Genomic DNA, 65,287 nt, shown 5'->3' with positions numbered 1-65,287 from the left:
TTTACAAGGTATTTAATACGAAAAGTGGTGTGAAGATGATGCTGGAATGAAGTAATGTCAGATTTTGAATTTCCAAATAAATATTGCATCATCAACATAAATAAGAATAATTGTGAAGGAATTAGTAGTTTTCTTTATGAATAAAAAATATCATATTGTGAATGAATAAAACCTATGGATTGTAAAGAGAAAGATAACTAGGTAAACCACTTACAACTAACTTGTTTTAAGCCATACAAGTATTTGGTGAGACAAAAAAAAAATTCAATTAGGTTAAGTATAAATAACACTAGAAAGTAGCTTTATAAAACACTAGTCATTATGAAGAAAGACATAATATATATCAGTTCTAAATGGAAAAAAAAAAAGCAAGAAGAAGACACACAATTGTAAATTTAATGCAGAGAGAAATGGTAAATAAGAAATCAACTCCCTCTTCGAGTGTATCCTTTAGACACGAACCGAAAATCTCAATAATGCTATTATGTGACGCTTGATACAATAAATCTAATTATATTGAATAAGAACTTTACTTGTTGGCATATCAATTAGATACCAAGTATCAAGTATGATTCACTTTAAAAATACTTCTTCTATTGTTATTTTTTTAGAAATCTCACATTAACTAGATATTAGAGTATTTCATATCATCTAATAAGTTGGTTTTATAGGTTGAGTTAGGATTAAAATTCATTTTTTAATATTTTTTTTAATTACTTTGAGATTTTTATTCTTATTTTTTCATTTTAAGTTGTTGACCTATTCTTAATTATTGCTTCTTACTCTTAAGCGGAATTGAAATTTTTTAACTTTTTAGTTACTTCTTGATACTCACCTCTTCTAAGGTAGCATTTTAGGTGTTAGAAGATAATAGTTGAAGCTACTAAGAAAGGACACAATTAAGAGTGTAAACACTTGAGAGAAAGACACAATTGAAAGCATAAGAATAAGTTTGTTTAGGCATAAGAATATATTTGTAAACTTATGTATGAAAACGCTCAGAATTAATGATTATCAAAAAAATTGAATACATTGTGTATTTCTTCGTCAACATTTTATCTCTCTTTTACTCTTATTTAAGGTTTTCGTATTCTTTTTAAGTTTTTGCATTTTTATTTTTTCATACTTCTATCTTTAAATTTTTTAAATTCTTATCTTAAAAACACAAATTATCAAATGTTTGTTTTATACAATAATTTATGCAATAAAATGTATTTATTAATTATATTATTAAATAATGATTAAATTGTTTATATAAACGTGAGTATAGAGATAATTTGTTTAAAATCGAAAATTTATCCTATTTCTAAAATATTTTTTTAATTGGTTTTTAGAATATAAATCATAAATTAAAAAGAAAAAATTACTAACCATTTTTTAAGAATCCATAATAGTACACTACAAGAAAATCATGAAATAGAAACTAATTTTAGAAACAAAAAATAATTAGTTGTTATAATGACTAAATTAGAAACTATTTTAAAAACTAAAAAAAATTGGTTTCTAAATTAGTTTATATTATTGTTAAATAGTTTCTAAATTGGTATCTAATTAGCAACCAAAGTTTTAACTACCAATTATTTAGATTCTAAATTTGGTAGCAAAAACCTTGGTTGCTAATTAGATACCAATTTAGAAACCATTTAACAATAATAAAGACTAATTTAGAAAAAAAAAGTAGTCTCTAAAATGGTTTCTAATTTAGTCACTATAACAACTAATTATTTTTTGTTTCTAAAATTGGTTTCTATTTTATGATTTTCTTATAGTGGTATATTTATGAGAAAAAGGTAATTTTATTAAAGAAATTATAACATTTATTTTTCACTTAAAACACTAATCATAAAGGTTTTATACATTACATTTTTTTTTTCTTTCCTTATGTATGTGGAGGGTTTCATCCTTAATGTGTTTCATATATGATTCTTGTTACAACTCATGAAAACTACTTTCATTTACTCATTATCATATTTGTACAACAATTTTTCAATTCATCTAATTTGACCTTTTGTTTCGTCCTTTCCTTTTTTTTTAAAGGCTTCTACAAATCGTTGTAGAGGACGATGTCTTCCATTTTAGAAGAGTTTGGAGAGATGAACTTGTCCATATGTTGACTATTCCATGCAAATTAGATATAAATTAAGACTCTAAAACTAATTGAAAAAAATATACCGAATAAAATTGTCTAATTTATGGTTAATGGATAATTCATTATCTTGATATTGGACTTGTGTAGGAACCTATACTTATAACATTTGAGGGAGCACAACAAGGAAACTTTCTACACGTGACGTTCTCACATTTTTTTGAAAAAAAAACCAAAATTTATATTTACTGAAAGAAGAAAGTTTGACACGTGTCGCAATGTGACATTTTTTTATTTTTTTTGTGTGAACAAAACGGGCCCTTGCTTCAGCTGGTGCAAAATCGGCCCAATGTTTTAAAACTCACTTTTTTCCCATTCTCTCTCTTACCCCAATCTCTTTCATTTTGTTTCTGCAGTCCTCTCTCTCTGAAGCAACTAAGTTAGGGTTTTTGAACATGGCTTTTCCTTTTTCGTGAATGGTTGTGCAATGTCGATTCCAACAAATGTTGTAGAACAATGTCACAACACCCTTCAGGTAATGGTTTTTGAATTTGAATTTGAATTTCCGATTTCTAGCATTTTTTTCCGCTTTTCCCATTCTATCTGTCTCTAAAACCTGATTACTCTCCTTTACTCCATTTCACCATTTCGGCAACCTCAGAGATGTCGTATTTGAAAGCATTTTTGTCCAAAAACACCATTATACATTTAGAAATGGCGCGTGCTTTTGAAATTTGAAATGACAATGATGATTGTTTTTCACTATATATATAGTGTTGTATAGAGCCATTATTTCATATCTGTTCGGTTTTGTTTTTTTCATTTGACATTGAACGAGGTAATCTTTTATATCGTTTCTAGGATTGAGTTTGTGTTCAAGGGTTGTAAGCATGTGTTCATTTCATTTCTCTTTATTTTTGCCTTTCTGATATTTTGTTCTTTTGATTTGTTCATCTGATTCAACTTTTTCAATGTATTTTACCTCATTTTTGTTGAGTTCGTGTTCGAGGTTTGTAAGCATGTGTTCATCTTATTTCTCATTTTTGGCTTTTTGATATTTTTATTTATTCATCTAATTTTTTCTTCTGATTTGTTCATCTCATCTAACTTATCCAGTGTGTTTGTTTTTCGTCATTACTGTTGAGTTTAATTTTTTTCATGGTTTGTTGCGGTGCATTTCATATTTATTTTCAATTTGTTTTGGGATTCTTCTCATTGGATTCATCGATTCAATTCATATGATGTTTAGTTTTTTTCTTCCTCCTTGTTTTGCTGCAAGTTGGATGATTTTCATATTGATAATGGTTTTGTCACATGTTTTCTTCTGCACTGAATTTAATAGGGTTTTCTTTGGGTGTATTTGGGGGCCATTGTTTTTCCAGAACGTGGTGTAAAGAATCATAAAGCACCTAAAAGGTAATTTCTTTTTGAATTTGAATTGTCCATTGTTATTGGTTTTGACATTTGTCATATTGGTTACTGCTAAAATTTAGACTTTATTGTGTAAGTTGCATTTGAAAAAGAACAATCTGTAGGATCAAAGAACTTTCATTTGTAGGATTGATACAAGGATCAAAGAATTCTTTGACTGTTTAAAGACATATTTTTGATACTCTGATGAAAGAAGTCTATATCAATGTAAAATCAATTTTTTTATGTAAAATGTTTAGATTATGTTCAAGGTAATTTGATTTATATGATTGATACCAAGATAAAAGATTTCTTTGATTGTGTAAAGAGACATTTTGTATACTTTGATGAAAGAAATCTATATTAATGTAAAATCAAATTTTGATGTAAAGGTCAATTCCTTTGTTTTGTGTAAAGATATGAATATTTTGTCATTGTTTGGAAACTATTTTCTATTGCATTGTGTTTTAGAAACCACATGTTAATAATATAACATTACATTTAGATGATATAAGAAAATAAAAAAATATAATGACATTGATTTCCATTCAATATTATTTTAATCATTTTATGAACATTGAATAAATTAGAAGGCCTAAGAATTAATGAATAAAATGGAATAATATGAAAATATTTCTAAGTATAGATTCATAATTGAACATAAGATGAGTTATACCAAATAGTAGTATTGTAGTCAATCATTATCTCTTTTAAAGGTTAATAAACTTCATCAAAAAATTTATTATATTAATATTATGATTATTATTATATTAAGATTATGATTATTATTATTATATTAAGATTATGGTTATTATTATTATATTAAAATTATGATTATTATTATTATTATTAAATTAAGATTATGATGATTATTATTATATTATAATTTTAATATTAATAATAATATTTGATTATTAAAATTAAAATCTATACTTATAAGCAGTAGTCTGGGATATCATCTAAAACACCTTTTTCAGTTTCCCACTTTTGCATTGTTATTTTTATCTACTGTCTTCTTTTGCTTATTTCTTTCAAATATGGCAAACAGATCCTCCATGCGTTCAAAAACAAGGCCCTGCAACTGTTCAGGTTCTATTTGTTAGAATATATGACCTTAAACAAGAGGGGGGGATCAATTGTTTATGTAAGATTTTTGCAAACTTTGAAGGTATAATGAAGGGCAATGAAGAATCACAGACAATGAAACTATGGAAAACAATGCAGAAAGCTGTTTTAGTTGATTTTCAGAAAATCAACCGGTTGTTTTTATCAGCCGTTAATAAAAACAACTTAAAACAGATATATGTGAGATCAAGGAAAGAGAGAATCACACAAACAGATTTATACTGGTTCACTCTTACACCAAGAGCTACATCTAGTCCCCAAAAACTACTGGGTATCTACTATGCAATCAAAATCCATATTACAAACACACCACCAAAGAAGTGACCTTGAACAACTCAAGACACACACTTCTTTTGGCACACCAACACCACAGAAATTAGAACACCCTTTGATTATGCACCTAGACACCAATATTCAAAAATACAAGAGATACAAAAAGGATTGCACCTGATGAAGATCAAATCAAAAGATTATAGCAATCCTATTCCACTTCTTTGAGAAAATCCAAAAGCTTGAATGCAAATCTTTAAAACTCAAATCTATTTTCACACTTTCACAAATGTCTCAAAATTGTTATCTCACTTTAAAAGAGTATAACAACCTCTTTTAAATACTCCAAAAGTAGTTAAAAACATTTAAAGCAAGAGCCTATTCAGTTAGAAAACATTTAAAGCTGATTTGCAAACATAACAGAAATTTTGTTATGGATTTTCAACAAACAATCGGTTGAATTCTCGAAACAACCGATTGAATTGGCTTGACAACAAAGTCAACCAAGTCAAACAGTTTCAAACCCTTTTCAAAAACATCTAAGTGATAAACAACCGATTGAAACGACAAAACAACAGGTTGTTTTTCCACTTCTTTATAGAACAATAATTTTCAAAAAAGTTTTGATTCCAAACTGTTTTAGATTCAAACAAAGAGTGGATTACACAATATTCTACCCAAAACCCATCCACACACACAACAACTCCAGCCATCCATCAAACACCATGGATTTAGAGACATCAAAGCTTCAAGATCATCCTTGATCAACACTATTTTATTCCCTTTTTTCTATTCTATTAGTTTTCTTTCTGACATGCAAAAGCTTTCTTCAATTTTTTGTTTTGATTTTGTTCTCTATTTTTTTTATCAAAGTTGCAAACTTTGATCTTCTCTGCCATCCTTTCATTTTTTGTTTGTCAATATGTTTTCTCATGCTTTTTCTAAAAAAAAATTGGTTTTTTGGTTCTCTATTTCTAATCAAAGTTGCAACCTTTGACATGTTTATGAATATGTTTTCACCATTTTTGGTTGCTTATGGTTCTCTGTTTTTTACTTTTTTCACCATTACTATTTTTGACATTTGTGATTTATTGTCATTTATAATGTGTTCATTTGTTAATTTTATTGTTTCTGATGAATATTTAAATCCATTGCCAATTCCCTATGTTACTGCTAATATGTAGATATTTGTTTACTATCTGTTATAGCACCACTTATACCAAATTTTCCAAATTTGGATGACATTGACAATGGAAAGGAAAGGAAAATTCCAAACGATGAACCTGTTAGACGAGGTGTGTTGTCTTATATTTTTTTTGGATTTCATATTACCATTACTAAATCATGGTTTAGTTGATCGTGCTTTTGCAATCGAGTTCGGGTCTGAACTGGTCCAACTTGGTTTTTTGTGGATAACGAAGGGCATAAACATATTGTTAAGTATAATATGGACTTGTGTGTTCCTGAGATCATTGGAGGATGGTCTCAATTTCACAAATTTTATGGCCTTCGTGGCAATTATTTTGTATATTTTGATTATGTAGGAAATAACAGTTTTAAGATTACTTTGTTTAAGGGAAGATCGTCTTCTTCAATCGTGAATAAATTTTATGATCATATCGAGAGTTGTTGCCCTCTCATTGACGGTCTGTATCTTTATTTTGTTAGAAAAGATGACTTTAAACTAGAGGGGGAGGGGGTGAATTATTTAAAGAGGGTTTTCACAAACTTTTCAAAACTAGAATGAATTTATCTCAGGAAACAATTGATTCAGAAATTCAGTTCGCCAAAACAGTAAGCAAAAGTTGTAGTACCAGAAAAACAATCGGTTGTTTTGTAGAAACAATCAGTTGTTTATACCAGCAAACAACAAATAAACTGAAATTAAAGAGTTAGAGATAGAGAGATTGTACACAGTTGTTTATACTGGTTCACTCCAAACCCAGAGCTACATTCAGTCTTCTCAGAAACCCTGAGGAAATCCACTAAGCAATCACACCTTGATCACTTACACAACAACCAAGAGAATGACCTTGAACACCTCAAGAAACACACTCTCCTTGGTCAACACACCAACACTAAGATTGCTGATCTTGATCCCCTTAAGAACACACAGCCAATGTCAGCAAAACACAGAAACGAATACTTGTTCAACATAGTACAAGGATTACACTTGTTACAGAAGATAATCTGAAATCAATACAAGCAGAATCCTATTCCATACACTTTGATCAATCACAAACTCTTAGCAATCTCAGCTCTTTGAAAAACTCAAACTCTTAGTAAAAACTTTGTCAAAGATTCTTAAATCTCAAATATGTTTTTCTGAATATATTCAAAGATGTAGTTTGTTATCAAATCTTAACAAACTCTTAAATTGCATTAAAAGATTGGTCAAAACATTTAATGACTGGAGCGTAAGCAGTTAAATCATTTAAAGCTTCGTCAAACATAAAACAGTTTTTCTGTTATGGTCCTAAAACAAACAATCGGTTGTTTCCTCGAATCAATCGGTTGTTTTGGTACTTAACAGTTCAACCATTTTAAAAACAGTTTTCAATCTTTTCCTCAAAACACCTAAGTATAAACAATCGGTTGTTTCGACAAAACAATTAGTTGTTTTAACTTAGTTTGAAAACATTTTACTTTCACAAAGATTGAGAATGCTAATGCTTTAGATTTAATCAAAGGGTGGATTACAACATATAAACTACCCCAGAACTAAGCTAAACCAGCACAACAACATCAAGCACAACCAAGGCTTCAACATCCTTAAAAGGATTTCGATTCTTCAAAACTTGAACACCACTTGGTTCAACACATTTCACTATCACACTATCTGTGTCAATGAAGCCATCTGGTAATTTTTTATTGCATCATTTCTTAAGTTTTATTTTACTTTATATTACTTGATAACTGTATTTATACATATGTTACTTGGCTTTTATGATCTTCCTGTTTCTTTTGCCAATTTCATTCGGAAACCCAGGCTACGGTTACCTCCAAAAGCTTCTGTTAAATTTGGTGCTGGATGGAGAGAATTTTGTAAGATGCATGCATTTCGTGAAAGGTGAAAAATTGATTTTTGAGGCTAATATTGAGGTACAACCCACAGATCTGTGATTAATGAACAAGTTAATTTCGCAAATATATTTCAGCGAATGACAATGTTACTTTTATTTCATTACAAGTTATGTTTTGTTTCATTATTACATGTTATGTGTTTGATTTTATTTTATTTTATTTTTCAATTTTATTTAATTTAACCATATTAGCAATATTTTAATCGAATAATGTTCTAATTTGTCTCAGAATTGGAAAATCGAATTTGAATATTTTATAATGTAGTATTGTATAAAGCCCAATTTGAATATATTGCATGTCAAAATTGGAAAGACCACTTTGAATATTGCACCTCAAACCAATAACTAGCTTCAAATAACAAAGACACAAAAGAGTATTTTCATGCAAAAATGTTAAGGACAAACCAAATATACAAATCGAGAATACTGAGCAAACAAGATCGACAATGTTTGTGAATATTCTTTTCCTTTCTCAATAGCAATAGCCAGTTCATACAAGGAGAACACATCCTCCATCTTTCCCTGTAATATTAATATCAATGAATGGAAAAGTTGTAAACAAATCAACCTAAAATTAAGTCAAATGTAAAAATACTTATACAAGCCAGCATACCAATCTGTGTTCCATATTTGCATGCATGATTATTGCTTCAAGAATAAAATTTCACCATCTATCACCATCTATATCTTCAAATAAGTGAGTAAAAATTGTAATTTTTAAAATTTAATAAAAAAAATAGAAAGTGGATTTTGGGAAATCATGTGGCGCCAATTTGACTGCACTAAATTTGACTAGATTTATGGCATTGCTTCAATGAGGTTTGTTTGTATTATGAGACACATTCATCAATGTTTTCTCCAATAGTGTATAAAGTTAAATAAGCCTTCTCGAAAAACACTTACACAAGCCAGCATACCAATTTGTGTTCTATATTTGCATGCTTGATTATTGCTTCAAGAATAAAGTTTCACCATCTATATCTTCAAATAAGTGAGTAAAAACTGTAATTTGTAAAATTTAATAAAAAAATAGAAAGTGGATTGTGAGAATTCACTTGGCGCCAATTTTGAGAAAATTTATGACATTGTTTCAATGAGGTTTGTTTGTATTACGAGACACATTCATCAATGTTTTCTCCAATAGTGTATAAACTTGAATAAGCTTTCTCAAAACTGTAAAAAGTATGTGCAAAATTACTTTTTGTGAGAGCAGTTCAGATTGATCAATGTTTGCACATCTGTATAATTCAACCTGGTATGTTTCATGAAGTGAACCAATTGCCAAAGTTGTCAATCCTACAAAGTTCTAGGTGGTAGAGCAAAAGGTCTGCCATGGCCTTTCCCAAACGTTGTTCAAATTGGGTTGCCAAATAGAAAGTGGATTCTGGAAAGTATCACCAAAACAGTACTAATTTTGTCTGGATTCATAACATTGTTTGAATGAGGTTTATGAGAGCAGTGTACAATGATCAATTTTTTCTTCAATAGTGTATAAAGTAGAAGAAGCCATCCTAAAACTACAAAAAGTATGTGCATAATTGCTTTTGTATATAGGTAACGTGATGTACCTTTCATTGTCGAAAGACGAGAATTCTGGCAAGACAATTAATTTATGTGTGCTTTAAAAAAAGTCGTGCCTTGGGTTAACCTTAACAGTGTTAAAATTTAGTTGACACATGGAAAGTTGAATGTGGAAAGCATATACATTTATTATGAAGGTGTGTTATAAAGTTAGGTAATGGTGACTCTATTTAAATGAACTTCAGCATTATGAATACATTCATATTGAAATTTTATTCTGACATTGTGTTTCTCTCACTAAAACTGTTTTTCCTATTTCGTGGAATACACTATGTCTATATTGAAATTAGATCAAACAATCAATGTATTAAATGACATGAATTCAACAAAGGAGTCATGGAATGTGGTTGTTAGAGTCTTACGACTATGGTTTGTGCAAGATTTCATGAAACAAAAAATCCCTTTTTCACTAGAGATGGTGCTACAGGATGAACAAGTAAGTTTTTCATAAAACTCAGAGTTGTGACATACATATATTTTATATGTGTTTCTTTTCAACATGATTTCCTTATGTATTTTTTTAGGGAGTACGAATCCATGCATCTGTGAGGAGGACACTAATATATAAATTCCAGAGTCAGATATATGAAGGTCATGTGTATTCCATCCAATCGTTTAGTGTGACATCCAATTTAGGATCTTACAGAACAACTAAACATGCTTATAAGATTAACTTCCAGTATGGAACAAAGGTATATTTAATGGCTAATGAAGTGGTACCACAAACTAAACCACATTACACACCTCTTTCACTACTTTTTGTTGCTGGCTTTGACACCGACTTTTTAGTGGGTTAGTTAAATTAACTTTTATGTTGGTGTTTAGTATCTTTTCAATACAAGTTTACTGTTATTAACTTCAGTAATGTTTTACAAAGATATAATTGGAATTCTGACTGGAGTTGGCACAAAGCGGGAGTTGACAAAGGAAGGAAAAGTTACCAAAATAAATGTCATCTCCATAGATTGTGATGGGTAATGTTCTAAATTCTATCCACCATTGTTTATTTTTTAACTGATTCTGTAACAGAGTTGTTTTATGAGAGTAGTTTTAGGATTCAATGTACCTTTTTTGGGAATTATGTAGATTAGTTAAATGCATTCCTCTCAGCTGGGGAAGTAGACAATGCAGTCATATCTATAGAATTTGCCAAAGTCAAGTTCTTCAGAGGTATCATTTTGGATGAATCAAAGTATCTTATCTTTATTATTTTTTATTAGTCTAGATTTTTTAATTTACATGTTAATTTTTTATTATATAGACAACATTTATGTTCAAAACTGTATTGATTGCACAAGAGTGGAATATAATGTACTGACTGAAGAAGCATTACTGTTGAAAAAGAGGTACTTTAGAAATATCATTATTTGATATTGGTGAAAAGATTTTTTGAATGAATTCTAATTTTGTTTTAATGGTAAAGAATGTTAGAAACAATGGACTCTCCATCCCAAAGGCTTAGCCAACTATGTGAATCTTCAAAACAAACTCATGAAGATGAGTTTCTTCATTCCACCGCCAGGAACACCATAGCAGGGTTGAAGGATTGTAGAGAAGTAAACGTCATTATATATTTTAATCTCTTATTTGTCTTTTGTTTCCACTTATTATTACATTTATTGAAACAGGTCAACACATTCATAGTTCTTGTAACTATAAAACATGTTGTGGACGACAATGATTTGTGGTATACTGCCTGCATCTGTAACAAGGCAGTTTACCCCGACTCCAAAATGTTTTTTTGTTAAAAATGCAATAAGCACGTAATGAAGGTCACCCTTAGGTACACGTTTTGAAGTATGTGTTATTGATTTATTCTCGGATATTGATTATAGTACAATACTAATGTGTTACTTTGAATATATTGTATTTGTATGGTAGGTATAAAGTGCAACTTCGTGTGATCAATGACATTGATTCTACAACCTTCATGCTTTTTGACAGAGAAGCAAGTTCACTCTTGAGTAAATCATGTGCTGAAATGTTTGAAAGCCATGATAAGGTTATTGTTGCACACCTTTAGATGTGAATTATATATATATATATATAGCATTGATTAATTTGAATTTCATTTTATTTTAGAATGAAAATCTTCTAAATGAATTTGCAGAAATATTGGAGAAAAATGTTTTGTTTAAGGTTGACTCAAAAATGGATAAAGGCTTCAGAGCAAACCTTTAGAGTTAAAAAAATTTGTGTGGATGAAGACATGGTTCATCAGTGACAATAATAGTTCATTGGTAAGTTATGTTTTACTGATGTCTGTAATATAAAATGTTTGTTAAGTACTGATTTGTTTAAATCCTCATTTGTTTGATAAGGAGATATATGATCAAGATGGAAAAAAAAGGAAAAGGAAAGCTAGCACTAACTGATGCTTCTTGTGAGAATCATAGAGGTATAAATAGATTCTAATATACGGGATATGTGTGAATGTGTATTTAATCACAAAAATATTTTTTATTCATGAGGGTGCATTTTTTAGGCATGCACTTTGCTCTGCTGGATTGGATTGATGTGTTGCCTCATAAAAGTTTCTCATTTCACATTAAAACGTATACCTAACTCCTGAAGTCCTTTTCAAACTCTTGCATTTTAAATCCATTGTTTACCCATCTTCTTTTCTATGGTTGTCTGTACTTCTCATTCATAATGAAAAATACCAATTTATTTAGTATGACTGTTATTTTAAAAAATTACCATTCATCATTTCAATACCTAGAAATGTAACATTTTTTTCCTTTTTTTATTGCCATAAAAACTATTAATTATTACTTATTAGTTATTATTTATAAATTATATACCTTTCCACAATCACACCATTAGTTTGCATTTCTGAAAAGTTTTTGAACTCTAATCTACCTCTACTCTCTATATACTTTCCTCTGGTAAACCATTTAGTCCTTCATTAACTTTTAAACAAACAAAATGAACAACGCAGACTCAACAAAAATCATAAGCAGGGAAACAATAGGTACATTCAAGAGCATTATACAACCTTCAGAGGTATGTTATCATATTTATTCTCCATATGTTTTTTTTCTTTCCGTTTTAGGGTTAACTATTCTTTGTCTGCATTATCATATTATGCTTATATTATCATAGTATGATTTTTTTGTGGATTGGGTCTTTGCAATAATATTTGGTACGAAACTGGATTTTATATGGACCCTTGCGGATCAAAGAAGAAATATATTCAATGTACGTTATAATATGGACCTGCACAATCCCTTGATTGTTCAAGGTTGCGATGAAATGTGTAAGTTGTACGTGTTAAAAGAAGGATCTTATCAAATTTTGTTCTGTTACGTGGGGGATAACTATTTTGATGTAACGATATTTGAGGATACGTTGGCCGAAAATATTGTCGTAGATTTTTTTCTAGAGATTGAAAGTTGAAGCTCATTAACGTATCATGCAATTGTGCATTTTACACTAACTTTGACTGCTTCCTAGTGCACAGCAAGTCATGTGGTATTTTTTTTTATAATTGACTTTTGTTTTACATATATTAAATGAAAATGTATTTTTTTTTCACAATTTCAAATATTTAACTTTTTATTATTGTGTAGTATTTGCCTGTGACTTTCGCAGTTTACATGTGAAGAGGTAGATTCCAAAATGTCACTTTGCACGGTCCAAACGAGTAGGTGCAATGCAAAGTTCTAATCCGAAATGTTCCCAGAAGACTGTCAAATTGGGAAGTAGATGGAAAGAATCCTGCAGGGAACACTCACTTCAGAATAATGTTAAAATTATTTTTGAAGCAGATGATGAACATACATGGCAACACTTTCGAGTTATCATTATGAAAATAATTTGATTGAAAGTTTATTGTAATATATTTTTAGAAGTCATAACTGTTTTTAAAGTCTGATAAAAAAAAAGATATTTTTTTTAATTTTAGTTGGACTTAATGTGGGCAACCATATAGGTTGTTCAAACCTTATTAATATTTATAACTATTATATTTCTGTTTTCTAACTTATGTTTTTTTTTTGTGATTTGGTATTTTGTTATTTTGTATAAATTTGGTATCTTTGTTATATTGTATAAATTTAGAGATGATTGTATTAGGTGAAAGTATATATGTTGTAAAATTTATTATTATTAAAATATTTCAATTTAAGGTTGTATAAAATTATTTATATAAAACATCTCTATACATCATTATTGCAATAAAAAAATTAAAATATATACCTACATAAATTAAAATTATTTAATTATTTATTAATATATTAATAATATTTCATAAATACAATCTTTCTCATTGCAATGATAGCATTGTATATATACAACAAAGTGGAAATACAATGATAAGTTAAAAAAAACTTTTATGTTTATTCAATGTTTTTCATCACTTGTGGTTCTTCAAGCTAAGCCGAAACATTGAAGAAATTTGCCATTAATAAATTAAAAACAAATTTATATTTAATACAAGATATTAGATTTTTTTTATCTGTATGCTTATATATATTGTGTATCTAATAGATTTATATTTAATGTAAGACTTCCAACTCAAGTCATCTTGAATTTTTAACTATCTAATATATAAACATCATGTTACCGTTGTATGTATACATGTACATATGTTTATATTTTTTTTTTAAAAAAAAAACTTTAATTAGCCTTGTATATATGAATAAACCTTGTATATACACGTTTATAATGATGTTTATGGCATATAATAAGTATTAGTTAGCATGAGATATTATATATATATAAGATGTGTATATATAATATGTATTTTTGCTTAATTATTTTTTCTGTAAAATGAACGAGTTTTATTTTTTTTTTCTTATAAAATTTGTAATTGTAATTTTTTAATTTTTAAATAATTAAAGAGTTTTGATTTTAAACCCGTTATTTTTTTATATCTTAAAAAATGGAAATTATTATTCTTAATCTCTAATCTTCATTTTAAGTTTTAAATAATAAACACTAGTGAAAACCATGACCTTCGTATCATATAATATTAGGAAATATTAGTTATTCTTAATATTAGAGAAACAAACAAATTTATAAGAACCAAAATTAAAGTTGACTTATAACAAGAAAGAAAGAACACTATGTTTATGCTGTGTTACTTTATTGGCAAAACATGTTATTGATTAGTATGAAACTAAACTCGAACCTTTCAAATAAAATGTTGCGTTGGAGAATTTAGATAGAAAAAATAAACGTGATAAAATTGGATAAAATTGTGATAAAAAAGATTGTAAATGAATATTCTTTTGAAATGCTCATTTGGCATTTTCATGTTTGGTTGCATAGCAGAGTGAGTATGGAAGCCACACAGAGTTTGGATGAGTTGTAATAACATTATCCAATGGAATGAGATATGGTTGACAAGTGGCAGCACCCTAGTGGAGGACACGATTGATGCACACTTCTGGGGATCAGATAATTTCCCAAACTAAAACATATTCATCTTCATTCAAAGCCTCTCACTGCTTCTGTTGCTCATGTCCTTTTGCAGCACTTCAGATCACCAAAACCAGAGAGACAACCTAAGTTACACAACACACACAGGAACATGGCATCAGCAGCATCTGGGTTTGTCTTGTCTCTTAATGTTGTTGCAGCTGCCACCACAAACTCTACCCCTTCAAGGCTCATCATGTTCCCCTCAAAAAACAATGCTTCTAGGCTTGTTGTAAGGGCCTCAGATGAGGCTGCACCCGCACCTGCAACCGCCACTCCCCCTCCTGAAGCTGAAGCAAAACCAAAGCCACCCCCTATTGGCCCCAAGAGAGGTGCTAAGGTCAGTTACCCCCACCCTTCAACTTGTTTCTAGTTATGCTTTTCCTCATCTTGTGCTAAGTCACTTCCAACCTTTGAACATGACCCTTAGTTGTTCATTGTTTCTGACCATCCCTCTAGAATTGGATTGATAACAGAAAAAATCCGATAAATGTACTGAATTAGTTAGACAGAATGTTTTTTTAATGCCAATATGTATAAACTTGTCGACCTATTATTTCCATTCTCTTTCTTGCTAGCAAAGATTTATATTGGGAATTTGGATTTTCGCAAACTACAAACTCGTTTGTGTTATCTGGTTCAACTCTAAGCTTATGTGTATTATCCATGACCTTAAGTGTATCAAAGTAGTTAGTTTCTTGTTGAAAATATATATATATATATGGAGAGAAGGGGAATTCTGGAGGAGCATGGTAGCACCATATTCTTGAACATACCCTTTTCAACATTCATTTTACTATTGATTGAGATTGATAGATGGGATTTGTGAAATAAGAAATGAGATCTTCACAATTTTATAATTTTCAATAAATTTTCAGTAGAGACTAAGTTGTAACATGTATCTTGAGACTATGTAGGAACAAAGGACAGTGATGAATATTGTTAGTTTTATTTATTGGACACTGTTGTTAATTAAATAGTTAGAAAGTTGAAATTCGTAGTGAAGTAGTTGTGAAGCAAGAGTGTTAGTTTGTAATTTTTGTTTGCAATCAACAGGTGAAGATTCTTAGGAAGGAATCCTATTGGTACAAAGGAACTGGCTCTGTTGTTGCTGTTGATCAGGTTAGTGCCCCTAAACTCACTCTAAGGCAATGATTCCCTCTCATATTTCTACTATCTAATGCACTATGCATGTTTTACTGGTTTGTGTTTGTTGTGCAGGACCCCAACACTCGCTACCCTGTTGTGGTTCGATTCAACAAAGTCAACTATGCCAATGTATCAACAAACAACTATGCTTTGGATGAGATCGCGGAAGTCGAATGAGTCCAATTTAATTGTAGTTTTGATGCTTCTCTTGTTATTGCAGTTACAGTCTAAGGTTTTTTAATGTCACAAAACAAAAGAATCTGTATCATATTCTCTCTGATATCTACCCCTTCATCTCTATTCTCTGTGAACTACATTCTGCGTGCAGTTGCTCATAATCTTCCACTACCCACCTTCTTATTTTATTGAAACCAGTAACTAGTTTTGTTGGAGCCATCGCTTTATAGCCACATTACAACTATTGAAATTGGCCTAAAAATGAATGTGATTGATCTACTATAACCAACTTATGCTAGTTCTTTTTACGTACCATTAACATGACTGTACTGTGTTTTTCTAGTGGTTTCAACCTAAATGCTAACATAACGCTTACCAGTTTATGCCTTTTGGCGTACTAGATATGTTACAAAAAATAAACTCATAGAAAACACCTTGGAAAGTGTTAGGATTCTAAGTATAACTTTGTCTCAAATCGAATATGAATGAACCTTAGTATATAAGAAAGAAGATCACATATTCATATTCATGGTCTTAAAGATAGAAATGGTGTCATGAATCACAAAAATTGATGAAGACAATAGGTATATTGACTGCAAATACCAAATAGTACAGCTAACTACTTTTCATTGTATTCTGTCATATCAGAATTAACCACCTCCACACAATTAACAAGATAAATATAATCACTATAAATGCAGAATTATCTATCATATTTAACATGTAATAATAAGATCAACTTAAGAAAATACATAAAAAACAAATCATAAAAGTTTAATAGAATGTCCACTATAGGAAAACAAAACCAGGAAAAGGAAATGAAGAAGTAGAGAGGTGCACTCTTTATGAGAAATCCACCTTCAAAAGTAGAAAAAAAAAACACCAGTCCTTTTAAAGAACTCTTCCATCCATGTCATCAAGTGGGGGCAGTCCCATATTCCCTTTATCAGTATTATGCGTAGGGATATATATCTCTACAATGAGGGGAAAATGCCTAAGTTCTTCTGCTATTTTTACTATAACACACCGCTTACAAAGTAAGCTTTCAATTGGAGTATCTACACCACATAAAATGACTGCACAATTTCACTGCAAAACTATAACCTCATGAATGTGAAATTTTTCATTTTAAAAGGAAAGATGTCAATGATATTTTGCTGAAAACTTTGTCATCTCCTCACATTTGTATACCTGACAGCCTAACATGGATAGTACTTACACTGGAGAATCAGAAGGTACACCAGCTAACTTCTTTTGCTCATATAAGCCACCTATTGACAAATACAGGAACGACTTTTAAAAAAACACACAAAATAAGTTCAATTGCATATTTTCTTTTGATTCATTTTTCATTATGGAAAAAGCAATAGAAATAAGAGGTGTTAAGCTTTTTATCATCCTCATGGCCATACTCAGACCACTCATTGATGTAAACATAAGAAAGAAAAAAGAACATTGAGTGAACCCTGCATTCATTTGAGAGGTTTGCCAAAACAGAATAACCATGCAAAATTGTTGAAAAAAAGATCATATATAGCATGTTTCGTTCCAAACCTCATGTTTTACTCGTTTAGTAAGAAGCTAATAATATAACTTCCACATTCCAACGTGATTTCTTGTTTCTCAACAAGTTTCTAAGCATACTATTAGTCGATAACACTTACATTATGTAATGTTCCTTATAAACACTCCATATAAAACCTAAAGCTACTTGAGAAGCAACAAGAAGAAGTATATATAAAAATGTTTATAGGGCGATTTCAATGAAAACTATGTCTATTTGATCCTAGTGTTTCTTTTTCAAGCTTCAGTGCCATTTAAGAAGGTACCAGAAATTTCAAGAATACCACTAAATTTAGTAGTAAATTAAAGTTGAAAAAAAAATTGATTTTCTAATGCGTGAGGAGGAATCAGTATCCATACGGTGTACTTTGTAAGTTTCAGAATACAAGTTACCTCAACACCTAATCCATAATTATTATTATTTTGGAAATCTATATAAAAGAAAAATGTAAAATAATACTTATAGTAATATACAATATTAACTTATAATTATTAAAATTGTGTTATCTTATTATCGTATACTTATTCTTTTCTATGTATTTTTCATTACCTTTCTTCCACTTTTTTGAATATATTTCATCGTATCATTTTTATCATACGTATCTTTTTCTTTCTTTAACTTTTCCTTCTTATTGTTGGAAATCTCACATCGACTAGAAATAAGGACATTTCATAATATATAAATGGGTGCAAACCTCATCCCTATGAGCCGGCTTTATGGGGTTGAGTTAAGTTTAAAGTCCACTTCTTAACACTTATACCTATATTTTTCTACTTATATTTGCTTAAAAAAATTACATTAAACATTTTCCAAAATATAGAGAATACGTTAAAATTATCTCTCAGATATCATCAAAGATATTTGTAATATTTTTCACAAATATTTGTGTCGTAACTTTTTAAAAAAAACTTTTTTTATAACCAAAATTAGTCATTAAATTTGTTCTGTAGCAACTAAGTCCTGTTTAACTGATAAATTAGTTAAATTACTTAATCGATATTAAGACCACTTATAAATAATGAGAGCAAAAACGGATGTATAGTGCTCACTTGGCAAATAATAAAAAATAAAACCAATTTCTTGTAATATATATATATATATATATATAAAAGTATAAAATTGCGTTATTAACATTAATGTAGATACATATATTTACCGAGTTTAACTTTATCCAACTTAAAACAAAATTTCTAATGTCAGCTTTTAATTTAAAATATTAATGGACTCTTATGTTGAGCCATCACGTATTAGTTTTATTTTAAAAATGAAATAAAAAAAATAAAATAAAGTGGACATCTTTAAATTTAAGCGTAACTAATTTTAATTATAATTTTAATGATTAGATATAACAATTTGATATATAAATTTTAAGATATGTAATTTTTTAATAAGTTAATATTATTTCAAATTCTCTTAAATTTTAGTTATTTTTTAAAATATATATATATATATATATATATATGTGTGTGTGTGGACCAACTCAACATATTAAACTTATTTGGACCACTCTATTGTAATCCTTAAACTTAATTTTAGTTAATATTTAACTCGCTGGATTTAAAAGTAAAAGCAACAGCTGAAAATAAATAAAATCAAATACAATAACAAAGTTAATACAATAATAATTATTATTATTAAATTCTATTTTTCTATTAAAATTGTTCTACATTTATATATTACTCTCTCAAACACCGTTTTATCCCTTGCATATTTTTTTATTCGCTATCAGTCACTGTAATTTATAAGAACACTTTTTTTTTTCTGTATTTCAAAATTTAAAATACTAAAAGTAAACAATTTTTTTAGATCGTCTAAACTTTAGAGGATAACATATTCTATTTTCTTAGAACTTCCTGTAATTAAAATCTTCCATATAAGCTAATAATTAGAAACGGTAAATATACATTAATGCATTAAAACAATGAAACCACACCATCCTCCAAAAAGAAAAGAAAAAAAAAACTTTTCTTATCCTAATTAAACGGCAGCATGCTATATCTTCCTTTCTGATAAACCAGTATCCCACTTCATAAATGCTAAAAGAATCATGCTCATCGCTTCAATCTTTGCATATAAAGTGAAAATTCTGCAACTTTATATATTACTACAAACCGATCAAACTCTCCTAAGGAAAAGCAACACAAATGGGTCAAGTGAAAAGTGGTTATCTTTTGGTTTTGGTGTTGGTTTTTGTTTTGGTTTTGGCCTCACCAACCCTTTCAAATGGCTCAAGCATTTTTCCAGGATTCATAAAGTGGCATGTATACGTTATGAATGAGTTGAGCAATGAAAGCTTATTGGTTCATTGCCAATCCAAAGATGATGATTTGGGTAGCCATGAAGTTTTTGAAGGTGGGAATTTGACTTGGAGTTTTAGGACAGATTTCTCACACTCCACTCTATTTTGGTGCCACGTGAAGAAGAACAACAACAATGGTTGTGACAGTGGTGCCTCATTTGATGTGTTTTGGTACGATGAACGTCTTTTTGAAAAGTGCCATTGGAAGAATTGCCTTTGGAGAGTTAGGGATGATGGTATTTACCTTACAACTCTTTATGAAACTCAGACTCTGGAATTCTACTACCACTGGGGTGCTACCAGACATGCCTGATTTCTTCCTTTCTTTCTTTTCAATAAATCTATGTTTTTTCTTTACTTAAATATATGCATTATGTCACTGTTAGAATATTCTGAAACAAATAATAGTTGCTATTTTCCTTTGATCATTTAGTTTAGGGTTTAGTTATTTCTTTTTTTATTTTCTTCTTTGTTTTGATGGCATGTACCTCGTTGTTATAAACAATAATTTTAAAAATGATAAGAACTTTATTTCTTTTCAGATTAGCATTCATGATTAAAAAAGATGATTCAAGTTTATCTCTTTTTTTTTTGTTTGCGAAAGTATCTCTTATGTCCTATTTAATTTCTCTCGACAATTAAATCTTTATCCTAAGCTAATGACCCTAATTCCTTAGCTGAGATTACTGACTTATGAGAAAAAGTTGGCATGATGCTTCAATGGCAGGAAAAATGAAGAAAAAGAAAATGGATAGGTAAAAGTTAGTGAATTTTGGCTGATTCTCTCTCTACCATGTCAATTGAGACTTATAGCCCAATACACTCACATAAAATATCCATTTTATTTTTAATGATTAAAAATTTGTCATTTAGATATTCATATCCGAAAGTCATAACACAAAGTTTTAGATATACAAATCCATAACTAATATGTTACTTTCGGATTTCACCATCCAAAAACTTACTTGAACAATATAAATGATCTTTCGGATGTCAAGATCCGTAAGCAAACATAAATGAGTTGGACCTCAATTCTCAACACCATTTACAGCACATCATTCCAGATATGAAAATCCGAAACTAATAACTCACTTCTGGATATGACCATTCAGAAACTTAAATAAAATACAAAAATGACCTTCCACATTTTGAAATCTGGAATGTATAAAAAGCACTTCCAGATTTGTACATCCATAAGAAAAATGAAATCAAAGACAATATTAAATTTTAAATTTTACGTCGGGTTATCATGAATGATATGGTGCAAGAAGAAATTGCCTAAATTATGAGAAGAAATTGCCTAAATTATGTAGTGTGCAGATTTACTCCCATTTATAGTGGATGTGGAAGGGTAGAAAAGAAAGAAAATTACATGTTAAAAGTTTTAATAGGCTGAAAACATAACTAAAAAATTTAAAAAACATAATTTTATTTTTTAGTTCTCTTAAAAGATTTGCAGAAATTAAAGAATGTCATCTGTTTTATTCGTTATGTTAGAATATCTTTATTTTAGGAATCATAATAATACGATTAAGACATGAATCTTATAAAAAAAAAACATCAAAATATACAAATATAACAAAAATAATATTCAAATTTCTAAAAATAATATATATATATATATATATATGTGTGTGTGTGTGTTAACAACCCAAAGCATTAATAGGAATTGTGAGAATTAAATTAAAAATATCATATAGTGATTTTGTAAAGTAGTTTTTATGGTATAATTGTTAATCTTACACACAAACCACCTGGTAATAATAAATAAGATATGTATAATGGAATTGGATAGATTAATTTTTAGTTTTTAAATTTATTTTTATATATTTTAATTAACGTTAATCAGAAAAGAAAAAAACATATTTGTTTTCACTAAAATGTGAGATTGGTTTGTAGGATAAGGGAATGTAAAAATATCTACTCCGTTGGTGGAGCCGTATTCAATCAAGGGAACATGAATTTTATTTATTCTGAAGAATGAAATTGAAATTGGTTTGATTTTGCATTTGGCCTAGTCCATACGTTTACAGGATCATATGGGTGTTAAAAATGAAGGGCATTCTGGCACGGTTTTAGGTGAGTTTTGCTGAAGAAATGGTAACAAGGTTGTTTGTAAAACAGTTAGATTTTAATTCTCTCTTGTTGTTCTCTCATGTATATCCATATTTGCAACCCCAATTGCAGAGTATTTCGTTTATGCATTTTTTATGACTGTTGGAGTAAGAGTTTCAGAAGGCAACAAAGGAAGTTACATAAAGTGTTGAAAGTATTAGAAGAAACCATTGGGGACAAAAAGTATTTTGGTGGTGAAGAAATTGGACTTTCAGACATAAACTTGGGATTGACAGTCTTGTCATTTGGAGTCATTTGAAGATATTGTTGGTGTAAAGGTGTTGGCTCGCTTGTTTACTTGAATTCGGAACTTCAGTGAGAGCACCCCTCTATGTGAACAAACCTTCCAAGTCACCATGAGTTGTTTAGTTCTTACAAGCAAAAGAGAAAGACATTATTCCATCCAATGCAACATGAATGCAAGCATGAACTGATTTGTATCTGTACAATATATTATTTTAGTAAACTTCCTTGCACTTTGGATGATTGAATTAGACAGATAATGTTTCTATTTCGAGAACCAACTTCATATTTCAACCCTCAAGCATCATTCAATGTATAAAATATGCTCGCTATAATTTGCATTTAATGGTTAGTGTCCGTGAGCATTTGCCTTCTTGGTTGATTAGAAACTCGGTATATGTCCTTCGAAGAATGATTTAGATTGTTCCTTAATTATAGTATTACGAATTTAATTGCATCTTGGCTTGTCTAAAACAAAATGATCAAGTAGAATCATTACCTAACTGCCAAGAAAAATATAAATAGATCCATTAAAATTATTCAAGTTACAATCCCAAGTTGCAACAACTTCTAGTTCGGAAAACTATTAAACAGTTGATTTGAAATTACAAGGATCTACCTGAAAAAGTTCAATGTTTAAGTTATCAGTGCACTCTGATTTCATTCAACCAACATTCATGACTAACAATAACATTGAGATAACTGCGGTTAGGATACACATAGAGGAAAAGTTAGTTAGAATTAGAATAGTCATGAGTTAATTATTTGATTTGTAAGGTAGCCGTTAATGATTTGTAAAATAACGGTTAGTAGTGATTAGTAGCGATAGTGGTTTGTAAGGTAGCGGTTAATGATTTGTAAAGTAGCGGTTGGTTAGTGCAGTTAGTGGTATTTAAATAAAGACCAATCGATTTAGTGAAGGTGTGACGTTTTTTGAATTTAGTTTGGTAGACTGTAAAAGTCCTGTGTAAAAGGAATAACCTTTTCCTTTGTGGATGTTTTAAGGGTAAAGTGCAGAAGCAATAATACATAAATTATTCAGTAGATTGTGTGTTCTTGGTTTATCTTTGAGTGCGTTCTTCTTGGTTCGTAACAAATTGGTCCGACCAGCCGGATCCAAAAAAACAGAGAGGGAGGAAGAGAGGATGGAACAAAGGACGACTGCATTGGAGAAGTTGACCAATGAACAAGGAAGGTGGATTGTGGAAATGAAAGCAGACATTATTGGGTTGAAGGAAAGCATGTTGGACATAAAAGAAATATTGCAGGACATCAAGAAAGGGGGCAAGATGTCGGAGGAAGGAGAGAAATATGTTAGAGCAGACATAACGTTGAAAGAAAGCCTTCTAAACTTGAAAGAAATTAAAAAATTGTTGCAGAACAACAAGAAGAGTGACAGGATGTCGGATTGAGGAAGAAAAAACAAAAATGAAGTGAGATTTGCGAGAGAAACAGAAATGATGAGGGCAGAAGGGGATGCATCAATAAAGAGAATGAAGATTATGTGGTGTAATGATCTTTTTCTTGATAGTCCAATTATAGAGCTAACTAGTAAGAAAGTTGAAGGTGAAGATGCCACCAAGCATAATTTTTTTCCCAAATTCAGATCCCAAATTCAGATTTACATAATACGCATAAGAAATCATTGTTGGATCAAGATTTGATAATGAAAGTAAAAACATCAAAGACATAAGAATCTTGGAATTTCAACTTACTAAGTTCAAAGACTTTTATACAAAATCCTTTCATCCCACCACCACCTAACTCTCCTGACTTGAATTTGCATGCAGTATCACAATAGGTTCCCCCTATGATATACAATATCACAATACTCTTAGGACACGTAGATCTTGGGGATGAAAATGAGCCACAGAATCAAGAATCCCCTGTTCCAACCTTGAGGACAAGGTTGTTTTTTAGAAGAGTGTATTGTTAGAATACACATAGAGGAAGAGTTAGTTAGAATTAAAATAGTCATGAGTTAGTTAGAATTAAAATAGTCATGAGTTAGTTATTTGATTTGTAAGGTAGGGATTAATAATTTGTAAAGTAGCAATTAGTAGTGGTTAATAGCGATTAGTGGTTTGTAAGGTAGCGGTTAATAATTTGTAAAGTAGTGGTTAGTGGTCTTTAAATAAAGACCAACCAGTTTAGTAAAAGTATGATGTTTTTTGAATTCAGTTTGGTAGACAAGAAAAGTCCAGTGTAAAAGGAATAATCATTTCCTTCATGGATGTTCTAAATGTAAGTGCAGAAGCAATAATACAGAAATTATTCAGTAGATTGTGTGTTCTTGATTTATAGTGCGTTGCGTTCTTCTTGGTTCGTAACAACTGCATTGACCAACAAAATAAAAAATTGGTAGTAAATCAAGTTCCCCCTCTAGGATGCTTAGTTCTCTGGATTTTTAGTATTAGCCTCAGATAGCAAAGGTTCAAGTTCTCCTTTCCGGTACAGCTTCATGGTATCTGCATGAATTAAAAGGAGAAAACAAAGAAATTACACTTTTATATTTTTATTAAACTGTATATTGTTAAACTTCTTGAAACTTATAGAATACTGAGTTCATATAAGCAGTTAGCAGTTATAGATATTTTGCAATAAAAACAGAATGGTAATTAATAAGAATTTAAAAATAAGGATGTCTTCCACTTTGAAAATCGATACCATAAAGACAATTTGAACCATGGAGGTACTCAAGACAAGCAATAATATCAAAGACAACAAAACAAGGACAATATACCTGAACAGCCGCCAATGTGTTTGCCGCCTGCAATGAAGAACAATTTTAGGATTGGTTATAAACTATTCCGTTCAAAAGGTGAACTTAAAAGCAAGGTAAGAATTCAGTGTTTTTATAGTAGATTAAGGATGCAAAAGTTCACGCATGAAATAAAATGAAATAGTACATCAGTACCTGCTTGCATTTAGGGTATGTTAAATGTTGCCTAGTTTTCAAGCTGGGGTTTAAGTTGTGGTTAAATGATGTGGCTGAACAATTATAATAAGATTTCTTTCATGAACAAAATTATTTTTGGTTTATTTCATAAAAAGGTGATTTTTTGAATCAAAAGTGAGATTTCAAGAAATTATGGATCTATTTATTCCACCAATAACCTGGCTAGATCTGGTGTAATATAAGGGATTTTACATTTCCATTGATTCCTCTTGAAACTGGACTAGATTAACAACAAATATTGTATATGGTATTCAACACAGGGATGAATTAAAAAACAAATATTTATCGGTTCTATTCTAACTCCTCCTTTTATGAAGAGAATGAATCCTGTTACTGAGGTATCATAAACACAATCCCTTCTGCAGGTACTTGGATCTGCTCATTTTTCTCCTCCATTACCCATTTGGAAGTTGAAGTTTGTTTTCAGGTAGTTTGTATCTCACATTGATTGGGCAGCTTGGTTGATTATTTATTGGTTTTCACTTACCTTCATCCCCTCTTTTGTTGTTCTGTCATCTGTGTACATTATTGTAGGATAAACACTCTGGTGGTACTCGGATCTCCTCAGTTTCTCCTTTATTACAAACCCATTAGGAAGTCCACTGTTGTTTTAAGGGAGATTCTGAGAATGGGAACCCCAGGGCATAATTGGTTTTTACTCACCTTCAAGATACCTTATCCAAGCACAACAGTAACAAATCCTCTTCTCTCAAATGATTCTTTTATTTAATAAACATTGAACCTGTTCCATTGTTTCTCTCTCTCTCTCAAGGCATATATAGACCCTTACTCTCATAAACCATTAGATTTTAAGCATGCTCATCATGTCCTCAGCCAGCCTATAAGGCCTTATCATGAGCCCTATTTAACATCATACAATTTTCAAGTTATAATTAATACTACATAGCAGCTGATGTTGAACATACAAGTATACAGAAGATTTTGTCATATCAATTAAGTCTTCATAACCTAACGAGCATGAGGGGAATATAGTAGCAGAAAAATCATAGTAAAATATTTTTAGTATCTTACCTTGGATAAAGTTAGAGATAACATTTCATGAAAGGAACAAAATATTATCACGCCCGAAATTGAAGTTTTAACACTTTTCATTTTATAAAAATTATCTGAATCGTTGATAAGAAATCTGAAAACTCAGAGGCATGCCACCACATTGGTACCACACTCAAGATGATTTTACAGCCTCAAGACACCAGCTATCCAGCAGTCAATAATATATGGATCTATAAAATCATCAATTTCTAGTTGCAATTAAAATCGTATGACACAGCAGTAATAGAGGTGCCTAAGTTGAAAGCTTAACATGGCACAAACTGATACAGCAAACTCTAAGTTGGATATGAAAGAAGACTTGGCACTGAAATCTACAATTGGACAGCATGCTATCATTGACCAAGCATTTAATGTCTGACTTCACTATTAAGCTCTCTTAGAGTTTTTAGGATTATTTTATTACAAGAAATCGGCCCATAAAAATCCCTAGAGGAATAAGGTACTTGTATCAAATTGAGTAAAATCTTAGAAATCCCCTCTTTCGCTCCATCTTTCTTGTGCATAGCCATGTGTTTGAGTATGAGAGTTGCTTCCAATTCTGCTACATTTATTTTCTACACCCTACTCTTCATGCACAAGGTTATGTACCAAGGGGAAATGATCCAGATGGGAGGGCATGTCAAATAAGTGGCTTATCAGCATTAAAATAAATATCCACAAGTCAGGCTGTTTTTCTTGGCATCCAATCAACCAACCGTAACAACAAATCAAAATCCATAGATGCTAATGGCATAAATATTCTACTAACAATGAGTCACCAACTGTTTATACAAGTATGATTAAGTAAGAATAATGCATCCAAGATGGGTACTGCTTACCAATAAATACATTTGGCACGGTGTGTTGCCCTGTGATCCTTTCCAACCCCTTCTGCAGCTGTGGCCCTTGAGGACCTAAACAGAAATACACATACACAAAAACAAGTGCACAAATGCACAACTGATAAGATAAATTGCACAGAGAGAATTTCCCCATTATGTTAAAAAAAAAATCATATTTATTGGCAATACACTCGATTAAAAAGATAACCAGGAGAAAGGCAGATCACATTTATAGAAAAAAACTAAGCTTGTACGAGGAAGGATACGAGGAAGCATAGTTAGGGTTAAGAGAAATATGTAAACATTAATGAACAAATAAGGAGAGATGAATCGAAAAAAAAAATACCCATTTCGTCTAATTCGAAGACCAAGGGATTGACGCCGAGCTTTTTGAAGAGGGATTTGACCTCAGAAGAATAGGAGCACCAGGTTTTGGAATAAACGACGACGGGGTTTTCTGCAACGGTTTTGTTGATGGTGTCTTCGAGACGAGAGCCGAAGGAGGAAGAGGAAGAGGAGGTGGCTCGAACGGAGGGGAGGTGGCGGTTAGGCGTTGGAGAGGCATTGATGGAGGTAATGGGACGAGAGTGAGGGAAGAGATGTTTGGTGACAGAGAAGGAAGAAGAAGAAGAAAAAGAAAGGTTTTTGGAAGGTTTGAAGTTTGAGAGAGAAAGAAGAACAACGTTACCCAAAACCAACGCCATACTATAATACTTCTTCACTTCTGTTCTTTTCTTTTCTTCCTTTCTCCTTACATACCCCTTCTTTTCATTCTTTTTCTTTTTCTTTTTCTTTTATTAGATAATTAGGAGTTACTCTCTTATATTACAATGATAGTTTGTTAGTTGTTTCTCTCTACCTCTCATGCTCTATAGGGTTGTTTGTAGCTTCTCAAGAATCATCACTAATATTCCTCTTTCATCCTTTATCAATATTTTAACATGGTATCCTCAATCAAACAAACTTTTTTTCTCTCTCCCTTTCTTTCATCTCATGACCTCTCCTTCGTTTTCTTCCTTGTCTTCTTCTACCTCTGAAATTTTTGTCAGTGCACTGTGCATGGCTACCTCTTCCAATGTTCACCATTTCCATACATCAAGATGAACTTCTTCTGGCATGGCTCCTTGCTTCCATGTCTTCTTCTCTCTTAACCAAGATGGTTGGTCTTGACTCCTCCACTAAAATCTGGTGTCGTCTCCTCACCAACTATGCTTCCTACACTCGCGCAATGGTAAAGAAGTTTAGCCTTCTTCTCAAGACTCCAAAGAATGACAGATCCATCTCTACTTACGTGAATGACATCAAGAAAATAGTTGGTTCCCTAGCTCCTGTTGGTTCTGTAATATCATTTGTTGATCATGTTGATGCAATTTTAGATGGTTAATTTGCAGATTTTGATGGTTTCATCACATCCATCCTTTCATGCAGTGACCCATATATTGTAGATGATCTTGAAGCTCTTCTGCTAGCGTAAGAAGAAAGGTTTGACAAGCACAAGATGGCTAAAGACTCTATTCTTCAGGTAAACACTATATCTACTCCATGGCATTTCAAAACTCAACACAAAAATAAATTGTGCACTTACACTCCTCATGGAGGTCGTTCACAAAATCATTCTAGCTCTCGTCCTTCCATTCGCACTTCGTTCAATCAAGCTCCTCCTTGGCAGTTTGTCAAACAGTTTTGCTAGTATGTCACAAACTCGGTCGTACAGCAGAAACGTGTTGACATCGTTACTATCCTCCTCCTACCACCTCCTTCAACGCTAATATATCACAATATGTTTCTACACCTTCCATTTTTAGTGCTCCTTCCACAATAGAAGACCTTGTCTGGTATCCCGATACTAGTGCAACACATCATGTCACCAAATACTCCATAATTTTCACATACAAACAACCATATCATGGTAATGAAGATCTCAAATTAGATAATGGTCAAGGTATGCATATTTTACACACTGGCTCTGCTTTCTATACTACTCCACACACACAGTTTTCATACTTCATAATTTGTTGCATGTTCCTACTATCACCAAAAATCTTATAGTGTTGCTCAATTTTCCAAAGATAATAATGTTTATTTTAAATTTTTTTCCTAACTTCTGCTACGCTAAACACCAGGCAACCCATCGAATTTTACTTTAAGGAGTAATTAAAGATGACCTTTATGTGTTTCCTCCATCTACTAATTCACCTGCTTACACTGTTAACTATGCTTCATACAAACCCAAGATTCCTACTTTACAACTATGGAACAATAGACTTAGTCATTGTAATTGCTCTATTGTTCAACGTATTTTGAATGCTTGCAACATTTCTTATACATCTCAAAAACGTTTTTGTGATCATTGTATACGTGGAAAGCTTCATCATCTTCCTTTTCACAACTCTGTTACCCAATACATTGAACCTTTGCAATTGGTTTTCATTGATATTTGGGGTCCCACTACATTATGTGCTTCCAATGGCGTTTGTTATTATATTTCGTTTTTATATGCTCACACTAAATACACGTGGTTATTTCTTCTACATAATAAATCACAAGCATTAAACTCGCTTCTTTGCTTAAAAACGTTTGCTGAAAATCAAACAAGTTTTAAACTTCGTGCTATTCAAACTAACTATGCAAAAGAATTCATATGTTTTAAACATTTTACTCAAACACATGGTATTCTTCCTCGTTTTACTTGTCCTCACACACATGAGAAAAATGGCTCTATCGAACATAAGCATAGGCACATTTCTGATATGGGATTTATTCTTCTTGCTTCTGCGTCTTTACCCATCAAATTTTGGGGTGAAGCTTTCACCACTACCATGCATATCATTAACATCTTGTCATCCACTGCTCTTCAAAATAAATCTTCGTATGAATTACTGTTTCAAAAAGCATCGATCTATATAACTTTAAAAACATTTGGTTGTGGTTGTTATCCTTTACTTCGCCCTTACAATAAACACAAACTTGATTTCAAATCTGCATGTTGTCTTTTTCTTGGCTATAGCTTACACAACAAAGGTTACATTTGTCTTTGACCCACTGGTAAGGTTTATACATCCAGGCATATTGGTTTTCATGAAGAACTATTTCCATACACTCTACTTGAATATAAGTTTAATTCTTCTGTAACTGATAACATTGTCTCCAACTGTTTGAATCAATATATAACTGTTATTGACTCCCCTGTTGCTACTCATGCTCCTCTTACTCCTATTAATATTGATACTTATGTGTCTATTCCTAATACTACCTCTTCCTTTTCGATGCTAAACTCATCCACTGACAATGACACTATTAATAACCATCCAATGACAACAAGATCCAAGGTAGTTTCTTCAAACCCAAAACTTTTCTTAATCTGATTTACAATCACATGTTCCTACTTCTATCACCAAAGTTGTATCTTCTCCTCCCTGGTTTCAAGTAATGAATGATAAATATACTATTCTTCTCAAAAATCACATATGGCTTTTAACATCTCTTCTCACTGGAGCCAAAGTTGTTGGATGCAAGTGGTTATTTAAAAACAAGTACAATGCGAATGGTTGAAAAGCGGATGGTTCCTTTCAACGACACAAAGCACGACTTGTTGCCTAGGGATTCAACCAAACATAAGGGTGTGACTACAATGATACATACAGTTCGGTTGTCAAACCTTCCACCATTCGTCTAGTTTTATCCCATGCGGTCTCTGTTAGTTGGCCCATCCATCAAATTGACATAAACAACACTTTCCTGAATGGAGATCTCAAGGAGGATGTTTATATGTCTCAGCCACCAGGTTTCGTGTCCAACTCTCCACATCTAGTTTACAAACTTAATAAAGTTTTATATGGTTTAAAACAAGCTCTGAGATCTTGGTTTCAAAAGCTAAGTACAACCCTTCAATCCTTTGGTTTTCACTCTACCAAAAATGGCACATCTTTGTTTGTTCAATTCAACTCCTCATATACAACCTTTGCTCAATTCTCTACACTCTACTACTTTTACTAAACTTTCATGCTTTTTTTCTTAGACAACCATTCGATTCCCTAAGCTCTCTAATTTTCAAACGGGTGGTATAAACAGAGGTCTCTTTAACAAGTTCCTTTTTTGCCCAGGGATAAGCAAAACTATAATCCATCTTTGAAGACAACTAAAGCGTAAACAGAGATAGAATACGAACACAGTTCAAGGCAAGGCACACGCAGAATGAATCAAATCGATGTAAAACTAAGATGTATTCCTCAAGATAGAGTCAATAAAATAAATGATAATCACCCAGTGAAATTAAGCGGATAAAGCATACTTGGTTTTCCGGTGAGAAACAACGATGTGTGGTGACGAAAAGAAGGAAACCGAAGTTTTTTTAAAGGAAGAAAGCTCGAGCACAATGATGAGTGTGGAGAGAAATAAAGGGATATATTCGAAAGAGGGAAGGTGAAACAATAGGATTTTACCACCGTCGATGCAACTGCCATGTGTACGCTCCATATTTAGTAAGGTGAAATGTCTTGTCACGAGATGTTTCGATAACCGTGCCCAAGCTACCCCTGTGAGAAATGTCATGTCAGTCGCCGGTGCAAGAGAGCCTATGCGCCTTGTCAAGCTCCGCTTGAGCCTAGGGGACTATGTACTGGACGGACGAGCTCGGGTCTTCGACCCAAGCACTTGAGTGTAATAAGTCGGTTAGGAAGGCCTATTTGGAGGATACCTAGCTCGGCCTGAGATGAATAATGGACCCAATGATGTGTCATGAGGTCGACTCAGATACTTGACAGTCCATATTAAAAGGGTAATTAAAAGTGAAACAACATGGTGAGTAACTGAATTAGTTAAGCCTATATATTAAAATAAAAGTTGTTAGGAATAATGTTGCATTGTACCCAAAAAAATAAAGGTATACCTTAACGAAATATTTTTGTTGATAAAATTATATTATTGTTGATGAAATTATATTCTCTTTGATGAAATTGTTGAAGGAATGTCTATAAAAGGGTTTAAGACCCCGAGTAATTGTAAGTTTCTCGGAGAACCTTACACCACACATATTTTTTAGTTTGAATGCTCTCATTGACTTGATCGTTGGAGTGTGATCAACAAGTGGAGTTCTCTTCGTCACAAAGCGCTAGAATCTCGGTTCAACAATACCAAACAAAGTCGCTTCAACTCTGAGCCAGGTAAGAACAATTATTATTTTCATTTTATATATTTTCATTTGAATATAATCTTATATTATGATTTACATATTTTAAAATATTATTATTATCAATTTTAGTTATATAAAAAAATATAGTTTTGTTCGAAGGTTCTTATTTAAGAATCCTCTTATAGCCATATTTAAGAAGAAGAAAACATTAACTTTTTACTTTTTTTTATTATGATTTTTATGCGTCTACACAAAAGTATTTAAATATTTCAAATAATAGAAATATATTATCTTTTTATTTATTTATGTTTTTCATATTCCCTTGGCTTTCTCAACCATTAATTGTAGTCACATATGCTATCAATGAATATGGTCGTGGATTTAGTACTAGTTCATTCATGTCTACCATTTTATTAGCAAAAGAAATATTATTTTTTCACTTTCTTTCCAATTAAGCTTTTATCATTACCAAAAAAAAAAGTATTTAAAACAATCAAATAATATAAAATATTTTTCTTAATTTGTTTTATTCGCGTTCTTTATCATTTTCCTTTTTATTTTCTCAAACTTATTTTCTTTAACAAAGTGTAAATGTTGACATATGGTATCCGTGAACAATCAATATGGCCACGGATGAGTCCATCTCACGATAACCACTTTATATATCTTACATATATTTGTTTACTTGAAAATAATAATAATAATATATCGTAGTTTTTTAAATGGAATTTTCTAAAATTTATTTTCTTTTGTAACAACAAGGGTAAATCTAAACCAATAACAATTTCCTCTGTAACAACCCATGTAAAAATTAATATTTTCAATAGATTAAATATAAATGAAATATAATTATGTTAAAAGTAAAGAATAATGTTTTTAACTTCACAAATTGGTTATTAAGTTGTAGTTGGGTCAATTGGTGATGGATTTAACCAGGACAGTTTCTTCCAGCACCTTCATAGGTTCTTCTGCCACTCCCATATACAACGTAAACATATTTTTTATCCTTCTTGTGTCACCCTCATAGAATAGAATATTAAAGAGGGGTATTTTTGGAAATAAAAAAATTTATGGAGGTGAGAGAATAATATATGGAGGTGCAGGAAGAAACAATCTTTAACAAGACAAAATTAAATTGGGCCAAGCCCAAATGCTTAGTAATTTTTAGTCTGCTTCTTCTTGTACCTCCATAACTTCTTTAGCCACCTCCATAAATTTTGAAATTCCCAAATTTACCCTTCATTAAAAAGATAAAAATAAAAATAATATTTTACACTACGGATTACATAATTTGTAAGTAAAAAATTATCACTTCTAGATTACGCAATTCATAACCTATTTAACAACTAATAATACTGGATTATGTAATTAGGAACTTGTTTAAGAAAATAAACCTATCGAATTATGTAATCTGGAAGTCAAAAATTACCAATTCTGAATTACATAATCTAGAAGGTTTATTTTCTTAAATAAGCTATAAATAATGTAATTTGGAAGTAAAATATTAAGAATATTAAGAAGTGTATATTTACCATTAATGTACAGATTATGATTAGCTATGTAAACGTAAGTCAGATCCCGTGATATGGGCATCACTAATTCAGTGACTTGAGTTACGGAGATATTCTCTCCCTCCTTGTTAAACTTCATTGTATATATACCCATGTATGTATCAGGAATAAAACACACAGAATCATTTTTCTGCTCATCAATTTCTAGCTCTGCATTTTTTATATGGTATCAGAGCACCGATCCTGGTGCTCTAAAGAAATCTTCTTCCCCTTTCTATCATAAACAGCCCAGCCATCCCTCACGGATCCATCACATCCGTATTATGTCCATCATTCAGATCAACCCGGGCACATTCTCGTTCCTACAAAATTGAATGGGTCGAATTATCAATCTTGGAAGAAATCAATGACACATGCCCTCATTGCAAAGAAGAAGCTTGACTTCGTCGACGACACGATAGCAATGCCTTCATAAGCCAAGAAGCCCCTGGAATTCGATCTATGGAATCAGTGCAATTCCATGATTCTCTCATGGCTTACCCATTCAGTCGAACCAGACATTGCTGCGGGAATGGTTCATGCGAAGACAACCAGGCAAGTTTTGGAGGATCTTTGCGATCAGTTTTCGCAAAAGAATGCGGCCGCCATCTATCAAATTCAAAAATCAATCGCAATCATCACACAAGGAACAATGTCGATTGCGTCATACTAAATCAAAATCAAAGCTTTGTGGGATGAGCTTGAAATGCATCGCACACCCATGACTTGCAGCAATGACAAAGAACATCAAGAGGAACGAGAAATTGACAAATTGATGCAATTTTTAATGGGACTCAATGATAGATGGCGAAGAAACAAAATTAGCAAAAACAGTGAGTTTGGCAACCAAATTGCCGAAGTGAATTTGGCCAGAAAAAGAGGTCACTCTCAAAGAAATAATGTCCCTGCACCAATCTGATCTTGAGGTCTTGGAATCCTCAAATGAAAGATGTCAAAGCAAGGCACACCAATCTCAAAGCCAACCACAACAAAACCAATGAAGCAATAAAGACAAACAAGAAAAAGTATAAGCAAAGAAAGGCTAGAACAAAAGGAATACTAGATGTTTGACAAACTTCAAAGATTAATGAACAAAAGTCAAGCAAGAAAATTAAAGAACTCAATGAGAAAGTAGGCACACAAAAGAATACTTAAAGAAAAGCACTAGAGTAGATGAAGAAAACAAAAATTAGCTACTGGAAAATATTTTTTATGCAAACTGTGCTTGATGTTCACTGATTTAACTGGAATGATATAGAGCGAACTGGATTATGAAATTTTAACCACACAAACTTCAAGATCTTAGCTAAAAAATGGCACTGGAATCGCTTAAAAACAGTAAGCCAATTAATTGAGATACATTTTTCAAAATCGCTGCCAGATTACCGTATTTTTTTCGGCAGAATTGTACACTTTTTGTATTTTATTTATCATTTTTTTGTGTACTTAGAATTTTTTAGTACTTCTTTTTTGTACTCTTTTCTAACACTTTAAAGAACACAAATCCAGAATTTCAGAATTTTCCAGTGAGTAAATCAATTGCAATAAGGAAAAATAGTAAGCACGTTTTCAGAAAATAGAGGAATCCTAATAGGAATGAAAAACAGAATTATGAACTAGCAAAGACATAATGGAAAATGATGTATATGAACTTGTATAGGTCTAAAATACAAGCATGAACTCAATTCTAAAACAGAAAATGCACAAAGGATCAAATATCAAACTCAGAAAATTATATGACACCAAAGCAAGAAACAACAAAATCAATAAAAGTACTACAAGAAGTAATGACAATTATGGAAAAACAAGACTACGACAAAACTTGTATGGATTCAAAAAGGAAAATACTCAAACACATGATGGGCAAAAGAAATAAAACAGCAAGAAAACTCAAATAAGCCTAAAACATAACCATAAATTGCAAGAAATTAAAGAGCTCTTGAAATTAAAGTGCAACACAACTCAAAAATTAAACAAGAACACACCTAAACTCATGATACCACATGATATGATTCCACTAGGTAGATATGAATGATTCTTGACATTCTTAGGAATCAACTTGAGTTGGATATGAGATAGGCACTTTAAGATAGAATTGGATCAATGTTCTATAATCAAGAACTCACCAAAACTAGTACCAAAACCCAAACTCATATGGAAGTTCCACATATTGTCAAATTGAACCGATTGAATTGGAAGAAAAGGAAAAGGCACCGATTAAACAACACAAAAACAGAAATGCACCGAACAAAAGACTAGAAATGAAGAAGAAAAGATGAAGAACAACAAAGAAACAAAATGAACCGAAGCAAAACTTATAAGAACTGAAACTGCCGAACAGAAATTCAAAGAAGCAAACTAAGACATGAACAATTCAAAGAGAAGGAAGGGAGGAGAAGAGAAAGCTCATGAAGATGGAGGAATGGTTGGATGATCACGCCACTTAGAGGATGGTGTCTCCAAGATGAGTGTGCAAGCCGCCACTTGAGATAACCATTGAACTCTCAAGATAAGACTAGTGAGGAAGGCACAAAGCTCTCCAATGCTCTCTCAAAAATTGAGTATAGTTTCTCTAATCAAATTTCAAATCTGAAAAATACAAAAGCAACACCTTAATTTATAGCCTAGAGGTTCTGAAATGCAAAGCTAAATGAATTCAAAATTCCCCCCAAATACAAATAAAAGTGGCGCCAACTATAGTCATGAAGAAGGTGTGACCTTCTCTCTCACTTTGGCACCTCCCTATTTACTCCTACACCTATCTACTAACGCACCCCCCCTAAGACTTTTATTCTAAAGACCTAAAGATGCTTTAACAAAAGAGGTTTCTAATGTTTCCCTCTAAGCACCTTCAAACAAAGAAATTACAAAAAGTGAAAATAAACGTCCATTAGCTCCTAAAGCTTTGAACATGCTCCTAGTAAGCCTTTGAGGTGGGCTTTGACCTCCATGGGCGTCTTCTATTTGAGCCTCATCCTCTTCTTGCTCCTGATGATTGGCCTCCATGTCCACTTGAGCTTGATCTCCATCACGTGCTCTTTTATTTCAATCACATATGCCACTTGAATTTTGGGGGGAATGTGTGTTAGCGACAGTCCACATCATCAACCGCCTTCCATCACCACTTCTAAAAAATAAATCTCCTTTTGAATTGCTCTATCATCGACCTCCCTTACTTTTACACCTTAGAGTCTTTGGCTGCCTCACTTACGCTACCATTGTCCATCCCAAACATAAGTTTGACTCCCAAGCTAGTCGATGTGTATTCGTCGGCTATCCCAGTAATCACAAGGGGTATAAAAATTTTGACTTAGAAACCCACAACTTCATCATAAGTCGTGATGTTATTTTTCATGAAACCGTCTTCCCATTCCAACAACAGACTCAGCCATCATTTCCACCTTCTGTCTTACCTAACTTAGCACTTGATCTACCTTCATCCTATCCACCAGTCCCAAACACTGAAACACATAATCCAGAACCAAACACTGAAACACATAGTCCTCCTGAACCTGACATTGATCCTTCACCCATACTTGCTCCAGCTCCTCTCACACGCCGCTCTGAACGCACCAAACACCTCTCAGGCCAATGCGTCCACCTCCAGCACCAGATATCCACTCCAAAATTTCCTTTCCTACTCACGCTTTTCCGCTGCACAGAACACCTTTTTTGCTAATGTTTCAGGAACCAAAGAACCCACAACGTACGCTCAGGCTCTCCTTGATCCCAACTGGCAGCAGGTTATGCAAACTGAGTTAAAAGCCTTACAACAGAATAATACATGGACAGTAGTGCCCCTTCCTGCAGGTAAAAAACCCATCGGTTGCAAATGGGTTTTCAAAATTAAATATCGATCTGATGGGAGTATTGAGAGGTATAAAGCACATCTCGTAGCCAAAGGCTACACTCAAGTTGAAGGGATAGACTATCGCGAGACATTCTCGCCTACTGCCAAGCTTACAACACTTCGATGTTTAATCACTTTTGCTACAGCTCGGAATTGGTTTCTCCATCAATTGGATGTACAAAATGCCTTCTTGCATGGCAGTTTACATGAAGAAGTTTATATGGCTTTACCACCCGGACTTTGTCGACAGGGGGAGACTGGTGTATGTCGACTCAATAAATCTCTTTACGGGCTAAAGCAAGCTTCCAGAAATTGGTTTTCAACATTTTCAGATGTCATTAAAAGGCTGGATACCAACAGTCCAAAGCTGATTACTCCTTATTCACTAAACAACAAGGTTCTTCGTTCACTATATTACTTATTTACGTAGATGATATTCTATTAACTGGAAATGATCTACGGGAAATGAATCATCTTAAAGCATGTTTGCTCAAGTGTTTTCGTATCAAAGACCTCGGAGATTTGAGGTACTTTCTCGGCATTGAATTTTCAAGATCCAAAGAGGGCATATACAAGACTCAAAGGAAGTATGCCTTGGACATACTTCAAGATGTGGGACTTACAGGTGCACGACCAAATAGTTTTCCAAAGGAACAAAATTTAAAGTTGTTAACTGATGATGGTGACTTACTCAAGGAGCCTACAAAGTACAGACGCCTCGGTGGCAAATTAATATATCTCACTGTGACAAGACCTGACATTGTTTATTCTGTTCGAACCTTGAGCCCATATATTCAGGAACCCCACAAACCCCATTGGGATGCAGCATTACGCATCCTATGTTATGTTAAAGGGACACCAGGGCAAGGATTGTTTTTTTTTCATCAAAGAATGACCTCTCTTTAAAGGCATTTTGCGACTCCGACTGGGGTGGATGTCGTACTACACGAAGGTTTGTTACTGGATATTGTGTATTCCTTGGCACGTCACTCATCTCATGGAAGTCAAAGAAACAAACTAACGTTTCAAGATCTTCAGCAGAGGCAGAATACAGGTCGATGGCAAACACCACTTTAGAACTTGTTTGGTTACAATACATATTGCATGATTTGAAGGTCTCTTGTGACGTTTCTATACCATTATTCTGTGATAATCAAGTTGTTCTTCACATTGCCGCTAATCCTGTGTTTCACGAGCGCACGAAACACATTGAGATAAATTGTCACATTGTGCGAGAGAAGCTGCAATCTGGTATGATTAGCCCTTCATACGTGCCATCTTGACATCAATTAGCTGACATATTTACAAAAGCACTAGGGAAGGATCAATTTTTCACACTGCGACACAAGTTGAGAGTTTGCAACATACACTCACCAACTTGAGGGGGAGTATTAAGAATATTAAGAAGTGTATATTTACCATTAATGTACAAATTATGATTAGCTATGTAAACGTAAGTCAGATCCCGTGATATGGACATCACTAATTCAGTGACTTGAGTTACAGAGATATTCTCTCCCTCCTTGTTAAACTTCATTGTATATATACCCATGTATGTATCAGGAATAAAACACACACATAATCATTTTTCTGCTCATCAATTTCTAGCTCTGCATTTTTTATATAAAAAATTATCACTTCTAGATTACGTAATCCGAAAGTGGTAATTTTGACTTCCAGATTACATAATCTGGTAGGTTTATTTTCTTTAATAAATTCTTAATTTGGTAATCCAGTATTGTGAGTTGTTAAATAGGTTCTGGATTATGTAATTTAGAAGTAGTAATTTTTTACTTCCAGATTACGTAATTCGTAGTGTAAAATATTACTTCCATTTTTATCTTTTAGTGAAAGGTAATTTTGAGAATTTCAAAATTTATGAAGATGATTGAAGTGATGGAGGTGCATGAAGAAGCAGAAACAACCATTTTTTGTCAATAAAAGTGAAAAAAAGGAGAAGATTTATTTACAAACATTATATGACAATGTTAATACAATGTCTTTGTTTGTATCCTTTCCCTTCCCCCTCTAACTCTTGATCACTAAGAATTTTGGAGAATTAAAAGTAATTTGTGTGTTATTTTCCTTTTTTTATTTGCCACACCATGCTTATAAGGTAGATTTTTCATTTTTAGGGTACTATTTTGAAAAGCTTATTGAGTATGTCTAAGTTTCTTTTATTATTTTTATCATTTTATTTTTTACTTTATAAATAAAAAATCCCACACTTTATTTTTATGAGGAAATTATCTTAGTTTCTTCAGGCTAAACATATTAAGCTTATGAAAGTTTCCTTTTAATATATTAACTTAAAATTTTTAATTCATTTAAATTAAAAATGCAAAGATTCGCATATCATCATGTTTTGTTCGAAATTTTTAGGCTTTGTTTGGATTAGGGAGTGGAAATGAGGGAGTGAATTTGAGATGATTTGAAGAGAAAGTGTAAAGAAAGTTAGGGTGTTTGGATTAAGGTAAATAGAGTGAAAAGTGTAGGGAAAATTTATAAAAGTTTGTGAGTGATGTGATGGGTGTGATTGAAATTGTATTTTTTTTAATTGATAAAAATGTAACTTTACACATTTGCCCTTACATTTAAAAATTGATAAAAAAAATTAATTTGATTGATTATTTGTGAATTATAATTGTTTTTAAATTAAAATTATTTTTTCGGCAATTGAAACATTATTTTCGATACCGTGTTCGAGCTAACTTCGGAAAAATATAAATTATATAAAAAAATTATATCATATTTATGATTCATAAACTTTATTGAGAACAAAGTTGTAATTGTGAATTATTTATTTTTCAATTATAGTTGTATGCAATTAAAAGATTATTTTCGGTATGGAACAAATTATTTTTGATAATGTGTTGGAGTTATAATTTGATAATTCTATTAATGCAGTATTTTAGTTTATTAAAACAAAATTCATTGATAAATTTTGTGCATAATAATAATAATATTTCAGAAAATCATATGAATGATCCATTGAAAAATGTATCATTCAAAATAGTCATGGAAGTCCTTAATTTGTTTAGGGATTTGTGTCATAAATAAGATTACAGATTCGAAAAGAAAAACACATATGCATAATAAAAACAAATTTTTTACGTAGTTTAGGGATTTGTAGTCATTATCTTAATCAGCTTTCTCATTCTTCGCTCGAGAGGCAAGCCAAAGAGTTGTTTTACCGCATTAGGATGACCACACAAGAAGTCATAACAGTTATCCAATAAATCTTCATCATGTATGTTCATCTCCACTAACATTTCTCAGATATCAGATTTAGAGTACTGGAAAGTCGATGTACGACAGAGTGTGCGCGTGTGTTCACGAAATATGGAGTTTCGTTCTTCTTCTGCAACAACATGGCGTCTGTTATATTGCAGATTTTCTTCCGTAGCATTAGCCACTCGCTGTGATGACAAAGCGGTAACCTCAGATGAAATGGCTTGTCGCTCAGCAATATGACATAACTTATCTGACTGATCACTACCCCTCCCAAGGATATCAGTTAATCCTTCAAACCTTGTGTTAAGTCTTTCCAGTTGCAGATCAATGACGTCCACCATGGGGGCTTTTCTTTTTTAGCCTCTAGAAGAAGAAGTACCTCCTGATGGCTGGGATGGTTGAGGTAGCACCAATGGGGGTGTCAGATTAGGGCCAGGGTTGTATGAATCAACATTAGGATCAACTGAGCGAGGAATTTCACATTGAGTAGCATCCAATCCTGGCTCCTCTGGGATGTCCTCCATATTGTGATCATTAAGATCTACATTAAAATGATGAGACTGAGTTCGACTTGATGACTGCAATGTTGTTCTCCCACCGTGGCCGATAGCACGATCAAGCCCTCATAAGTTTTCCATCAACTTATAGTGCCTGATGGGATTAACACGTCACTTTGTGGTCGAGTGATTTGCTTGTTCATTAATGAAAAGAAATACACTCATAATCATAATTAGTGGTTAATGTATGCGATAAGTGAACATCAAGTTGAATACGTTACCTTTATCAACATATCCTACACTTCATCCTCGGCCTCGAAAATTTTCGTGTTTGGATTCCAAGCGAAACCACTTAGTCCACTAAATAGATCATGGATCTCACGTCATTTGTCCTTAAGGCTTTTCTACTTGTTCTTCACATTATTTTTTGTAATCCCTACCAATCCACTCTGATGTAAGGATTTAACGATGTTTGTGTAACCCTGCATCGTCCAACTACCATCAATGCGGTTACCCATAGATGCCTCATCGATCATGGCATTCAGCAGTCGGAAATCCATGTCGGTAGTCCATTTTTTGTGTTCACGGACAGCTGCAGATGACTGTGAAGCAATACCCTTCCCGTGATCCATGATAAAACCTAATAAAAAAAGGTTAAACTTTTGCAATAACATAAATAGTTTCATACGTAAATATTAATAAAGGTGGAATGTCAACATTAAACCATGAAATTGTTCTTCCAAAAATATAAATATAAGTTCGCGGATGTTACATAAAATTAATTATTACAATAACCTGTCCACATTTCATTCGCTATAGTATCCCTAATTTGTAACCCGAACCTGTAGTCATCCTCACGAGTTTGCGAGTGTGACGAATCTATATCTCCTTGCATTAACTCATGGTCAACTTCTTCCAACAAAGAGTCATCATTATCCACCCTGCGAAGAAAGTTATGAAGAATACAACATGCTAAAATAATATCGGTCATAGTATCCACAGAATAATGAGTCTTTGTTCCACTAGCGATAATTGGAAATCGCTTTTTGAGGACACCAAATGTTTTTTCGATAACATTTCTTAGTGAGGAATGACGATGATTAAACAACTCACGTGCATTTTGTGGACCTCTTTGGGAATACTCTTTTAGATGGTATCGAACTCCCCGATATGGAGTTATAACTTGGGCTTTGAGCATAAAACCCACATCTCCAAGGTAGTATTTGCCTACAACCATCCATTAATAATTGTTACTTATAAGTCATGTGACCAAATGAATATTTATTGCACTTGAAAACACACTCAACTAACCTTCCGGAATGACCAATGGATCCTCTCGTACAAATGCATCCTTCAATATCCTAGAATCAGATATTGTTCCTTCCCACCCGGCAAGAACATATGTGAATTTCATGTCAAAATCACAAGCAACAAATACATAGTCTTTTCTTCCATGAAAACAAGGAACATCAGCTCGGGGGACTTTAACACGGACGTGAGTGCTGTCTATGGCACCCAAACAATCCTAATACACAACAACTTCACATTTATAAATAACTTGCATTGCATACAATATGAATTAAATATTTAACTATTGTTTCTCATATTCATACCTTAAAGTATGGAAAAAATCGATTGTTGTTTAAGATATGAGGTTCAACCTCAATCCCAGCTAGTTGAATTAAGAACTCTCCATGCAACATCAATATTGCCTTCAAAACATTATGAAAGTGACGAGACATTGTTTCCTCGGACCGATGAAAGAAGAACGAAACACTTCGATTCTTGACGTTATGACCAACGATGTGTAAAAATTTAGCCACTTGTTCTTCAAGTGTAGATCGGAATGCATCTTTAACCATCCCCGTTCCTCTTATTTGTTGACATAAATTAATAAATGTTTTCAGACTCATGCGAATAATGTCACGACATCTTTCAGTATGGACCAAGTACGACATCAATTCTTGCCGACGACGCTCTTTTTGTGGAATAAACTCCGGTATAGCATTATTTGTCTCGGTTAACACACACAACACATTCAATCCATATCCAATCATGCAAAGAATTGTCATTGTTGCTACTTGTGTATGCAAATTGATTTGCTCTTATATTTGTGAAATTAGTGTGAAATCAACATCAACTACATCGTGATTCATGTCATTCGTGCTAGACATCTCAACATTTTCAAAATACATAGACCAATGGTTATCGTTATCCATGGTCACAAATCCTTGACAATCATATAAGTTTAACTATTAGGTCTAAAGAAACACATTTTAGAGAGATAATAGTACTCAAATTTTATAATTTTTTCTTAACAAATAAAATATTATATATAAACTCTATAAACTGGTATAGTTATAGTTGTATTAAAAAATCAAAAATAATATTTATAAAGTTTTTTTACTTGATTTAAGAAAAAAATAAATATTAAAAAAATAAATATTATATATAGACTATCGTAGTATTTTAAAATATTTAAATATTTTTGTATAGTTATAATTATTTTATAAATTCAAAATAATGTTTATAAAATTCTTTTACTTGATTTTAGAAAAAATAAAATATTATATGTAGACTACGTATTTTAAAATATTTAAATATTCTTTATACTTACAATTATTTTATAAATTCAGAATAATATTTATAAAATTATTTTACTTGATTTTAGAAAAAATAAAATCTTATATGTAGACTATCTATAAATTAATATTTTAAAATATTTAAATACTTTATATACTTGTAATTATTTTATAAATTCAAAATAAAATTTATAAAGTCTTTTTAGTTGATTTTAGAAAAAAATAAATATTATATGTAAGTTATCTATAAAGTAGTATTTTAAATATTTTGTATACTTATAATTATTTTAAACCCCGTTCAAAATAATATTTATAAAGTTTTTTACTTGATTTTAGAAAAAATAAATATTTAAATATTTTGTATACTTATAACTATTTTATAAATTTAAACTAATATTTATAAAGTTTTTTACTTTATTTTTAGAAAAAAATAAATTTGTATACATAAACTCTATGTATTTTCAAATACCAGGAAAAAAACTTAAATATTAATAATTTTTTTTAACTAGCAGAAAATTCATTCAAAATTTCATTAATATTTAGATTTTATTCTCTAAAATCCAAATCTATCTATGAAATTTACCTCCAGAAACGTAGACAACAACGATGCCAGAACTACTAACGACCATCGCGAACCACAGCCGTCCACCCAGCACCACCAACGGGAACCACCACCCACCACCACCAGCGAAATCGTCCACTGTCCAACGACCACCAACAACGCCACCTACGGAACCTCACCCACACCTTGCACCTCTGACAATCGCACACCTCCGACAATCGCACACCTCCAACACTTGCGAACCTCCGACAATCGCACACCTCCAACGCTTGTAAACCTCCGACAACCACGCACATCCATCGCGCACCTCTGAAGAGCACCTCTGACCGCTTCTAAAGTACTCCCTCAATTCAAAACAAATAACTTACCTCCACTCCTCTTCCATATTTATCATCCCTCTCATTTATTCATCATCCACATACTTGAAGTAACCCACCAAACAATGTACGAATCTCTATTTGTGTTGTGTTTATGCAGATGGAATCTCATGCATGAGAATCTCGTGGATGGAATATTGCAGCTGCATGACACGGGCTGTTGGCACAAGCTGCTATGGCACATAGGTAGTAGGTGAGCTGATGGGTAATATGGTAAAATCAAAGAGTTTCTCACCAAATCTTCTCAACCCGGTAGAGAAGCCTCTTTCACTTTCTTCGTTTTTCTTCTCCCTCTAATACCCACAAACTCCTAGATACAAACATGATATTTCTTTCCTTTTCAATCCGGGTGAACAGTGATTTGAGAGAGTGGATTTGGAGTGATTTGAGAGAAAAGTGAGGTTGTTTGGATTGGGGTATACTAGAGTAGATTTGTGATAAAAGTTTATTGAATTTTGTGAATGATGTGATGGTTGTGTGAAAATTTTTAATTTTTTTAAAATATGTAAATACAAGTTTACAAATTTACCCTTATTTTTAAAAATATATGAATAATAAAAAATAAATAATTATATAAATAACTATATTTTATTATTATTAATTATTATTATTATTTATTTTTATTAATAATATTATTAAATATTTGATACAAATAAATTAAGAGTAATTTTGACATTTTAATAATATTATGTAAATTTTTAATAATTATAAAATATATTATAAATTAATTTTAATTTTACTATTATTTATTTTTTATCATTATTAATTATTATTTATAATTTTTTATAATAGTTATTATTTTCATAAATTTATTATTAATATTTTTATTTTAATTATCATTTTATATATTTATTAATATTTTATTAATTATTATTATTATTATTTACATTATTTTAATCATATTTTTCATAAATCTTCAGAAATTTGCGAAAAAAAATAGTGCAATGCTTTTGCCTCAATGTTTTATTAATTTTTTATTTCTTGAGCTTCTCACATTCCGTCGTTGAATACAAATAGAGTGTTAAAGTGAAAAGTGAACATTTTTAATTGCTAGATGTCCCACAACCTTGTCTAATTAGGATAAAAATACCTTTTATATCATTCTTGCAAATTAAATGTAAATTTAACAAAAACACATATTAAATATGTTTTTAACTTTTAGATCAAATCAATTTAATGTTTCGTCTCTTTAACTAATTCTTTATTCAATAGAATTTTTTACTTTCTTACTTTTTCAATCAATGCTCAAATTTATTTAACAAAATTAAACGGAATGAGATACCTGAAAAATTAATAATAAGAGACTTATATTTTGGAGATTTTATAAAGCTAAAATTTTAAATACCTGCTTTTTATATCTATTTTTTTTATTAATAAATAGTTTTCTTCTAATTAAATGGCTTCGGTTGTTTGGAGGAAGCATTGTGGTGGTGTTGGGTCATACAGTTCACTGGACTAGAAAGCTTAAACTAAAAAACGAAGGCTCGAACTAAATATTATGGGTATTACTATTCACACCACCAAATGACTATTTAAACTAACATTTTTTAAATGTGTTATTTGAAATTACTATAATTTGGTTTTAAAGAAGTCTAATAAAAATAAATAATGACTAAACACTTAGTAACAACTTCATAATATAATTGAAATAAAAATATATAAATTAAACTAAAGTTATGAACATACACAATGGAAGATTAATAATACAATAATAAATATAGAATATACAAAAATGAAAAGTATAAGAATTATTTAGGAGTCTTCTCTTTCTCTAATTTGTGTATTCGACTAAAGTTTATCTTTTGAATTTATCTCAATATCTACTATGAATTTTCATAAGTGTAGGTTTGAGATGCCCTTTTACACACCTTTAACAAATTATAGTTAGTGCAAGATAATTATAATTAAACGGTGCATAAGATAAAGATTAAGATATATTTATAAGACAATTATGTTGATGGTTTGCTTAATGTTTAGCTACCATAAATATGATACGAGTAAACATTGAGTTATTGATATATCTATCCTTTTGTGTTAATCTTTAGGCATATTAATAATCTTACATGACAAATATACTAATAACCTAACTCATGGGGGCTAAACTTGTGATGGGTTATGCTAATCTACCAAACCTACCATGTAAATTGAAGAATATTTTAAGTGTTTGATTCACTATGCATTTTTATGGAGTCACTATTCATTAGAGATTATTGTACAATCTAAAAGTCTTTACTAAAACCAGAAAAACTTTTATTAAAATCCAATGTGATATATTGAACTCTTCTAAGTGGAGAAATGGTGAAAGGTAGAAAATGTAGCATTAAGAGATGACACGATCGGAGGAATGGCAATTGAAAGAGGCGAGAAAAGTTTAACTGTGGAGTGGCGATGTAAAGAGAGATGGCAGAGATTATGGGAATTTTTGTCTCTTACACATTCCCATGGAGGTGAAAAAGAATTCATTGAGGGTGTAAAACAAAATCCTCAAGTGTACTCGGTATTTTGAATAAGGGTATTTTAAAGGTGTGGGAAAGGTAAGGGTATATGAGCCTTTTTAATGTCATGGAAGGAGGGGCTTAAATAACACATGTAGGCTGATTTCTACCTGTACCATATAATTTAAATTTGCACCAAACATACTAACGTGAAATGTCTATTCGTGCACCAAACATACTAACGTGAAATGTCTATTCGTAAGTCAAATCACAAAGTTCTGGATATGCAAGTCCATAATTAATATGTCACTTTCAAATTTGGTCATTCGGAAGCTTACCTGGACAACATAAATGACCTTCCGAATGCCAAGATCCATAAGCAAACATAAATGAATTATGGATCCCAATCCTCAACACCATTTACAGCACACAATTCCAAACATGAAAATTCAGAACTCATAACTCACTTTCGGATATGGCCATCCAGAAACTTAAGTAAAGTATGAAAATAATCTTCCTGTATATCTAAATCCATAATATATAAAAACCATTTCCAGATTTCTGCATCCATAAGCAAACATGAACTCAATAACAATGTTGAATTTTAATTTTTATGTTGGATGCATATCTTAAATAATATGGTGCAAGAAGAAATTGCCACACATATAGTATAAATGCTCACACATGTTAAATCTAAAAGGACCACTTTTACATATCTTCCACAACTCCTTCTTCTTGCACCCATTGTACATTCATAGTGAGAAGAGAAGATGTGTAATTCATTTTTAAACTATGTAATCTAAAATATATTTATTGATGGTGTAATAAGAATACATAATTATATTTTAGATTAATATTATTAAAACAGTCCAGGATTCCAAATTTAGAAGTTAAAATTATAATTATGGTTTATACAATAATTTATTTTTTCTTATGAGATGTTTCTACCGAGTTATTAGGCAATTCAAAAGTCAATTCATTCAAATTATGAATTGTATCATTTATAATATTATAATTTGCTTCTAGATGGTATGATCATAACTTTAATGAATATGAAATTAGTGTTCTAAATTGTTAGAAGAATTTACCATGTCACAATTTGAAAGTAATTCAAAAATCAAGTGCACAAATCCTTTGAGAAAAAGAATTGAAATACTACCATAACTTCAACACTTACAAAACCTTCACCTACAAATACTCTTTTGTCAAATTCAATTTCCAAGAACTCACAAGTACGGACATCAATGGAGGACAACAATGGATGTTTTGGAGGTTGAATGAATTATAGAACAGAAAGGTTAAAATGAAAATTTTCAAAAGCTTTCGGGTGAAGGAGAAAAATATGGGGTGTAAGAAGAAGGAGCATCTTCCCCAAGCTATTTTGATCCATTCCATAGGCCAATTTTCTCTCTCTATTTCTCCTCTTTGTCTCATATCTCCTTGTCTTGTTACTTCCCAAGGATCGCTCCTACAAGATCCACTCTTAACACTAGCTTTTGTCCAGTAAGTAAAAAAAAAAGGAAAGAAAAGTAAAGTCGAAATGAACTTAGACACCATATACTTGGGCAAGAACCAACATGACCCCAAAAGATTCAACTTGTGGATGAGAGGTCATTATTCATATGTATGGATCTACACTTCTTTCCTCCAAATTGTTATGCATTCACTCACTCAAATATGAACAATCCTAACGGGCCACAACTATGGTCTAGACCTGTATAGTCATGTCAAACAAGCTGGTGTTTCACATGCCACTGTTTTGGTGCTTTCAATTCTTTGTTTCTTCTATTGAGAAATTCCTTGTGGTAGCATTAATGCTGGCCCGAGAAAAAGGTTAGTTGATGAGGCTGATTGTCCATGGAACAAAGTGATCAAGGTGATGGTCTGGTCCTCATAATGCACAACATAGAAACTGAGATTAGTTTTGGTCATTCAGTTATTGCTACATCCATTCAAATGTTTTTTTGGTTTCCTATAGATGTCTTTATTGGAGGCAATTTTGTTTAAGGTATGGTTGATCCATTGGATTGTCCATCATTTTTCTTCCACTTGTATCTTTTCCACTAACTAATATTCATACTCACATTACAAGTCGATTGCATTGTACTATTTCTCCAAGGCTTGAGTGTTTCTATTTTGGAAAGTTGAAATGGGTTTGATGTCAGTCTTGTGTCCTTATCAACCAAGGCACATCTCATAGCTGGTTGGTTTTGGAATCAGTTGAAATTTTTCATTCAATCATGAACTCTCAGCTTGTGTATGGTCCACTCTTGCACAACTTCATTGGAGATAACATTTCACAGTGATGGTAATGTGGTATCATTGTCCACTAGTGAACATGAAGATGGACTGACAACTAGGCCTGCTTGATTAGAGGTGGCAGCCTTGGGATGAGGAGTACTGCCATTGTCTACCAAACATGCCATGAGATCGTGTCTTTGTTTCTTACACTGTCTCTTCTGATATTTAAGGATGTTTGGTTTGATCTGCCACATGAGGATGTTCTACAGGTGCAGTAGAACAAGTCATACTCATACTCTAGCTACTGATCACCCCCATTTGACAAAAAACATGTTGCCGTATCAAATTATTTTTCGCTTGCAATTGGGAAAGAGATAGTTTGAGTGGTTAAGATCAACTCATAGAAACATTCTTGGATTAGTACAAAAAAGAGCATTCTCAGTGTACCTATTCTCTGTATATCATATTTTTGAAACCTTTATGATTAACAATATCCATATTGCGGATGTTATAAGGTTGTTGCCATTTATTTGTGGAAAGGGTTGCAAAGCACAATACAACCAATAACAAGGGCATATACTAGTGTAATGGAGTAATAGGTAGCTGAGCATAATGACCCAAGTTTTTGGCAATAGCTTCAGAGAAAAAACTTCAATATATTATTACAGAATGAATTTTGACGTGGTGATTGTGAATCAAATAGTTTCTTTATGTAAGACAGCAAAATCAAATAACTATAAGCAGTACTAAATAGTACATGACATGAATGTAGACTTACAATTACTTAAAAATCGTAGATGATAATGTGCTGCAGTGTTCTTTCCCGAAGTATACTACATAGATATTCTAATTTGTAGAAGAAATTGATTTTTTTTTCTAATGCCTATAGTTCTCCCTTTAGCAGCCCCTTACCCATAGGAGTATGTTTTTTGTGGATTTTCCTAGGTCCACCTGCTGAAGTCCATAATGGACATTTGCATGTGAATAGAACAAGTTCTGTTTCGCACATTAGCAGCTAGTATAATCTAAGTAAGCAGGTGAATGATGGGCCCTTGAGGTGAAGAAGTATTGTAACCATCCCATGTGTTTTTTTTAATGCTATTCTCAGTGACTGTCTCCAATTAGAAGAGGTTAGAAACATGCAATAAAGCCAAGAGAAACAAGACAAATTGGAGCTGTTAAATGCAATCGGGTCTGGAGAGAACTGAATGTCCAACTGATTTGGGGTTGGTGAGGTGAAGAAATTATATGGGCCATTCAGTTCAAAATCTTATGAAATTATTTTGAATAAGATAGCATGGGCACTCATATGGGCTGTTTCTACTTGTTGAGTCCTGTTTGAGAAGGTGAACTAGGTCATATATCAGTTTTGTCAAGCTTCTACACTGAATTAGATTCTATTTGTGGGGACAAATATTTGTAGTATTTTGTGTGTTTACCATTCCTGAAAACTGGGTAACCACATGTATCCATCCATACTCCATACCAATGTTAGTCATTCACTATTTTGTTTTGTGGTGTCAATGTTGGTTACTAATCCATTTTCTGGTTTAATGAGTTCATGACAAAATTGTCTAAGAAAACTTAGTTTCAATTACTTTACCAACACTTAATATTTTACTAAATAGCAATTTGTAACTTGGATTTTCTAGGTAGCTTGTCAACATTCTCTAGATGATTCTGAACCAAGTGAGAGAAAGGTTTTGGTTGATGTTTATAAGAAATAAATTCTTGGTGTGTTTTGTCACTTCCTGTAATAGCAGTGTCAAGTGAATTCTCAACAAGCATGGACAGCACAAGGAGTCCTTAAGCTTGAGGGACCCTTGGCTTCAATTAATGATATTATTTCGTTTTGGCCTCCAGACAAAATTGTTAAACTGTTCTTGTTAATGTGTGAGTTAATCCCCTTAAAAGCTTAGTGATTAATTTGATTAGTAATTTAGTATAGTGGTCCATATCTGTTTCACTTTTAAAATCTTAAAAGTCAGATATAAATTCCCTTTCTTTGATTGATGCAACACCAACAGTAGAAAGAAATGTTATTAGATTCCACACTGTGAAGTAAGGTTATTAAATTTGCTCACTCAACTTCTCATCCATCTTATTTTTCTTGTGATCCCTCTTTATTTTGCATCATATCATTTATCACATCTATTAATTTCTAAATTTCATTTCGTTTCTCTCTCAATCTATTTCTTCCTTTCATCCATATACTCCAAACTTGTGATTTATGTTTAACTTTTGTCGAAAAAGTAATGCCTCGTATAAGTACAATTGTTTGCAGAATAATGATGCTTGAGTTAGAACAAGGCCATGATGTAGCGAAGATAGGAAAAGACAAAGCTCAAATGAGACTGATTCATTATTAGATCATGTGTCTCTCTTTTCTAACAACAGGTGCAGTAGTTAGAGAGACCAAGAGTTTCAATATACTCTTTATTTGTCTGGAGGAGGTTCGTAGTAAGATAAAAAAAAACAACATTTTAAGGATACAATACTTGTAAAGTTTCTCTAAAATATACTTCAAATTTTACAAGTTATTTTTACTTCACATCTTGAATATAAGAGTTTTTACTTTGGATGTCATCAAAGTCTTGAAAGAATTATTATACCCTTTTGTGAAATTCATATTCGACGAAGGTTTTGATGGAAATAGAGCAAGGACTATGACCCAGTCCAAGGAATTTTCAAGACCATGCCTTTATAGGACCAAACAGGGTCTTGGATGTCAAATTCAAGCAGTCCATGATATCTCATTAAGCTCAAATTCGGATGATTTTCATGTCCAATTCAAAATCCTTCAAGTTGGATCTTGGAAATTTTGGTCTTTGGTTTTACAAAATTTTTGCTCCAGAATCAGGAATCTGGAAAACTTGTTTGATTGGTGTTAAACCCAAGTTTTGATTGTTGGTAATATGTTACTACGATTGGTAATATTTTAACAATAATGCTTTACTAACTCTTCTTAAACAATTTGTTTTCATTGTGTAGTAATCAACTGTATGTTTCTTGCAGTTTGATAGTTACAATGGTTGTGTAATATGAAAACTATAAGCATTATTCAAATTTTATTTCCAAAACAAGCTCAATAATTGAATAGGGTTGTTTAATTAATTACCAGTTCTATCATACTCACTGTAATAATCAACTAAACTGTTTTGTGATCAGTACTCTCTCCCTGAGTCCATGTTGTTGCTTTATGAAATTAAAGAATTATTATTTATTATTTATTGAAACCTTGATTTATTAGTTTCTTACTTAAATATTTAAATAATACAGAATCATGTTATATCCCTTTTAATAGGGACATTTTTAGTAAAAAAAATCATAACAATTTATGTATTTAATAATTGTCAGAAGCATACGTGACCTTTAAAGGTATTATAGGATGAAAAGGGTAGCTTTCTCCATAAAAAAATCATTGATCTGAGCATTAACCTTAAAATTTTGCTGTCATTGCCCCTCAAAAATATTAATTATTCATCTCTGGATTCTAGTTATGAACTATGCTTAAAGTACATTATTTGAATGTAGCTTACATCAAGGGGACAATTGTATATATCTGTCAAACTCAATATAGCAATGTAATGTATTGTTTTATAAGAGGAATATAGTTATGTAAGCATCTAGGAATTGGCTTTAATTCTTAAGGCTCAGGAGAAAGAGATGTGATGGGGGAATGGTGTTCAACCCTACCAGTTGTCACAGACATGGAAGCTGAGGGCCACTAATTATAGGATATGACCTTTTTACTGTTCACAGAAAAGGACAAACTATGTTAGAACATATTATTCTCAATGTGTTTATATCAACACAATAATGAACCTTACATCACATGAAGATCCAACATAAGATACTCAAACTGTGAAGAGGAGAATTGCTTCAAATTTGTTGCCTAGCTGCTTTAAATCTACACCAAAAAGTTGAGAAAGTCTATCACGGAAATTCTTCAATTAGATTAGCACTAGTCTCAATCTTATCAAAGAAAGTCTAATCGATGGAAGCAGAGAGGAAAGGACTCAAAAATCTAAGATGAAGCCTAAAAATGGAAAGATTTCAGTGACCTTTTTCTCCTTTTCTTTTCATCAAGTTTTTGGGATTTTTATGTTTGACCAATAACTGTTGGATGCAACCAACCCTTATATTTGTCCTTGTTTACAAAGCTTGTGATTGAGAGAAAAAGAAAACATTCACTTCTAATCACCAACACAATCTTCTTTTGCCAAAAGAAAGGGAAAAAACAGATATGAAAATAAACGGAACAAAGACAAGGATGAGATTGCAAATGAACTTGAAATAATATCGTTAGACTTAATGAATGAAATATATGGTACACGTATAAGCCGAATATAAGAGAAGAAACTGCAAAAAGCTCATCATCTTTGGTTTCCTAAAGAAAATCCCAAAAAACTGTTGAAAACTTGGGCAGAGGGAGAGGGCTCTATGTACCTACTTTTCTGTGTTATCTGTGTATATTTTTTGTCATGTAATATTCTTACAAAAGATATTGTTTTGTTTATACACCAACAAATTCTAACTAAAAGAAACACCATTGCTTGCATGGTTGTATGTGATCTGAGAGTTAATTCAAAACTGAGAAATGCAACGTCTATGACAAGCAATGGTACGATGTTTCTTTTGCTTAGTCTCTTGTTTCCAAAGTTGGCCAATGTCTCCAGCAATTTTGATAGCATCGAAGGAGGCACCAGAGAGCCCTCTCCTTGTGAACCCAACAGCATATACTCCAACATTTCCTTTCCAACCATTTGGAAAACCATTCTCTGACAAAAATTCACCTTCCTGCACACAACATTACCAAAATCACATTATTTTCTATTGCCACTACACTGCACAAACATTTCACACTTTTCTTTCCAAATGAGTTAGAAAATAATAAAAAGTAGAAACAAATTCTCACCTGAAGCCAAGAAGGAACATTGCTACGGTACCCAGTTGCAAGCACCACTGCATCAACATCTTGTTTTTCACCATTAACAAGCTCCACGCACCCTTCATTGAACCTCTTTATTGCTGGCACAACTTTTATGTCACCGGATCTAATTTTCTCCAAGGTGCCAATGTCCAAAACAGGGGTCTTACCCTTTGTGTTCTTCCACAATAAAGGACCTTCCGAAGGCCTTTTCAGCCCAAACTTGTCTATGTTCCCCAACACCAACCACGCCAGCACCAATAGAATCTTGTCCACCACCCAAAGTGGCAACCATTGCAGCATCAAAGTCGCCAATTCAAACGTTGACTTCCCAAACACTTCTCTCGGCAACACATGAACCTGCCAAACCAAAACCAAAGCAACCCATTTAATCACCAACCTTAAAATAATTCGAAACACAATTTTTCTTTCATGTTCTATGTTTCTTATTAGAATTGGAGTTTGACCTTAGTCATTTGTTTTCCATAAAAATAACATCAGCTGGCGAAGTGTTTTCCAAAAGTTTACTCCTTTGAAGTGAAAAAGTGTAAAGTAAGGAATTGAGTGGGTGATATTTGAAGACGTGATGATCTGTTACGTACTTGATATCATAACTGTACAAGAGAGGAACTTACCGAGCTACGAACAACGATGGAAGGAGAAGCATTGTGGTTAGACAAGTCAAGTGAAAGCTCCATGCCAGAGTTGCCACAACCAACAACAAGCACTTTCTTCCCCTTGAATCTTTCCCCACACTTGTACTCACATGCATGAATAACATCGCCTTTGAATTCCCCCAATCCTTCTATGTCAGGCATCACGCACTCCGCATTCTCACCAGTGGCCACCACGAGCCACCTGCAAATGTACTCAAACTCATTCTTCACAGAGCCACAGGTGGCAACGGTTTTCACCCTCCACAACCCGCTGATTTCATCGTACTTGGCGCTCTGGACACAGTGGTTGAATCGTGGGTTTATGTCAAAGTGTCGTGCATAGGATTGGAGATAGTCTATGAACTGATTCTTGGAGGGGTATTGGGGGAAGTGTTGTGGGAATGGAAAGTTAGGGAGCTGACAGAAGTGTTTGGGAAGGTGAAGTTTTAGTCTGTCGTAGGTACGTTTTTGCCACAGTGAGGCTATGCATTCAGCTCTTTCAAGAACCATGAAGGGTACCCCTTGTTCTTTAAGACATGCTGCTGTGGCTAGTCCTGAAGGACCTGCCCCTACGATCACAGGACCGTTCACCCAAATGCAACGTTTTGAGAACATCTCTTCGCAATCAACTAGGCGAAACATGTCTTCCATTTTTGTTTTTGAGCTGTGTTCTCTTGGGTGAGATAGAAAAAGGAAGAGGTTTTGAGAGTTGAGTTGAGAGAAATGATTGTTTTTGAGGTTTTGAAATGTGAGTTTGATTGTTGGAAGAGAGGAGTTGGAGAGCCTTAAATACAGGACTTGAACCTGTCATCAAACTTTGGGAGTTAATCATCCTTTTCACTTTCTTCTTATCATATCACTTTAGATTATCTTGAGATAAGTGTGCTTTTAAAAAAATAGTTTAAGAATTGATTTATAATCGTATGGTTTTGTTGATTTATTTTTAAGATTTTAGTTTTTATTTAATTATTGTTTCTAAAAGTTAAATAAAATTAATATTTGTAGTTTAAATTTTACTTTCTATTTAACTTTCAATCAGTTTATATTAACGTATTTATTGGAAGTAGTGCTGGAAATAACATGTCCACTAATTTACAATATATAATATATAATTGAGAGCAATAATTATCTTTTAAGTATTTTGTAAGGATGAGTTAACTTTCTTTTATAATATTAGCGTAATTTTGAGAGTAAAATTATATAAGAAAAAAAATTCCCCTATTTTTTTTATGTATATTAGTTTTGAAAAAAAAAATTGTTTTTTTTTTCGTTTCTTTAAAACTTGAATAACATATTTATTATTATTTTTATTATACCCATTAGTTCTTGTAATAATTTATACACATATTCGACAGAGAGAAAATGAGGAAAATAAAAAATTGTATTACTATTTTATTAAAATAAAATTATTATATTTATTGGTGTTTTTTTTACAAGTGATTACCTAATGACGTTATAGGAAGAGAGATTTATTATACATCATATTAAATTATGGAAAAAGATTGTTTAACACCATCAACAAAGCAAAATAATATATGAAATTAAAAAATAAAATAAATATAATTGATTGAATTATTAAATAAATGTATTTGATGTTGAGAGTTTGAAATTATGAGCACAGTGTTAAGTTAAGTTGTTATACATTAAAAAAGAATGGTTACTGTTGGCATATAATTTGGTAAGGATTTAATATTTATTCTTTTCCTTGGAAAGTTTTCTTTCATCATAACCGTTACATCACGAAGTGTTTTTATATATTTAATAAAGAAAAAAATTGTAAAGTAATCACATCTTATCATTCAACAACAAATAAGTATATAAATCTACCAAGAGGGGTGATGATGTGACGCAAGTGTGGTGGGCCCCAAAATAATTGGACACGCGAGTTGTAGGGTTGTTTCGGCCCACAAAGCCCATTCCGCCAGCCCAATTTTCTCACCACGCGGGGTGCCATGTGTCAGTCCCACGTTGCCCAACTACATTTCTCCATTAACTTCCATCCTTGCTTTCTACCTTCCAACCAAATACAAAAACAAAACTCTCCCTAACCTAACCCTCTTTATAAATCTTTACCTAAATAATTTACAATATCTAATACAAAATCTTATAATCTCTTTATATTTTTTATATTATCAGACTTTAAACTTAACTAAACCTTATAAAATTGACTTATTTATATATGAAATATCATTATCTTTTAATTGATTTAAAATCTTTAACTTATAAATTTGTATGTTGCTTCAAATGATTAAATAAGTAGGGATTTTTTTTTTTGCAAAACATAGTGCTACAATAAAGAGGTTACATATAGTGAAGTATTAGCCTTTTGAAGATGGTCAAATTATATATATATTATAGAAAAGTAGGACGATGGTTTCACCTTCTTATAGTTTGAATGAGAGGACGTGAGAATGTCGAAGTTAATGTGATTTGATTTACTCTAGAGGTAGAGAAATGAAGCATGTATATCACTTTCGGTGTGTAGTGCATAATTAAGATTACGTACTTTAATATGTATATTATTATATGATGATGATAAAGTATACCAAATTAATTAGGTAGGTTTTAATAGTTTTGTTTGATGAATTGATAATGACTTTTTTGTTTAGGTAGGCGTTCTTAGTTCTTAAGTTTATCATATTACATATACATGCACTAGTACTTTGTGGATGATCTTTGAAAATTCATGATATACCCTATTTTAGAAGTGATTAAAATTTGATGAAAAGAGTGAACTTAAAAGTTAAAAATTTTATATCGATTAAATATAAAAATATTTAACAATATATAAATAAGTGAAAACTTCATTTTATAAATTAATTTTATAAAATGAAATTAGACTTAAAATTCACTGAATCTCTCCTTTTTCATGAAAATATATTGTAATCTAGTAGCTTGGCGTTTCTCTAAAAGTTGTGTGTATATTTTTAAATTTGATTTGGAATGAATGAATGATATTATTATGCATTGCTAGCCAATGCAATTTCAAATGCTCCAAAAAACAATCTTCCAAATGCCTTCACCCCCAAAGATATATATGTGAGGGAAATGCGTAGACTTAGATATATGTTCCTTTTTTAGGTACTCATATCCAATGTTCATGATGTGATTGCATATATATATATATATATATATATATATATATATATATAATGTATATGTGTGTGAAAAATAATGTGATTGATTTCTTATCTTTAAGCTTCACCACCAGCCTTGCACTGCTCCACAGCCAGCTTGGGAATCATATTTCACCTCAACTTTTTCTGCTTTTTGAACATCAATTTAATTCAAATTTTCAAATACCACTTCTTTCTTCAATTCTTTGCAAATTAATTAATTTAATGTCGGTGTCATGATTTGCTTCATATTTATATAATTACCTAAATAAACACGTTTATATAAATAGAGAGAGAGAGAGAGGGGGGGAAGGAGAAGTCACTGAAAACTTAGATTTTTTTTATGAATACCTAACTCTCATACTTGGTTCATGTTTTTCTATTCTTTGTTGAGGTGGACACTTTTCTATTCTTAACGTGTTATTAGTCTTTATCACTTCAATTTTTGTTTCTCTCTTTATTATATTATATATCCCCATTACCTAAATTTTCAAAAACGAAAAGAAAAAAAAAATCATAATTTTCACCTTCCTTCTCTCACTAAGTGCTGTTTGGATTTTAGAGTGGACATGTGTTTGTGCTTTGTTTTTGTTTGACAAAAGAAAAATGTAAGACAATGTTTTTTAACAAATGTTGGATTGATAATTAGTCACTAGAAGAAGTATAGTTTTTAGTGGCAGTAGCTTCTCTCTCACCTTTTATTAAGGTTGTACTATGTTGAGTTTCAGTCACGCGCAACTAAAGAAACTCTTTTGTTTAATATATAGCTTTTGAAGCTTAACTCTACTCTCTCACCCAACTTCACCTTAATCATGGAGATGATATTTTGACACTTTAAAAAAGAATTACTTTTATCATATTTTATTTAATAATTGTTATATGGGAGTAGAAATTTTAATGAGTCAAATATCATATTTCCTTAATTAACATATAACATTTGTGTTTCATTTTGTTGTTTTTATTCTGAGTTTATTGATTATTCGATTTTTGGATTGGAGTATATATTGAAGTTAGTCTGAGTACAATTTGTAAATATTAAATTAGATTGATCCTTATCTTTGTTTGTTCCTCCTTGTTTATACTTTTGGTTTGGACTTTTGCTCACATGAACTTAATGATATTTTAAGGTCTTTTATGAATTTTCTATGAGACTTGCTAAAATGATTAGATTTTTAGAATGTATGGCCAAAACAAGAGGGGAAAATGAATTGTTTTCACAAGATTTTCGCAAAGTTTGGAAGTAGAGTGAAAAGTTTTGGAAAAATCAACCAATTGGTTTTCTATTCAACTGGATAAAATATCAAATTTATAGTTCTTTATGAAAAATCAACTAGTTCTTTTATCGAAACAATTAAAACAAATGATTATTTATACCAGAAAAAAAAAAACAATTTACAAAACAATGTATAATAGTAGGGAAAGAGAGATTCACACAAAGAGATTTATACTAGTTCACTCTTAACCAAGAGTTACATTCAGTCCTCAGCTGACACTGAGAATTTACAAAACTAGATTACAAAACAACATATTATTTTAAAAAACAACTTATTGAATTTATTTTTCTGTTAAAGATTTTATATAACCGATTGTTTCTGACAGAAAAGACAAAAGAAAACAAAACCTTTAAAAAACACTAAGTGTCAAACAACCAATTGTTTCCACAAATCAACTAGATAAAAAACTTATTGTAGTCACAAAACCTTGAACATTAACTTTTTTGAAAAGATTGATTTAAAAAATAACTCACTAAAATTTCACAGTTTTCTAAAAATTTTTTTTTTTTGACAAAATAAAATCTACTAAAGTACAATTTGCTATTTAACTTCCAATAACTATATAGTTGTTTGACTGCAGAAAGTTTTCTAAATTGTTTGATTTTGTATGGGTTATTATCTACTTTCTCTATTACCAACATGATAGATTTAGTATTAAGTATAACACTATCATTAAAAAAACACAACTGTTTTTAATATAACCAAAAGTGTTTGTTTTTTTATTGAAGAGATGCTCGTCATAATGTTATACTGCACTAGTTTCATAAGATAGGACTACTATAGCTAGAATGTAATAAAGTCAAATATTTATAATATCTTCGCAAAAGGTCTTTAGTTTTTCTTTACACTATATTGATTCTTTCAGTTCTAATAATATGATGAGCTAGGTGGAGATGGTTCCTGTAAAAAATAATGTTTAAGTCAATAAATCGGGTATAGAAATAATAAATACGTCAATAAACATTGTAAACCTTAATAATTTATACAAGTTTAAATGAGCTAAGTGGTGTTTGGATGAAAGATTTGTAAAGTGATAATTGTTTTTTTAAGAATTTATAAGGTTTTATGATAAAATTGAATAATTTTTTTTAAAAGAAATTTAAATTTCGGACTTTATGAGAATAATTTGATTATTTAAAATTATATAATTTCAAATTTTGTCAACATTAATAATGTTTTATCAAATTATGTGAAATACATTTTTTTTTTCTTGTTAACGTCTAGATTTTAATTTTAGTTGATGTTATTAAGGTTGTTTTCGACCAACATCAATTAAATAGTTAGTCAAAGTATTTTATTGATCAACATTAATTAGAGTTTTTTTATTAATTAATATTTTTTTTTCAAAATGATGTTAGTTAGATTTTTCTATCGAAACATCATAAACAACTCTGTATATGTTCTCTAAAAGTAATAAAAAACAGAACCACTCTGAAATTAAGTAAAAAATTACTAACCTTATAAAGGAGCAATCACAAAATGACACCACGGTCTGGATCGCAATCGCTACCCCTTCACCACCTCTGAACCACACCACATAATCGCTCCTCCAAATCGACCATGGGAATGCAACTCACCATCGTAACTCACGATCGCACCACAAAATCGAATGAGGGGAGCACACCTTCGAATGGAATCCTCGTATCAGAAATCCTAAATCAGAAATTCGAAATCCCCAATTTGAATAACCTAAACTCTAATTCAGTATTCACCAAAGTAATGTAAGCACAATCCATGTAACTTACACGTGTCTGCCGCATAAGCACCACTTAACGTCGTTTGGTCATAAAAGACCATTTTGAATACATTTTAAAAAACTTAGGGACCAAATTGAATTTTTTAAAAACCACTGTACCAAATTGACTATTGGGTATAAATATAGGGACGAAAAAGGTAATTAAACCTAAAAATAACTTAGTATGATAAGACTGAATTAGAATAAAACATGACCTCCTAAAACTATGATTGGTAAGGTCATTGCCTATATAAAAGACTCATCAATAACACCATAGCAGACCCTTTCACTGTTTTCTTTTCAAAAATGCTAAACATATTATTAACCCTTATTATATTAAGATTAATAGTATTTAAGTCCCTGAAAAAAAATCTTAAATATTTAAAATATATATATATATACATATATTTTAAAATATTATTAAAAAATATAAAAATATAAAAAAATAGACTAAAATTAATATATTAACAAAAATAACACATAATAAACTATTTCTATTTATAAAGAATGTTAAGAACAAACTAGATAGAAACCTATTATATCAATAAATAAATCTGAAATTAATCAATTAATCAATTATATCAATAAATAAATCTGAAATTAATCAATTTATCAACAAACGTATTTTCTTCACGAAAAATATGAGTAATCTTAAATCTTTACTTAAAATATATGTTTAAAGTTTTAAAATATTTATCATTCAATCCTTACATTAAAAAAATAATAGTTCTAAAAATGAAGTTAGATATTTTGATAAAAAAGAGTCAATCACTATTAATTTGAAAATACAGAAATGAAAATGAAATATTTGTGTGGACATAAAAAGACGATTTAATCTTTACTAAAACTGTGGTAACATTTGAAAAGAGACATGCAATACAATTATACATGCAGCTGGAATTGACATCAAATCAAATCAAACTCGTACAGCTATACTATGTCCTTATGAACAGTAGAAAAATAAAACAAAATCAAAACTTAGATTTATGATATCATTCGAATCAGGTTTCATTTCAGTGTCTGCCTCTTACTTTCTTGCTCCTAATTGCTTTCATAACATAAGATTGGTAGGTACAAATTTCTTCTTGGTCAACTAAGGAATATAAATCTCCATTTCTAGCTCTTCTGCTATCTTAGCAAATTAACTAAACACAATAGTGATTTTTTTATTGACAGAAAATAAATAAATTAATGTAGTGTATTTAAAAAATATTTCAATTCTTATAAATGTTGAGTGTGAGCATATTAGTAAGTAAATTTAATTATTATGTCTCTTATATAATTTTTATTAAAAAATATTTATATTTGTAATAAAATTGTAACAAACTAATGAAAATCTAATTAGTCGTCCGTGAACTTAAGTTGCAGATTGGCTATTGAACCACGTTAAATTTTATGTTATTTATTTTTTACAGTTGATTCGTGATTAGGTGTGGTTTCCGCGTACTTTTTTTTATAATACATGTTATTAGTATTTTTTATAATTTATTTTCAAAGTAACACTATAAATAATCATTAAATAAAAATAATAAATGATAACATGAATTCAATAATAACAAAATAAGTGTTATAACCTTAAAAAATCTATGTCAGGTTCAACTAATTGAAATAGTACATTTTAAAGAAACAAATGACTGAAATTTGATTATGATAATAGTGATACATGATAATAAAAGTTTAGAGCTAGGTTCAGGTAATCATTAAGAAAGGGTCCCAAGAGATTGTATGAAAAGAAAGAAACTAAGGTGACTTCCACTTTCCATTGCATAGCCTTAACATCAAATGTTTATAGAGCCTCATTCATCGCTATTTAGGGTTAGAAAAATTGCACTCAGCTACACCCAATCATTCAAACAACACCTTCAATCCTTTTTCTCTCTTCATCATCATCATCTCACTTTAATTACCAATTTCTGCTTTTAATTAAAATATCACAAATATCATGCACTCTTTTAAATATACTATCCCTTCTTATTTAAAAAGATAAAATTTCGTGGAACCATATAATATTTAATGTGATTTCAGTTAAAAGTTGATTGTATCAAATTATTGATAGCAATGGCTGATTTTTTTTGTTTTTTTATATGCTTATTCAGAATATCATATATGATACGTATTTTTTATATGTTGGTTGAAATATTACTTAAATATTTTCATTAATTTATAATTTAAATATATTTTTTGATTATATACTTTTACACGAAATTTTATTTTATTTTTAATTTAATTTTTATACCTCCTAAATACTTGAAGTAATAAAATTATTGAAATTAGTTATTTTCAAATTTTTTTACATCAAAAATAAATTTTCAGTATATATTAAAATATTAAAATATTTCATGTTAACTCATCTCAATGTTTTAATATTATAATATAGTTCATTTTAAAATTCATTTATACTTAAAAAAATATTGATAATGAATTACTTAAAAATATCCTAAAGTTTAGACTAAAGTTAAAAACTAATTTTATGTTATATTAAAAAATTTAAAAACATATTTAATTCTTAATTTATTTAATTTTTCTGATAAAAAAATGAAACTATTAACGACATAATTGATTGAGGTTCTAAACCATACACAATAATAAAATATCTCAATTTATGTAACATTCTCATATAATTATCTGAAAAAATTAGAAAAGTTTGGTGAGTAATCTGGTTTGCAGTTGTTTGGCGAGTCTGATCACACAAAACTAAAGTCACTTTTAGAAAGAAAATAGTAGATAAGATTTTAGTTGTTAATTTTGTTATTCTTAGACCAAGATTATATATGCAAGTATCAGGTATCCCTTATACTTCTTTTATCAATATATTTTTCCCATAAAAAGTAAAAATAAAAATAAAAGAGAAATATGTAAAATTTAATAATTTTTAATATATATTTATTAATGAATTAAATTAGTTTAGAATGATTGATAATAGAATGAAATAATTATATTTTGGTTTTGGAAGAATTGAACAGAGACAAAAGTACACCGACTTTTGTTTGGAATAGTTTTGTGGCATGTGTTTGGATTTTTTCTTGTATATAAGAGAACATAATCTTAGAAAATATGATTGGTATAAAACTATAGCTCATAAATTCTGGGGCTGGATTTTTTTCTTGCCAGCCATTCATCTTAGTCAAAATTAATGTACTCCTATTGCTGCCCATTAATTATATGTCACGACAAACATATTCATACCCTAGTCTTTATTATTTTAATATTTTCATTTTTTTTCCTTCTACATATCATCCATAGATATTTTATTTCGTGTTCTAACTATGTAGCACAAATATAGATATTGACGTGGACAATGATACTATAAATACGGAGATACATATCATCTCTAAAATGTAGGATACAGGGACACATATTTATATATTATATAATTATAAATTATATAAATTGACAATAAAGATTTATGTGCACTAAGTATGTTTCAATTTTTTTAAGTAGAAAAATGTTTTTCATTGTTGATTCAAAATGATTTGTTCCTTAGTTTTATAATCATAATAAAAATTTATACAATAAGTTTGATCTTTTAGAAAATTACTGTATTTTTTCTTTTTAAAATTGTATTAGGTCCTTGTTAGAATTGTCAGAAATTTAACGAATATTTTTTGAAGTGGAAACTTCATCGATATGTGTTCTACGAGTATCGGTGTGTATCCGACACGAACACGTCATTTAAGAAAAGTGTATGAGTTTCATAGGTTCTAAAATAAAGAGTTACATTATCAATGTTCATATTT

At 31.2% G+C, this 65,287-nt stretch overlaps 6 protein-coding genes and 1 pseudogene across 6 annotated transcripts; 4 read left to right on the top strand and 3 right to left on the bottom strand.

Annotated features, from left to right (window-relative positions):
* Positions 1–9,826: 9,826 nt before the first annotated feature.
* LOC137829323 (uncharacterized) lies at positions 9,827–11,736 on the top strand. Its single transcript, XM_068636131.1, has 8 exons — positions 9,827–9,991; positions 10,080–10,247; positions 10,647–10,725; positions 10,817–10,901; positions 10,979–11,111; positions 11,184–11,242; positions 11,437–11,557; positions 11,638–11,736. The coding sequence occupies exons 1-8, from the start codon at positions 9,827–9,829 to the stop codon at positions 11,734–11,736; spliced, it is 909 nt and encodes a 302-aa protein (XP_068492232.1).
* A 3,276-nt stretch (positions 11,737–15,012) lies between these two features.
* LOC137828977 (photosystem I reaction center subunit IV A, chloroplastic) lies at positions 15,013–16,442 on the top strand. The gene is made up of 3 exons (XM_068635764.2): positions 15,013–15,319; positions 16,036–16,101; positions 16,201–16,442. The coding sequence occupies exons 1-3, from the start codon at positions 15,092–15,094 to the stop codon at positions 16,303–16,305; spliced, it is 399 nt and encodes a 132-aa protein (XP_068491865.1). The 5' UTR covers positions 15,013–15,091; the 3' UTR covers positions 16,306–16,442.
* A 3,571-nt stretch (positions 16,443–20,013) lies between these two features.
* LOC137829322 (S-protein homolog 1) lies at positions 20,014–20,481 on the top strand. The gene has a single exon (XM_068636130.2). It carries the CDS (start codon positions 20,014–20,016, stop codon positions 20,479–20,481), a length of 468 nt encoding a protein of 155 aa, XP_068492231.2.
* Positions 20,482–22,148: 1,667 nt separating this feature from the next.
* Positions 22,149–22,795, top strand: LOC137828527 (putative glutathione S-transferase; annotated as a pseudogene).
* Positions 22,796–24,732: 1,937 nt separating this feature from the next.
* On the bottom strand, positions 24,733–28,280 carry LOC137828975 (monothiol glutaredoxin-S10). The gene is made up of 4 exons (XM_068635762.2): positions 27,727–28,280; positions 27,378–27,452; positions 25,270–25,296; positions 24,733–24,994 (listed from the first exon to the last, which is right to left on the bottom strand). The coding sequence occupies exons 1-4, from the start codon at positions 28,082–28,084 to the stop codon at positions 24,918–24,920; spliced, it is 537 nt and encodes a 178-aa protein (XP_068491863.2). The 5' UTR covers positions 28,085–28,280; the 3' UTR covers positions 24,733–24,917.
* A 13,221-nt stretch (positions 28,281–41,501) lies between these two features.
* LOC150025947 (uncharacterized) lies at positions 41,502–43,504 on the bottom strand. Its single transcript, XM_090304832.1, has 5 exons — positions 43,256–43,504; positions 42,954–43,167; positions 42,438–42,869; positions 42,142–42,282; positions 41,502–41,686 (listed from the first exon to the last, which is right to left on the bottom strand). The coding sequence occupies exons 1-5, from the start codon at positions 43,502–43,504 to the stop codon at positions 41,502–41,504; spliced, it is 1,221 nt and encodes a 406-aa protein (XP_090160958.1).
* Positions 43,505–54,125: 10,621 nt separating this feature from the next.
* On the bottom strand, positions 54,126–56,181 carry LOC137829508 (putative indole-3-pyruvate monooxygenase YUCCA8). Its single transcript, XM_068636317.2, has 3 exons — positions 55,405–56,181; positions 54,758–55,129; positions 54,126–54,639 (listed from the first exon to the last, which is right to left on the bottom strand). Exons 1-3 carry the CDS (start codon positions 56,074–56,076, stop codon positions 54,427–54,429), a joined length of 1,257 nt encoding a protein of 418 aa, XP_068492418.1. The 5' UTR covers positions 56,077–56,181; the 3' UTR covers positions 54,126–54,426.
* Positions 56,182–65,287: the final 9,106 nt, after the last annotated feature.

This window comes from Phaseolus vulgaris, chromosome 7, assembly GCF_051622355.1.
Source record: "Phaseolus vulgaris cultivar YP4 chromosome 7, ASM5162235v1, whole genome shotgun sequence".
Lineage (NCBI taxonomy): Eukaryota > Viridiplantae > Streptophyta > Magnoliopsida > Fabales > Fabaceae > Phaseolus > Phaseolus vulgaris.
Note: the sequence above shows the minus strand (reverse complement) of the source record. Positions and strands in the feature narration are given on the sequence as shown.

Excerpts from the sequence above, each read along its gene's own strand:
- LOC150025947 (XM_090304832.1), bottom strand. The coding sequence starts at position 43,504 with ATGGTTAAAGATGCATTCCGATCTACACTTGAAGAACAAGTGGCTAAA. Across the intron at positions 42,283-42,437 it reads AGCGAATGAAATGTGGACAG|GTTTTATCATGGATCACGGG; the intron begins GTTATTGTAATA and ends TTTTTTTATTAG. Across the intron at positions 41,687-42,141 it reads TATGGGTAACCGCATTGATG|ATCTTAATGATCACAATATG; the intron begins GTAGTTGGACGA and ends ATTTTAATGTAG.
- LOC137829323 (XM_068636131.1), top strand. The coding sequence starts at position 9,827 with ATGTCTATATTGAAATTAGATCAAACAATCAATGTATTAAATGACATG. Across the intron at positions 9,992-10,079 it reads TGGTGCTACAGGATGAACAA|GGAGTACGAATCCATGCATC; the intron begins GTAAGTTTTTCA and ends GTATTTTTTTAG. Across the intron at positions 11,112-11,183 it reads GGTTGAAGGATTGTAGAGAA|GTCAACACATTCATAGTTCT; the intron begins GTAAACGTCATT and ends TTATTGAAACAG.
- LOC137828977 (XM_068635764.2), top strand. The coding sequence starts at position 15,092 with ATGGCATCAGCAGCATCTGGGTTTGTCTTGTCTCTTAATGTTGTTGCA. Across the intron at positions 15,320-16,035 it reads GCCCCAAGAGAGGTGCTAAG|GTGAAGATTCTTAGGAAGGA; the intron begins GTCAGTTACCCC and ends TGCAATCAACAG. Across the intron at positions 16,102-16,200 it reads CTGTTGTTGCTGTTGATCAG|GACCCCAACACTCGCTACCC; the intron begins GTTAGTGCCCCT and ends TTTGTTGTGCAG.
- LOC137828975 (XM_068635762.2), bottom strand. The coding sequence starts at position 28,084 with ATGGCGTTGGTTTTGGGTAACGTTGTTCTTCTTTCTCTCTCAAACTTC. Across the intron at positions 27,453-27,726 it reads CTTCGAATTAGACGAAATGG|GTCCTCAAGGGCCACAGCTG; the intron begins GTATTTTTTTTT and ends ATTTCTGTTTAG. Across the intron at positions 25,297-27,377 it reads CGTGCCAAATGTATTTATTG|GCGGCAAACACATTGGCGGC; the intron begins GTAAGCAGTACC and ends TCTTCATTGCAG.
- LOC137829322 (XM_068636130.2), top strand. The coding sequence starts at position 20,014 with ATGGGTCAAGTGAAAAGTGGTTATCTTTTGGTTTTGGTGTTGGTTTTT.
- LOC137829508 (XM_068636317.2), bottom strand. The coding sequence starts at position 56,076 with ATGGAAGACATGTTTCGCCTAGTTGATTGCGAAGAGATGTTCTCAAAA. Across the intron at positions 55,130-55,404 it reads CCATCGTTGTTCGTAGCTCG|GTTCATGTGTTGCCGAGAGA; the intron begins GTAAGTTCCTCT and ends TTGGTTTGGCAG. Across the intron at positions 54,640-54,757 it reads ATGTTCCTTCTTGGCTTCAG|GAAGGTGAATTTTTGTCAGA; the intron begins GTGAGAATTTGT and ends TGTTGTGTGCAG.